A 62,103-nucleotide genomic window follows, 5' to 3' on the forward strand; every position below is an offset into this window, starting at 1 on the left:
TGGAGCTCTGTTATACACTCAGACACATTACTGGGAGTATTATTGCTGTGGAGCTCTGTGATACACTCAGACACATTACTGGGAGTATTATTGCTGTGGAGCTCTGTTATACACTCAGACACATTACTGGGAGTATTATTGCTGTGGAGCTCCGTTATACACTCAGACACATTACTGGGAGTATTATTGCTGTGGAGCTCTGTGATACACTCAGACACATTACCTGGGAGTGTTATTACTGTGGAGCTCTGTTATACACTCAGACACATTACTGGGAGTATTATTACTGTGGGGCTCTGTTATACACTCAGACACATTACTGGGAGTATTATTGCTGTGGAGCTCTGTTATACACTCAGGCACATTACTGGGAGTATTATTGCTGTGGAGCTCTGTGATACACTCAGACACATTACTGGGAGTATTATTGCTGTGGAGCTCTGTGATACACTCAGACACATTACCTGGGAGTATTATTGCCGTGGAGCTGTGTGATACACTCAGAAACATTACCTGGGAGTATTATTGCTGTGGAGCTCTGTTATACACTCAGACACATTACTGGGAGTATTATTGCTGTGGAGCTCTGTTATACACTCAGACACATTACTGGGAGTATTATTGCTGTGGAGCTCTGTTATACACTCAGACACATTACTGGGAGTATAATTGCTGTGGAGCTCCGTTATACACTCAGACACATTACTGGGAGTATTATTGCTGTGGAGCTCTGTGATACACTCAGACACATTACCTGGGAGTGTTATTACTGTGGAGCTCTGTTATACACTCAGACACATTACTGGGAGTATTATTGCTGTGGAGCTCTGTTATACACTCAGGCACATTACTGGGAGTATTATTGCTGTGGAGCTCTGTGATACACTCAGACACATTACTGGGAGTATTATTGCTGTGGAGCTCTGTGATACACTCAGACACATTACCTGGGAGTATTATTGCCGTGGAGCTGTGTGATACACTCAGAAACATTACCTGGGAGTATTATTGCTGTGGAGCTCTGTTTTACACTCAGACACATTACTGGGAGTATTATTGCTGTGGAGCTCTGTGATACACTCAGACACATTACTGGGAGTATTATTGCTGTGGAGCTCTGTGATACACTCAGACACATTACCTGGGAGTGTTATTACTGTGGAGCTCTGTTATACACTCAGACACATTACTGGGAGTATTATTACTGTGGGGCTCTGTTATACACTCAGACACATTACTGGGAGTATTATTGCTGTGGAGCTCTGTTATACACTCAGGCACATTACTGAGAGTATTATTGCTGTGGAGCTCTGTGATACACTCAGACACATTACTGGAGTATTATCGCTGCGGAGCTCTGTTATACACTCAGACACATTACTGGGAGTATTATTGCTGCAGAGCTCTGTTATACACTCAGACACATTACTGGAGTATTATCGCTGCGGAGCTCTGTTATACACTCAGACACATTACTGGGAGTATTATTGCTGTGGTGCTCCGTTATACACACAGACACATTACTGGGAGTATTATAGCTGTGGAGCTCTGTTATACACTCAGATACATTACTGGGAGTATTATTGCTTTGGAGCTCTGTGATACACTCAGACAAATTACTGGGAGTATTATTGCTGTGGAGCTCTGTTATACACTCATACACATTACTGGTAGTATTATAGCTGTGGAGCTCTGTTACACACTCAGACACATTACTGGGAGTATTATTGCTGTGGGGCTCTTTTATACACTCAGACACATTACTGGGAGTATTATTGCTGTGGAGCTCTGTGATACACTCAGATACATTACTGGGAGTATTATTGCTGTGGAGCTCTGTTATACACTCAGACACATTACTGGGAGTATTATTGTTGTGGAGCTCTGTTATACACTCAGACACATTACTGGGAGTATTATTGCTGTGGAGCTCTGTCATACACTCTGACACATTACTGGGAGTATTATTGCTGTGGAGCTCTGTTATACACTCAGACACATTACTGGGAGTATTATTGTTGTGGAGCTCTGTTATACACTCAGACACATTACTGGGAGTATTATTGCTGTGGAGCTCTGTGATACCCTCAGACACATTACTGGGAGTATTATTGCTGTGGAGCTCTGTTATACACTCAGACACATTACTGGGAGTGTTACTGCTGTGGAGCTCTGTTATACACTCAGACACATTACTGGGAGTATTATTGCTGTGGAGCTCTGTGATACACTCAGACACATTACTGGGAGTATTATTGCTGTGGAGCTCTGTTATACACTCAGACACATTACTGGGAGTATTATTGCTGTGGAGCTCTGTGATACACTCAGACACATTACTGGGAGTATTATTGCCGTGGAGCTCTGTGATACACTCAGACACATTATCTGGGAGTGTTATTACTGTGGAGCTCTGTTATACACTCAGACACATTACTGGGAGTATTATTACTGTGGGGCTCTGTTATACACTCAGATACATTACTGGGAGTATTATTGCTGTGGAGCTCTGTTATACACTCAGGCACATTACTGGGAGTATTATTGCTGTGGAGCTCTGTGATACACTCAGACACATTACCTGGGAGTGTTATTACTGTGGAGCTCTGTTATACACTCAGACATATTACTGGGAGTATTATTACTGTGGGGCTCTGTTATACACTCAGACACATTACTGGGAGTGTTACTGCTGTGGAGCTCTGTTATACACTCAGACACATTACTGGGAGTATTATTGCTGTAGAGCTCTGTGATACACTCAGACACATTACTGGGAGTATTATTGCTGTGGAGCTCTGTTATACACTCAGACACATTACTGGGAGTATTATTGCTGTGGAGCTCCGTTATACACTCAGACACATTACTGGGAGTATTATTGCTGTGGAGCTCTGTGATACACTCAGACACATTACCCGGGAGTGTTATTACTGTGGAGCTCTGTTATACACTCAGACACATTACTGGGAGTATTATTACTGTGGGGCTCTGTTATACACTCAGACACATTACTGGGAGTATTATTGCTGTGGAGCTCTGTTATACACTCAGGCACATTACTGGGAGTATTATTGCTGTGGAGCTCTGTGATACACTCAGACACATTACTGGGAGTATTGTTGCTGTGGAGCTCTGTGATACACAGACATTACTGGGAGTATTATTGCTGTGGAGCTCTGTTATACACTCAGACACATTACTGGGAGTATTATTACTGTGGGGCTCTGTTATACACTCAGACACATTACTGGGAGTGTTATTACTGTGGAGCTCTGTTATACACTCAGACACATTAATGGGAGTATTATTACTGTGGGGCTCTGTTATACACTGAGACACATTACGGGGAGTATTATTGCTGTGGAGCTCTGTTATACACTCTGACACATTACTGGGAGTATTATTGCTGTGGAGCTCTGTTATACACTCAGACACATTACTGGGAGTATTATTGCTGTGGAGCTCTGTTATACACTCAGACACATTACTGGGAGTATTATTGCTGTGGGCTCTGTTATACACTCAGACACATTACTGGGAGTATTATTGCTGTGGAGCTCTGTTATACACTCAGACACATTACTGGGAGTATTATTGCTGTGGAGCTCTGTGATACACTCAGACACATTACTGGGAGTATTGTTGCTGTGGAGCTCTGTGATACACAGACATTACTGGGAGTATTATTGCTGTGGAGCTCTGTTATACACTCAGACACATTACTGGGAGTATTATTACTGTGGGGCTCTGTTATACACTCAGACACATTACTGGGAGTGTTATTACTGTGGAGCTCTGTTATACACTCAGACACATTAATGGGAGTATTATTACTGTGGGGCTCTGTTATACACTGAGACACATTACGGGGAGTATTATTGCTGTGGAGCTCTGTTATACACTCTGACACATTACTGGGAGTATTATTGCTGTGGAGCTCTGTTATACACTCAGACACATTACTGGGAGTATTATTGCTGTGGAGCTCTGTTATACACTCAGACACATTACTGGGAGTATTATTGCTGTGGGCTCTGTTATACACTCAGACACATTACTGGGAGTATTATTGCTGTGGAGCTCTGTTATACACTCAGACACATTACTGGGAGTATTATTGCTGTGGAGCTCTGTGATACACTCAGACACATTACTGGGAGTATTATTACTGTGGAGCTCTGTTATACACTCAGACACATTACTGGGAGTATTATTGCTGTGTAGCTCTGTTATACGCTCAGACACATTACTGGGAGTATTATTGCTGTGGAGCTCAGTTATACACTCAAACACATTACTGGGAGTATTATTGCTGTGGAGCTCTGTTATACACTCAGACACATTACTGGGAGTATTATTGCTGTGGAGCTCTGTTATACACTCAGACACATTACTGGGAGTATTATTGCTGTGGGCTCTGTTATACACTCAGACACATTACTGGGAGTATTATTGCTGTGGAGCTCTGTTATACACTCAGACACATTACTGGGAGTATTATTGCTGTGGAGCTCTGTGATACACTCAGACACATTACTGGGAGTATTATTACTGTGGAGCTCTGTTATACACTCAGACACATTACTGGGAGTATTATTGCTGTGTAGCTCTGTTATACGCTCAGACACATTACTGGGAGTATTATTGCTGTGGAGCTCAGTTATACACTCAGACACATTACTGGGAGTATTATTGCTGTGGAGCTCTGTTATACACTCAGACACATTACTGGGAGTATTATTGCTGTGGAGCTCAGTTATACACTCAAACACATTACTGGGAGTATTATTGCTGTGGAGCTCTGTTATACACTCAGACACATTACTGGGAGTATTATTGCTGTGGAGCTCTGTTATACACTCAGACACATTACTGGGAGTATTATTGCTGCGGAGCTCTGTTTTACACTCAGACACATTACTGGGAGGTGTTTATGATGAGAGAAGCTATATGTTGTTCTATATGATTCTCACAGGATTATTTACTAAAGTGAGAATTTAAGGTAAATTTGCAATTTAAGGCCTGAGTAGCCGATATGAATACATAGTATCTCGTTAAAGATTGTTTCAAGCTTGGCTATTTTCACCTTAAATTTGAAAATCGTCTTGAATTCTCAGTTTAAGAATAACCTGGTGATAATATTAAGTTTTAGGGAATCCATTAGTGCTAGCTGGCCCTGCATTTAATCCTGTTCTAGAACCAGTTTCCTGCTGACTGGGCACTGACACAGCAACCACCTCAATGCCCAATTATTCACAGACACAAAGATCTGTTGTATCCTGGACCTATGCAGTGTATCATTACTCGAAGAACTGCTGTATCCTGTATCCCTCTGTCCCCCTGGGATAATTACCTGGCACTGAGTTATTATCCAGAGATCTGCTGTATCCTTCTGTCCTCCTGGGGTAATTACCTGGCACTGAGTTATTATCCAGAGATCTGCTGTATCCTTCTGTCCTCCTGGGGTAATTACCTGGCACTGAGTTATTATCCAGAGATCTGCTGCATCCTGTATCCCTCTGTCCCCCTGGGGTAATTAATTGGCACTGAGTTATTATCCAGAGATCTGCTGTATCCTTCGGTCCTCCTGGGATGATTACCTGGCACTGAGTTATTATCCAGAGATCTGCTGTATCCTGTATACCTCTGTCCCCCTGGGGTAATTAATTGGCACTGAGTTATTATCCAGAGATCTGCTGTATCCTTCTGTCCTCCTGGGGTAATTACCTGGCACTGAGTTATTATCCAGAGATCTGCTGTATTCTTCTGTCCCCCTGGGGTAATTACCTGGCACTGAGTTTTTATCCAGAGATCTGCTGTATCATGTATCCCTCTGTCCCCCTGGGGTAATTACCTGGCACTGAGTTTTTATCCAGAGATCTGCTGTATCCTGTATCCCTCTGTCCCCCTGGGGTAATTACCTTGCACTGAGTTTTTATCCAGAGATCTGCTGTATCCTGTATCCCCCTGTCCCCCTGGGGTAATTAACTGGTACTGAGTTTTTATCCAGAGATCTGCTGTATCCTGTATCCCTCTGTCCCCTGGGGTAATTACTTGGCACTGAGTTATTATCCAGAGATCTGCTGTATCCTGTATCCCTCTGTCCCCCTGGGGTAATTACCTGGCACTGAGTTTTTATCCAGAGATCTGCTGTATCCTGTATCCCTCTGTCCCCTGGGGTAATTACTTGGCACTGAGTTATTATCCAGAGATCTGCTGTATCCCTCTGTCCCCCTGGGGTAATTACCTGGCACTGAGTTATTATCCAGAGATCTGCTGTATCCTTCTGTCCTCCTGGGGTAATTACCTGGCACTGAGTTTTTATCCAGAGATCTGCTGTATCCCGTATCCCTCTGTCCCCCTGGGGTAATTACCTGGCACTGAGTTATTATCCAGAGATCTGCTGTATCCTTCTGTCCCCCTGGAGTAATTACCTGGTACTGTGTTAGTTGAGTTATTATCCAGAGATCTGCTGTATCCCTCTGTCCCCCTGGGGTAATTACCTGACACTGAGTAGTTATCCAGAGATCTGCTGTATCCTTCTGTCCTCCTGGGGTAATTACCTGGCACTGAGTTATTATCCAGATATCTGCTGTCCCCCTGGGGTAATTACCTGGCACCGAGTTATTATCCAGAGATCTGCTGTATCCTGTATCCCTCTGTCCCCCTGGGGTAATTTATTGGCACTGAGTTAGTTGAGTTATTATCCAGATATCTGCTGTATCCTTCTGTCCTCCTGGGGTAATTACCTGGCACTGAGTTTTTATCCAGAGATCTGCTGTATCATTCTGTCCCCCTGGAGTAATTACCTGGTACTGAGTTAGTTGAGTTATTATCCAGAGATCTGCTGTATCCTTCTGTCCTCCTGGGGTAATTAACTGTCACTGAGTTATTATCCAGATATCTGCTGTATCCCTCTGTCCCCTGGGGTAATTACCTGGAACTGAGTTATTATCCAGAGATCTGCTGTATCCTGTATCCCTCTGCCCCCCTGGGATAATTACCTGGCACTGAGTTATTATCCAGAGGTCTGCTGTATCCTGTATCCCTCTGTCCCCCTGGGGTAATTAATTGGCACTAAGTTAGTTGAGTTATTATCCACAGATCTGCTGTATCCCTCTGTCCCCCTGGGGTAATTACCTGGCACTGAGTTAATTGAGTTATTATCCAGAGATCTGCTGTATCCTGTATCCCTCTGTCCCCCTGGGGTAATTACCTGGCACTGAGTTTGTATCCAGAGATCTGCTGTATCCTGTATCCCTCTGTCCCCCTTGGGTAATTACTTGGCACTAAGTTAGTTGAGTTATTATCCAGAGATCTGCTGTATCCTGTATCCCTCTGTTCCCCTGGGGTAATTAATTGGCACTAAGTTAGTTGAGTTATTATCCAGAGATCTGCTGTATCCTGTATCCCTCTGTTCCCCTGGGGTAATTACCTGGCACTTAGTTAATTGAGTTATTATCCAGAGATCTGCTGTATCCTGTATCCCTCTGTTCCCCTGGGGTAATTACCTGGCACTTAGTTATTATCCACAGATCTGCTGTATCCCTCTGTCCCCCTGGGGTAATTACCTGGCACTGAGTTAATTGAGTTATTATCCAGAGATCTGCTGTATCCTGTATCCCTCTGTTCCCCTGGGGTAATTACCTGGCACTTAGTTATTATCCAGAGATCTTCTGTATCCTGTATCCCTCTGTCCCCCTGGGCTAATTACTTGGCACCGAGTTAGTTGAGTTATTATCCAGAGATCTGCTGTATCCTGTATCCCTCTGTCCCCCTGGGGTAATTACCTGGCACTGAGTTATTATCCAGAGATCTGCTGTATCCTTCTGTCCCCCTGGAGTAATTACCTGGTACTGAGTTAGTTGAGTTATTATCCAGAGATCTGCTGTATCCGTCTGTCCCCCTGGGGTAATTACCTGACACTGAGTAGTTATCCAGAGATCTGCTGTATCCTTCTGTCCTCCTGGGGTAATTACCTGGCACTGAGTTATTATCCAGATATCTGCTGTATCCTGTATCCCTCTGTCCCCCTGGGGTAATTACCTGGCACCGAGTTATTATCCAGAGATCTGCTGTATCCTGTATCACTCTGTCCCCCTGGGGTAATTAATTGGCACTAAGTCAGTTGAGTTATTATCCACAGATCTGCTGTATCCTGTATCCCTCTGTCCCCTGGGGTAATTACCTGGAACTGAGTTATTATCCAGAGATCTGCTGTATCCTGTATCCCTCTGTCCCCCTGGGGTAATTACCTGGCACTTAGTTATTATCCAGAGATCTTCTGTATCCTGTATTCCTCTGTCCCCCTGGGGTAATTACCTGGCACTGAGTTATTATCCAGAGATCTGCTGTATCCTTCTGTCCCCTGGGGTAATTACCTGGTACTGAGTTATTATCCAGAGATCTGCTGTATCCCTCTGTCCCTCTGTCCCCCTGGGGTAATTACCTGGCACTGAGTTATTATCCAGAGATCTTCTGTATCCTGTATCCCTCTGTCCCCCTGGGGTAATTACCTGGCACTGAGTTATTATCCAGAGATCTGCTGTATCCTGTATCCCTCTGTCCCCCTGGGGTAATTACCTGGCACTGAGTTATTATCCAGAGATCTTCTGTATCCTGTATCCCTCTGTCCCCCTGGGGTAATTACCTGGCACTGAGTTATTATCCAGAGATCTGCTGTATCCTGTATCCCTCTGTCCCCTGGGGTAATTACCTGGCACTTAGTTATTATCCAGAGATCTTCTGTATCCTGTATCCCTCTGTCCCCCTGGGCTAATTACTTGGCACCGAGTTAGTTGAGTTATTATCCAGAGATCTGCTGTATCCTGTATCCCTCTGTCCCCTGGGGTAATTACCTGGCACTGAGTTATTATCCAGAGATCTGCTGTATCCTGTATCCCTCTGTCCCCCTGGGGTAATTACCTGGCACTGAGTTATTATCCAGAGATCTGCTGTATCCCTCTGTCCCTCTGTCCCCCTGGGGTAATTACCTGGCACTTAGTTATTATCCAGAGATCTTCTGTATCCTGTATCCCTCTGTCCCCCTGGGCTAATTACTTGGCACCGAGTTAGTTGAGTTATTATCCAGAGATCTGCTGTATCCTGTATCCCTCTGTCCCCTGGGGTAATTACCTGGCACTGAGTTATTATCCAGAGATCTGCTGTATCCTGTATCCCTCTGTCCCCCTGGGGTAATTACCTGGCACTGAGTTATTATCCAGAGATCTGCTGTATCCTGTATCCCTGCTGACCTCCTGGGGTAATTACCTGGCACTGAGTTATTATCCAGAGATCTGCTGTATCCTGTATTCCTCTGTCCCCCTGGGGTAATTACCTGGCACTGAGTTAATTGAGTTATTATCCAGAGATCTGCTGTATCCTGTATCCCTGCTGACCTCCTGGGGTAATTACCTGGCACTGAGTTATTATCCAGAGATCTGCTGTATCCCTCTGTCCCTCTGTCCCCCTGGGGTAATTACCTGGCACTGAGTTATTATCCAAAGATCTGCTGTATCCTGTATCCCTGCTGACCTCCTGAAGTATCCCTTGCACTGTGCGATTGCCTATTTATTTTCTGTTTTCTGTATTCCACAGTCCATCTGAGGTGACAGTATCTGCTACATTGTCCCATGGCCCAGTGCTCTGTCAGTATACTGTAGTGAACTGCAGACAACTCTCGCTAATAGTGATATCCTTGGTCCTTTATGAATAAAAAACGGATGATACATTTAGATTACAATTTGCAAATGGAGGTTCCCACTCTGTTCCTCTTACTGTCCTTTGCTGAAATCACTGCAGCTGCCTTCAAAATCTGTGCCTTTAATATAAAAAGTTTTGGAGAAGCAAAAGCCTCAAACAAAAAAGTGATGAGCAGTTTGGTAAAGGTGGGTAACTTCATTTACTGGTGTTTAACAAAATCCCCAGACATGATCTGACCACTCGTTGTGTTTGAAGCAGATCTTGTCACGTTGCGATATATCTGTCATCCAAGAAGTTCGAGACTCTAAAGGAGAAGCCATCCCTGCCCTGGTAAAGGAACTTAACAGGTAAGTACCAAACAAAACATGTGCATAAAAATCCCAACCCTGTTTCACAGTAATAATCTACTATATATCCTCAACCAAAACTATAAATCTCAACCTCTCTATCTAACCATAAACCTAAATCTCAAACCCTAAACCCCTCTCTCTAACCCTAAACCTAAACCCCTCTCTCTAACCCTAAACCTAAACCCCTCTCTTTAACCCTAAACCTAAATTATTTAATCTTCTCTGTCACAAATGTCTGGGTTTAGAATTGATTATATTCCATTAGCATTTAGACAGTCTGTCCATCCCCCATTCTCATTTCTTATCAATTTGGTTTGTATATACTAAGCATTCCTTAGCTTCTGGCAAAGTGGTTCGTTTTACAGAAGGGATAGAAATATTGTGTCTTTTGTTAGCTTGAAGATAATAAAACGGAGTCTGCTCTGTTCAGAATAATTCAGGCAATATACACTTTAATTTCTATCATAGCACAATATGTCTGCCGATATAAATACCCTGACAGTCCTCCAGGACCGTGTGGGAAAGATCTCTCCTCCAGGAGAGCGTATCTTAAAAAAGCTAAGTGATTAGAGCCCAGGGGAGTATACAAAGTATAGCAATCCCCAGTGTGATTATAGCAGTTCCCTACAATAACGAGACAAGGCTACGTATTGAGGGTTAAGCAGATCAGAGAGTTTAATGGGCTAGGCTGGCCTTTTTTGCAACTTTCCCCACAAGATTACCACAAATGTGGACCTTGTGGGGCACCGAAAAATACATTCAACAGCCAATAGTGTACAGTCACAAAGTTAAACACTTCCATTCATTTACAGTAAATTCCTCCCCTCTGCTTGGGAGATAATTTAGTTAATTAACAAAAACAATGCACTTACTCAATTAACTCTAAGCAGAAAAAAAAATTACATTTTTACAAAAAAAAAATTCCTGAACCCGAGCCCCGATCTGGGTGAACAACATATCCAAAAATCACCCAGATCGGTTCAGGGGTTCAGGAATTTCCTGGAAGTCTTATTTTTGCCCCACCGTGCACATGGTCCCATGCCCAAAACAGTTCCATACACCCGACGACAAAACACTGCTGGACAATTTAAGATGGCCGCTGCCACATGTTTGGATCTGTTCCAGTTAAAAGTCCAAGGGGCAGAAACAGCACTTTTAAACATGGGTTATCACAGGGCCCATAGTCCCAGGTGAAAAATATTATTATGTACTTTAAATGTATTTAATGTGTTGATATAAATATTATAAGTTTTATTCGGATTGCTTCAAGAACACTGAAATTGAGAAGCCATACCTTGGCCTATAGAGTATTACAGACTTTCATTGTATAAGGAATGGAGACCACATCTGGTTCACTTTAAGAGTGATGTTGAAGGGCTTGTTTATAGTAACCTTTGACCTAGCCTTGAAAGCCTGAATTCCTTTGAAGACTCACATTTCTACAGGCAATTATTCATTACATCATGTATATAGAAGTTCTTTGTCTTACATAGCTTGCCGCCAAATATAACGTATGACTTTAATCATAGATTTCAAATGATGCTAAGTAACTCCCCTTTTTCTAAGATAGCCACTTATTTTAAAGTAAGGCAATCTTATGTATACTCCCCTCTGTAACTGAATTTTAAACCCATAAAACTGATTGTAGTTTAGAATTCGTGGCCAATACCTTTAACATCAAAAATGGATAACAACTGGAAAATTGCTCTCTGTATTGGACAAAGAATGTTAAAGACATTTGTTATTACCAGATGGATTGTTATGTTTGAATAAACATAAGTTAACTGCAAGATATTTGATTCGATTGTTATGAAAACTGATATGTGACAAACAAAGATTTCACGGAATGCCAATTTCCTACATTTAATGGTGGAGAATGCGGGCACCAACACCAACAACAGCAAACTTTTGAATTAAGCCTGAATTATGACTGCTACAAGCTACAAGAAGATTACAATAAGAAGACAAGAAACTCACTGAAGAAAAGTTGAAATTGTTCCCTGAAGAAAAAAGCTTTAGTACCCGGCTTGAAACAGGAGAAACACAATTGACTGATACAGCAGGATGGCATCCCAAAAATCCTTTATTTAAACATTCAGTTTTACTATGCGAAAATAGAGTTGCGCAGGGGAAATCGTTCGAACGTGGAAATAAAATATGCTCAGTACTGACGGAAGAATAAAACGATAATAATTGAGAGGACAATCTGTATCCTTTTATCCATACTTTATTTATGAAGAAATAAATGTTATGACGAATTGCAGATCGAAGATGGCATTTCGGAGGATTCTCAAGAAATAACTACATATTCCAAAAAGTATTCTTCCATCAGATGATGCGCACACCTGTGGAAATCAAATACTTCAAGGGTATGTGTCTTTAACATGTCTGTAGAAGTTGCTCATATGTATATTGAAACAAATTGTATTAACTGTTTAGTTAATTATGGATTGGCAGCAAAAGACTGCTGTCAAATGTAACAGGATCTGTCTGTAAAAGAGTTAATCCTGAAAACGCTATTGTGTATTGAAATGGTTAGACAGATTAACTGGTAATGAGCAAAGCAATGTGGTTAAAAGGGAAAGAAAAAGTTGCATTACTGGCAAAAGGCTTTCTGGAAACTAAAGATTCTATAAAGGAATGGTGTCAACTTAAAAAGACCAGTAATTGTTATGTTTGTAATACATCGAAACAAAAAAGAAATGTGTTGTTAAAAACAATTGAAAAATATATGTGTTGTTGCAAGGTCTAGTAATTTACCTAGCCTCTAGCTAAACTGTAAATTTCCTTAAAAGTGTTAAAAGAAGGAAATCGCCCCCCATGGCTCTCTTTTGAGAGTGCATTGGATGCAACATTAGTTGAAACAAAAACTCAGACTCTCGGCAGTTGTTGAAAGGTTTAAGTAATGTCAAGGAAATTAAGATTTTAATATAATGAAAGAAATGCTTAAGAATCAGACTGATCTGTTAGACAGAACCCTTAAACAATTTCTTACATGTCCAAGATTAGACTTTGTTACTAATTTTGACAATTTGCAAAAATTGCTAGTCTGGGGAATGTTACAGATATTTTGTGGAAAAATCTGAAAGATTTGGATTAAAGTAGAAGTTGTGTGAAAAGGGCAGAAGAGAAGAAAAGATATAGAAAAATTGGGAAATTGTGCAAGAAAAAGGGTCAGATGGATACTCTCAGATTAGCCAGATTGATTAAAAATGTGTCTAAATATGATGAGCAGAGAGGACCTTTTTACAATATGAGGGTTTTTGAAGGTGAAACGAATAAACAAAAATTTAGTGATGTGGTAGCCACCAGATGTCGTTTGATCTGGCTGCCAGTCTCATTAAGTGAATGGGTTAAAATTAACTCATTGATGTGTTGGAGGATAAGGAATGTGAAAAGCCCAGAGTTTAGTTGCAGGAATTGTTTCCAAATATATTGCTAATGGTTGTACAGTGTGCAACTGGTTTGAATAGTTTAGAATTTTCTATTTTTGATTAATTTAAATGGAAAAAATTATGATATACATGTTTGTGCTAATTTAAGGAATAAGGCATGGGATTTGATTACTGACACAAAACAGTTTACTATGTCTAAAGAGTAACATAGGCAGAGTGTTAGTGAATATGTCTCTAGAATATCAGGGTAACCAAATGAGCTAGATTAAGAGATTTTGCTGCTATGAAAATTATGAAATCCTTGCAATTGTTAAAAAGGAAAAACACAGGAATAACTAAAATGTTGCACAGACACACTTTTGTCTAGGGATACTTCAGCAGGACTGGCCCCTATTAAAAATGTGTCTAGTGAAGAAGGTAGAAGGAGAAATGAGGTTATTAATTGAATATGGTAATTTTAGAGTGAGGTTTAAGGAAAGACCACAAAATTAACAAAATTACCAGGGTACTAAAAACTATTCGGCCACACCCCAAGATAGATATTATAGGGTTTTATTAGAGTAATTCTATGGTATGCTATAATTGCAACCAATAAGGTCATGTTAGGAGATATTGTCCTAAATATGAAGAAAAAACTTACCCAGTGAAAGGGAAAGAAAATTGAATTTCCCAGACCATAAGAATCTACAGAGAGTGGCAGCTGTAAAAACAGAGCATACATCTTCAACCAACCCCCCCTCACATATCAAATTCATGTGAAGAGTGTATACTGATGTTAAATGCCATTGAAATTCAGCAAGTGAAATCTGCCTAAACTCACCAATAAATAGGGATGTGAAACCCCTAGCTATTATCAGATCTATCATGCTGATAACGAAGTGAAGATGGGCGACCATATATTTATGGAAGACTAGAGGGAAAAATAACAGAGTTTTATTAGAAACAGGAGCAGGAATGACTCTAATAAAACACGCTTGCCTTTAAAAATGTAAGTTATTAAATTTGGTTTTATGGCAAGCTTTAGGTGAGAGCAAAACAGGTTGAGTGGTTAAACCTAATAATTTAAGATAGTTTAGTCATGATATAACTGTAAAACAGAGTGAAGTGTCACCTTCTATACAACAAGATGATGAGGTTGTACCATATCTTAAAACTAAATACCCCACAGTGTGCTCTAAGTCTAAACAAGAGTGTGGGATAGTGAATTTGCAAGTTGTAATTGTAGTTCTAGACCCCCTGCAGTTAAACAATATAAGATCCCAAAGAATAAGAAGAAGGTGTGAATCAGGTGATAAAAGCATTGGTATCTCAAGGAGTGTTGAGAGTGGGTAATTCCAAATGTAAGTCACCATTTGGCTAATAATCAAGCCAATGGCACTTATGGTTTAATTGTAGACACGTATGTGGTGAATAAGTAAATCTCATCAGATATCATGGCGCAAATAGATGCTAATGTTAAGTACTTTCTGTATTGGATATAGTCAATGTGTTCTTTTCTATACCATTCAATCCAGATAGCTAGTATTGCTATGCTTTTACCTTTAAAAATCATCAATATCTGTTCCAGGTGTTGCTACAGGGCTTCCACTCCTCGCCAGCTTACTTTCATAAAGCAATGGCTCAAGTATTGGAACCCCTGGGGTATGGGAATAAGATGTTGCAATATGTTAATGATCTGTTAAGTTCAAACAGTAACAAGGGAAGAGCATGAGCAGATACTGTGTGATAATTGTCAAACACTGGCACATAATGGGTTAAAACTGAACACATTCAAAGTGCAGATCTTGAAGGAAAGATTTACTTTCCTAGGAGTTAATATAGATCCAGAATGTAAAACGCCATGTACAGCAAGGGTTAAAGCATTGCAGCAATTGCCAAGGCCAATGACAGTGTATCATCTACAGAAATGTTTAAGCTTGATAAATGTTAGCAGAGAATTTATATATGATATGGCAGGGATAGCAAAACCCTTATGCAATATGCTAAAATATAAAAGATAAGATCATCTGGACAGGGGAATTTGAAAAGAGTTAAATCTGTTAAAAGATGCTCTCACACAAGCGCCTGTGCTAGCTGCTCCCATTGAAACAGTACCATATATTGTTCAATGTTATGCAGGTGTCTCTTCATTAATAGCAGTTTAATGCAAAGGTAGCATGAATCTTTACGAATGCAGGATTTGGACAGATAAATTTACAAACCCCCCAAATATCTAAAACTGTTACAAAATTGTTCTGAGTTAGGAGTATATAGCCAGTTACAAAATAAACGACCCAGGGTAGAAACCAGTAAAAGATATGCTATTCCTGATTTGATGTCAGAAGGAAATGGAAATATAATCCAGATCTCCTTTGAGAAGCAAACAATACAAGGGATTTCTAGTTTGTATGTGGAGGAATGAGATTTTATGTTGATGGATCACATCACACAGGTTATGTCATATATGACGATTAAACAAAAGAATTGCAAAGATAGACTGCCAGGCCATATGTCAGCTCAGAAAGCGGAGTTAGAGTCTGTAAAGAAAGTTCTAGAAATAACAATATATGACCCAGTGAATGTAATCAGTGACAGCAGTTATGTAGTTAAAGCTTTAACACTTCACCTCCCAATATGGAGAAAAGAGGAATGGTAGATTCTCAGGATAAAGCTTTAAAACATGCAGGTATTCTGGCAGAACTGTTTAATTATGAAAAAGAAAAAAAAGGGTTTAACTTGTTGTTGTGAAACAGACTTGTAGATCAGGAATCAAAGGAAACTTTGTTTGAGGAGTTGTAATACTTGGAAAATCTAATGAGTGCAACTGTTAGTAAAAAGACAAATAACAAATACCCTATAAGATCAGATAGAGAATGGAAGGATGTAGCTTTCAGTATAAAAAGAATGGATCTAGATACTGAAACTGGCATGTACAGGGTTAAACACAATGAAACACAAACATTTGTACCTAGTGGCTTATTACAAGAGCTGATTGTATTCAATCATCGTACACAGGGCATTTGGGTACAGGACAACTATTTAAGGTCCTGCAAAATAAATTGTATCATCCTAATTTAAAACAAAAAGTGTATAAATATATTGCAGAAGTGTCTCATATGTGCTCAATTAATCCAAGACCTAAATACAAGAAACCAAAATTGCAGAGAGTTCCTTTGGCAAAAAGCACATGGTACTCTATAAATTAAAATGAATAAAATAAAATAGAAATAAAAATGCTTTAAGATAAGAGTAATTGGTTAACATATTTACCAGGAGTATTAATGTCTATTCCTGCAAATCCAAACTCAAGTGTCACCGCATGAGTTAGTGACATGTCGAACTATGTAATCACTTTCCCTAATAAACCTTTTGTTCCAAGTTACAGCAGAACATGCTGAATAGTTAAAAGTATTACAGGAACATCTATTGTTAGAATTGAAGTTTGCTACTTCAAATGTCGTCCCTTATGGTAAACTATGTGTTAAAGTTGTACAGCGCTACGGCATCTGATGGCGCTATATATGTAAAAATAAATTAAATACATATAAAGAAGTAACACAGGGAAATTATGCAGATATGCTTAAACCAGGTTACAAGGAAATGGTAAATCATTTAAAACACCAGGTCTATGAAAAGCAAGTTGGGAAGGTCCTTATGGTCCTTATGTTAGTCTAAGAATAAAAATTAGGACAAACTGTGTTATAGGTTTAAAAAGCAAACATTGGTACAAAGTGTAATAAATCAATTCTTGTGTCTAGTGATCAATGTAAAAGAAATGTACTAAGGTATAAGAAATTTACTAATGTATAAGACATTTACTAATGTATAAGAATAGTAAACTGCCATCTGTTTTTCATTACAGAACCAATACTGTTTTACATGGACAAAAACCTGTATGATTTTAAATAAAAGGACAAATTGTTTGGACTTTCAAAGGACATTATGGACTTTCAAAGAGACTGTGCTTGTGGATTCGATTGGAGAGGACAATATTTCATGGACTAAATCAAACCGATTGTGTTTTCTGGTTAATGTAAACTGTATACAATTGCACAGCATAATAACTATGATACCGTTATTATTAATGTTAGGTAAAATCAATGCCCAAGGTAAATTAATGAATTAGTGAAAAATGTAAAGGTAATTGTAACAAGAATTTTGTTCTTAGGAGTTCAGAAATGAAAGGGTTAAAATGACTTGCTTCTCCCTCTTGGAGTGTAAAAAGCAATACAGACAACTGGAAATGGCTGTGTTAAAAGGCCTTTCCTTGTAAACTGATACTTAGAGACCAATATCAGAGAACAACATTAAAATCCCATAAGTAATTGGTATAAGTTATTATGATGCAATATTTTAAAATTCATTAAAATAAAGCATCAAAGAGGGGCTTGAAAAATATTATTATGTACTTTAAATGTATTTAATGTGTTGATATAAATATTATAAGTTTTATTCGGATTGCTTCAAGAACACTGAAATTGAGAAGCCATACCTTGGCCTATAGAGTATTACAGACTTTCATTGTATAAGGAATGGAGACCACATCTGGTTCACTTTAAGAGTGATGTTGAAGGGCTTGTTTATAGTAACCTTTGACCTAGCCTTGAAAGCCTGAATTCCTTTGAAGACTCACATTTCTACAGGCAATTATTCATTACATCATGTATATAGAAGTTCTTTGTCTTACATAGCTTGCCGCCAAATATAACGTATGACTTTAATCATAGATTTCAAATGATGCTAAGTAACTCCCCTTTTTCTAAGATAGCCACTTATTTTAAAGTAAGGCAATCTTATGTATACTCCCCTCTGTAACTGAATTTTAAACCCATAAAACTGATTGTAGTTTAGAATTCGTGGCCAATACCTTTAACATCAAAAATGGATAACAACTGGAAAATTGCTCTCTGTATTGGACAAAGAATGTTAAAGACATTTGTTATTACCAGATGGATTGTTATGTTTGAATAAACATAAGTTAACTGCAAGATATTTGATTCGATTGTTATGAAAACTGATATGTGACAAACAAAGATTTCACGGAATGCCAATTTCCTACACCAGGGTAGGGGGCTGGCAAACAGGCCCCTCCAAAAACCAGTGGCGAAGTTGCTTTCGTCACACCCTCTCTCTAACCCTAACCATAAATCTCAACCCCTCCGTCTAACCCTAACCATAAATCTTATCCCCTCTCTCTAACCCTCAACCCCTCTCTAACCCTAAACCTAAATCACACCCCCTCTCTCTAACCCTAAACCTAAATCACACCCCCTCTCTCTAATCCTTAACCTAAATCTCAACCCCTCTCTAACCCTAACCATAAATCTCAACCCCTCTCTCTAACCCTAAACCTAAATCTTAACGCCTCTCTCTGACCCTAAATCTAAATCTAAACCCCTCTCTCTGACCATAGTCTTAAATCTCAACCCCTCTCCTTAACCCTAATCCTAAATCTCAACCCCTCTCTCTAACCCTAAACCCAAGTCTCAACCGCTCTCTCTAGCCCTAAACCTATATCACAGTAATAATCCACTATATATCCTCAACCAAAACTATTAATCTCAACCTCTCTCTCTAACCATAAACCTAAATCTCAAACCCTCTCTCAAACCCTAAACCCCTCTCTCTAACCCTAAACCTAAATCTCAAACCCTAAACCCCTCTCTCTAACCCTAAACCTAAGTCTCAACCCCTCTCTCTAACCCTAATCCTAAATCTCAACCCCTCTCTCAAACCTCTAACCCTAAACCTAAATCTGATCCCTTCTCTCAAACTCTAAACCTAAATCTCAACCCCTCTCTCTAACCCTAATCCTAAATCTCAACCCCTCTCTCTAACTATAAACCTAAATCTTAATTCATCTCTCTAACCCTAACCTTAAATATTAACCCCTCTCTCTAACCCTAAATCTTAAAACTGTTTTATGCCAGATGTTTAATCTCATGGATTTTCTTTAACCCATTCCAGGTATGATAATTCCCATTTGTACATGCACTTGGACAGTAAAAGGCTGGGGAAAAATAGCTACAAGGAGCAGTATGTCTTTATCTATAGGTACAGTACAATCCTTTTTATAATATTAATAAAAACACTGATAAACAGTTATTTCTTGTACAAAAGAAAAGAAATAGCAGTCTCCCAAAATGGTATTTTATACAAATACAATATCATAGTTGATATTAAAGAGACTCTAACAATTTGAATTAGTTGCCATGGCAAACAGACACCAGGCAGCCAATTCGAGACCAGGATCTGGCCATGCGCTCATGTGAGGAGCCCAGTTTGGCACTGTCGCCATGCCAAGGGGACACATCTCCCGGTCTGAGGCATGCTGCGGAGGACAGGAGACTCTGTGTGGGAAAGGGTTTAACTGTGTCAGGGTCTAATTTGCCTTACCCTGGCTCCCACGCTGCCCAACATCAGGGCTGCAGGATACACAGATGGATTATTTTTTTTGCGCTCGGGTTTTTTCTTTTTCGTCGGGTATTTTTTTTTTGCACTCGGGTTTTTTATTTTATTTTAAGTTCGACGGGTATAAAGGATTTTTATTTGGCCTTTTTTGGGGCTGAAAAATGAAGATTTTAGAAAAAAGAAGACGTCGAATGGTAAGTTTAATTTTACTTTACAGGGTAGTAATTTTATTCCCCCCTCACTATTTTTTAGGGTGAGGGGGGTAGGTAGGGGCTTTTTTATTTGGGTGTGGGGGGGGGTGACTAGGGGCTTGGGGACCCCTAGCCACCTTTGATGGAGGGGGGGTTATTTGACTTAGGGCCGGAGGGGTGGGGGCCGGGGAGGGGGAGGACAGTAGGTCCCCCCCTCATTATCTTTATGGCCCCCACCCGCCACCCAGGGGTCGGGCCGGGGGGGGAAGGAGAGTAAGTCCCTCCCCCTCATTATCTTTATGGCCCCCCACCTGCCGCCCAGGGGTGGGGGCCGGAGAGGGGGAGGACAGTAGGTCCCCCCCTCATTATCTTTATGGCCCCTACCCGCCGCCAAGGGGAGGGGGCCGGGGGGGGAGGAGAGTAGGTCCCCCCCCTCATTATCTTTATGGCCCACACCCGCCGCCCAGGGGTGGGGGCCAGGGGGGAGGACAATAGGTCCCCCGCCTCATTATCTTTATGGCCCCCACCCGCCGCTCAAGGGGTGGGGGCCGGGGGGAGGACAATAGGTTTGCCCCCTTATTGTAATTTATGGCCTCCACGCAGGGGTGGAGGCCGGATAGTAGGTTTTTTTTTTACAGTTTACTGTTTAGTAGACATGCCCCTACTCGCGGTATAGCGAGTAGGGGCATTCTGGAGATTTTAATCTCCTTTATGCTATTATGGAGGTCATATTGACCCCCATAGAGTGAGGGGGGACATGGGGGGTTTATGAAGTGGTGGGGAGCAGTGCACCCTGCTGCTTCTATCTTTACATATTACCAGGAGGGAGCTGCGTGCCGTTAGCTCCCTCCTTGTAACAAACTGAACGAACAAACGAACACTGATATTCGGTGTTAGTTTGTTCGTCTGATTTTTCTATTCATTCATTCGTCTGTCTGATGAATGAATGAATAGATGAAATTCCCGTTCGCATGTCCAGGTGTTTCACTGGGCATGTGCGGGAATCTCAGTGCTTTCCAGTGTGGGCAGATGACGTGTCCCACAGGGACTTCACCTACCCACACAAAGATGGCGGCGCCCTGAATATAGATCGGGGCAGAAAATAAAGAATAAAAAATAGGTAATCTGGGGGGGCTTAGAGGCATTTGGGGGTGACTAAGGGGTCAATTGGATGTAGTGGATGCGGGAGGGGTTTTAAAAAAACAAAACAGAATTCGGCATGACAATGCCGCTTTAACATGGGAAATAGACTGACTGTACAGCCCAAATCTATGGAACTGTTTTGGGCATGAAAATGTGCTTTCGGTCGGTCATAAAAGGACTTCCAGCTAACTTTTTAACCCCTGGATGGAATTGGCTGAATGTGCTTGTGGCGGAACCTACCTCGCCACTGGGCATTGGAGGGGCCTGGCTGCCTGCCTCTTACCTGCTGACTATGGCCCCTGGAAAATTGGTACAGTTAAAGATTTATATTTGGGCATATTGTACTGTATATTGCTGCTACTGGCCCTTTTAACAGCATCTATGGACACATTGGGACTTTTGGGACTACTGTCCCTTTAAGACTGTGAAGCATGTTCTAGTGTGCTGCCTGTAATATTATATGTGTATTCATGTGTTAAGTTTAACCTGGGTGATATGTATGCAGCATTCACCTGATTGTTCGGTAGAATCACTCCATTCATTATATTGAGTGAAACTACCGAACAACCAGACCACCCAGGAATAAGTGTGCCTCCAATTACAGTTTGCAACAATGTTGCAAACGGGTAATTGGCAATCAGTGTAATGTATTCTGTGTCCTCTGGGTGGCCGCCATTCGGGAAACAAACACGTGGCGGCGGCCATCTTAAACTACCGAACAGCGGTGTTTTGCCGTCGAGTGTCTGGAACTAAAATCGGACACTTGACTAGGCAAACACCGCTGAGACCTCCATACTTCCAGGAATTCGTATAGAAACTACCGAATGACCCGTCGTTCGGTAGAAAGAACCCCACAAACAAGGGAATTCATTCAAACCCTCTCTAGGCTCTATAACACAGGCAATTCGTCTGTTTTCATTCCCTTGTTTGTGACCGACCGCAGGGCCAAAATGCATGGAACTGTTTTCGGATACTTTACCCATGCGGTCGGTCAAATCTTTGGAAACCCATATCTGCCGAACTGTTCATCCGAATGACTTGAATTTTGGATATGTTTCCCCCCTGAATAAGGGCTATCCAGCGATGCTGGATTTAAAGGTGTACCCCCTGTTTTTGGGGTACATCCAGAACTTGGCTGGAAAAGTGTACCGGATAATTGGGTTTAATGTTATCTGAGGGGAGGGGATGTGTGGGCTGAACCATGTATGTGATTGGTTATTTTATGCCTCCCCCTGGGTGTGGCCTGTAAGTGTACAAGTGTAATAAAAGCCAGGCTGGATGAGCCAGTCCAGAGTTCCTGTTTTACCCTCAAAGTGATGTGTCGTCTCATTATTGGGGGAAGGATTTATTGCATGCTGTTCCAGTTGACTGCTAGGAGTACAAGCCTATTCGTATGGTTCCTATTCAATGGTCTACAGCATTCATATGCTTGGGAGAATTTAAAAGGTTTCTCGGATTCGGTGATTGTGGTGTCTGCCAGAGTGCTTGGAGTCCTCAGGAAGCACTAGGAGCATCCATTAACGGAGGTACCAAGTCGGGGTGCCAGGTGATCCGTTACAGTGCTAATTAAAGTGTGCTGAATAATATGTCATTTTTATGAAGATTGAATGTATATTTTTAAAGCTATAGTACATGTGTAAAAACTGTATGTCTCTGCCTGTGATAATTACATTAACCCATTGTGTAAGGTAATTGTATCACAGGCAGAGGGGAGGATTTTGTGTGGGAGTGTGAGTGTATTGTAGGTATTGATTGGTTGTACTTCAAAACCCTGTGGGCAGTACTATGCGCGTAGAATGGGCATAAAAGCAGAGTGTTTGAATAAAAGTTCAGTTCTACTTCACCCTTAATTTGGAGTGCCGTCTCTTATTGGGGGAATCTGCTACAAGGGATTGCTACCGTGTTTCCCCGAAAATAAGACCTACCCCGAAAATAAGCCCTAACCGAATTTTTGGGGTGGGCTGCAATATAAGCCCTACCCCGAAAATAAGACCTAGGCATTTTACCTTTGCGGCTCGGCGGGACTTCTTTCTTCTATGAGGAGGAGGGGGAGGAGCGTTGCGGGCCGCGGCATTGCGCAGCGTGATGACGACGTGCGCAGCGTGATGACGACGTGCGCAGCGCCGTCATTCTGCCTTCACGGATCTTCAGCGGAGGCACCCAGTGGTCGGACTCTTTGAACGGTGAGTGGATACCGGCATTTTATGTCTGGGTATTAATTAATTAAAGGGGGGGGGTAATTAATTAAAGGAGGGGTGAATTAATTAAAGGGGGGTGAATTAATTAAAGGGAGGGTGAATTAATTAAAGGGAGGGTGAATTAATTAAAGGAGGGGTGAATTAATTAAAGGGGGGTGAATTAATTAAAGGGGGGTGAATTAATTAAAGGGGGGTGGATTAATTAAAGGGGTGGTGGATTAATTAAAGGGGTGGTGGATTAAAGGGGTGGTGGATTAATTAAAGGGGTGGTGGATTAATTAGAGGGGGTGTGTGGATTAATTAGAGGGGGTGTGTGGATTAATTAGAGGGGGTGTGTGGATTAATTAGGGGGGGTGTGGATTAGAGGGGGTGTGGATTAATTAGAGGGGGTGGATTTATTAAAGGGGGGGTGGATTAATTAAAGAGGGGGTGGATTAATTAGAGGGGGTGGATTAATTAGAGGGGGTGTGGATTTATTAGAGGGGGTGGATTTATTAAAGGGGGGTGGATTAATTAAAGAGGGGGGTGGATTAATTAAAGGGGGTGGATTACCGTAATTAGAGGGGGGTGTGGATTAATTAGAGGGGGGTGGATTAATTAGAGGAGGGGGTGTATTAATTAGAGGGGGTGGATTTATTAAAGAGGGGGGGTGGAATAATTAAGGGGGGTGGAATAATTAAGGGGGGGGTGGATTAATTAAAGGGGTGGTGGATTAATTAAAGGGGTGGTGGATTAATTAGAGGGGTGGTGGATTAATTAAAGGGGGGTGGATTAATTAGAGGGGTGGATTAATTAGAGGGGGTGTGGATTAATTAGAGGGGGTGGATTAATTAGAGGAGGGTGTGTGGATTAATTAGAGGGGGGCGTGGATTAATTAGAGGGGGCGTGGATTAAAGAGGGGGTGGATTAATTAAGGGGGGGTGGATTAATTAGAGGGGGTGGATTAATTAGAGGGGGGTGGATTAATTAGAGGGGGTGGATTAATTAGAGGGGGGTGGATTAATTAGAGGGGGTGGATTAATTAGAGGAGGTGGATTAATTAATGAGGGGGTGGATTAATTAGAGGGGGTGGATTAATTAGACAGTACGGTATTTTGATCCCCAGACAAGATGAGTGCAAAGAGAAAGAGCTATTCTGTCGAGTACAAGAAAGGAATCGTGGAGGACTCCCACGGCAAGAATCTGACCACTTTCTGCAAAGAGATGAAGTTAGATCTCCGAATGGTCCGAAAATGGCAAGCAGAGTATAGTAACCTCAGTCAAAAGGTGGACGAGGGAAATGCTAAGAAGCGCAAGTGTGGATCAGGTCGCCAGCCATTATATCTTGAGCTGGAAGATGTCATCTGTGAATGGATTGCTGACAAGAGAGCAAAGGCTTTGGTTGTGCGCAGGGCTGATATTCAAGCATTTGCCCTTGAAATGGCACCACAATTCGACATATCCACAGAAGATTTCAAAGCATCACACCACTGGCTGGATGGCTTCCTTAAGCGATATGAACTGTCTCTAAGAAGATCGACAACACTGTTCAAGCTGGAAGATAATGAAGTTGTTAAACGTGCACTTGCATTCAAGTTCTTCATTGATGGCATAGACTTTTCTAAATACCAACTCTCCAACATAATTGCGATGGATGAAACTGCAGTGTATATGGGCCAAGGATCTCAAACGACAATTGATCAGAGGGGAGCCTCCTCAATCTACGTTCCCTCCACTGGTTATGAAAGTGCACGTGTTACTTGTGATTCGTCTGGATGGAACAAAAGCCACACCTCTAATTATCGCAAAGAGCAAGAAAGATAAGATTGAACGCGTTTCAGGCATTTATGTTCTTGAAACAGAAAAAGCCTGGTGCACACAAGCAGTTATAAGAAAGTGGATCGATTTAATGCTGCCACTTGTTCTGAGAGGTGGCCAAAGAGGTCTGCTAGTCTGGGATTCAGCCAGCACTCACCGCGCAAAAGACATGAAGAACTTCCTTGCTGAGAGAAGAATAGATCAAGTAATGATTCCTGCAGGAATGACTGCTTATCTCCAAACTCTTGATATTGCAATAAACAAACCATTCAAGGACCATTTGCGCACGGAAATCAATGAATACACTGAAAATAGATTGGTCAGAAATCAGCGTGGAAACTTTGTGAAGCCTAAACTGCTAGAGGTCGTGACATGGGTGAAGAATTCCTGGGATAAAATCACTGACAGCTGTGTTGCCAAAGCACTACGAGCAGGCTACATGGACAAGAAGTACTCGTTTAAGGAGAGCTATATTGCTTTACATGAGAGATTAGGCCCAATGGTTCAAAAGGAAATGGAGATGCAAGAAATTCAGGCTGGCAATCAGGGTTTGGAGAGTTATGATGACATTCCAGAAGAAGATGACATGATTGTAATTGAATAAATGTTGTTTATGGTAGGGAGAGCTACTGTACCATATATTGCTGTAAAGGAGAGATTAGGACCAATGGTTCAAAGGAAAATGAAGATGACTGTACCGGTATTTGAAGAAAAGTTGTTTAAATGTTGTTTAAATGTTGTTCAATCCACATACCGGTACCGTAAATAAATAAGCCCTACCCTGAAAATAAGCCCTAGTGTGTTTTTTGTGACTAAAAATAATATAAGACCTGGTCTTATTTTCGGAGAAACACGGTATGCTTGTCATACTCCCTTGCTATATCACTACTAAGCTCTTGTAAGAGCTTGTTCCTGTCTTGCTCTCTGAAGGAGTCTATGGTTATGGTGTCGGCTGGAGTGCTTGGAGCCCTCAGGAAGCGCTAGGAGCATCCTTCAACGGAGGTACCCAGTCAGGGTGCCAGGTGATCCGTTACAAGGAGTAACGTTATTGTGTGACTTGGTTTTGAGGGTTAAGGTTCTAGTACAGCGGGGCAATAAGGAGTAACGTTATTGTGTGGCTTGGTGTTGAGGGTTAAGGTTCTAGTACAGCGGGGCGATGAGGAGTGTAATGGACCGTTTTACTCACCAGAGGTTAAAAACCGTTTAGGCGATATTCCCCTTTCCAGATGCACAGGCAGCAACTGTAAGCACCAATCTCCCGAACTGCAAACTCTACGAATCCTGGAAACAGCCCAATAGGAAAACCATACGAAAGGGTTACATTCCTGGCAGTCAGCATACAATCCAATTCCCCCAATAACGAGACGACACTTCGGTTTGAGGGTTAAGCAGAATCTCACTGTCCTGGCACATACAGTCTCTTTTATTCCCAATCCACAACCACAGTACAGCCCACAGGGTATTACAGAACAACCAATCAATCCGTACAATACACACAGACACTCCCACACAAAATCCTCCCCTCTGCCTGTGCTATGATTACTGAACACAATGGGTAATCTCATTATCACAGGCAGAGGAATACAGTTTTTACACAATATTTATAACTTATAAAATATACATGTCACAAACATAAAACATACATTTTCATAAGCAGCATACTCCAAATACAAACATATGTCAAAACCATCCAAATTGGTCCATTGGTTCAAAAGATAGATCGAAGTCCTTTGTGACCAAATGAAGCATGGCTTTTCTGCCCAAAACCAGTTCCACAGAGTCTTCTATCCTGGAGATAATTGAGAAGTAATCCAATTATCTCCAAGGACAGAGGCAAAACTCCATTAGCCACATGGCAGACAAAGGACAATAAAATACATAAAAATACAATAAAATACACAAGGTTACATTTATTACATAAAATACAGACATTCTACCTATCCCAAGATAGCTTAGATCTGAGCGCACATTATTACCGGATGGCGCTCAGATCACATACATACAGTTCAATCGCCATGGAGCCAAAGTCTTTCATACAGTCTTTCAGTATACGGCTGGGCTCCATGGCATAGCTATCTGGGGTAGCATGGCTTTAACAGTCCGCAGAAAGGCACAAACCAGCCTTTCTGCAGGGAAAAAGAACAGGGGCCATAGTCTAAAGGTAAGAGGCGGGCAAGCAGCCCCCTCCAAGGACACGTGGCGAGGTCGGTTTCACCACAAGTAGTAAGGTTATTGTGTGGCTTGGTGTTGAGGGTTAAGGTTCTAGTACAGCTGGGCAATGAGGAGTAACGTTATTGTGTGACTTGGTGCAGTGGCGGATCCAGGGGGGGCAACGGGGCAATTGCCCCCCCTGAGAAAACAGACGGTCTAGCCCTGCAATGTGCCTGTGGACCGGAGGGGAGATCAGAGATCAGGCACCGTTCTGACAGCCGGCAGGGGGGGAGGGAGGAGAGAGGACCCGGGAGCTCTGCCTGCAGCTCCTCCGGATCCTCATCTCGCGAGCACGGAGCATTGACGCGGTAACCACGGCAACGCTCCAAATCTCGCGAGAGTGAACTCTAGCCCTGGAACTACGGGCTAGAGTTCACTCCTACCACTGGACCACAAAGGAATCCCACTGGGACCACCAGGGATCAAGAAATGTCCCCCCTCCTCCTCAATAAAGGTAAGAAGGGAGGACATCAATATTTATTTTAATTAAATAAAATATATATATATATATTATAATTTAAAAAAGCCCCCCTACCCTTATCACACACACTCTACACACATACACTGCCCCACCATACACACACATTGCCCCCTATACTGCCCCCATACACACACATTGCCCCCTCTACTGCCCCCATACACACACACTGCCCCCCATACACACACATTGCCCCCCATACACACACACTGCCCCCATACACACACATTGCCCCCTATACTGCCCCCATACACACACATTGCCCCCCATAGACACACACTGCCCCCCATACACACATTGCCCCCTATACTGCCCCCATACACACAAACTGCCCCCATACACACACATTGCCCCCCATACACACACACTGCCCCTATACTGCCCCCCATACACACACTGCCCCCAGACTGCCCCCCATACACACACACACACTGCCCCCCATACACATACTGCTCCCCCATACACACATACTGCTCCCCCATACACACACACTCTACACACATACACTACCCCCATACACACACACACACTGCTCCCCAAACACACACACACTGCCCCCAGGGCCGGCGCGTCCATAAGGCGGCACAGGCGGCCGCCTTAGGGCGCACCGGCTCAGGGGGCGCAAGATTTCAGTGACCGGCAGGAGGGAAGCTATCCCTCCTGCCGGCCACCATCTCCGCCCCCTGCGCGGCAGTGCTGCGATCAGGCGCTGCGAGGGAGCTCTAACCTCTCTGCTCTGCTCCCTCGCGCGCTGTCTAGTGATGCCGCGGGAGCCGGAATATGACGTCATCTTCCGGCTCCCGCGGCATCAGCAAACATCGCGCGAGGGAGCAGAGCAGAGAGGTTAGAGCTCCCTCGCAGCGCCTGATCGCAGCACTGCCGCACGCCGCCCAGCAGCCCCACTGGACCCCAGGGAATGATCCACACCAGCTCTCCAGGTAGGGAGGCTGGGTGGATATTATTTATGTATTAAAATAATTTGTGAATGTATGTGATGTGTCTGTGTGTGAGAATGTCTGTCTGTGTGTCTGTGAGTGAGTGTGTGTGTCTGTGTGAGTGTCTGTGTGTATGTGTCTGTGAGTGAGTATGTGTCTCTGTGTGAGTGTGTATGTGTCTGTGTGTCTGTGAGTGTGTATGTGTCTCTGTGTGAGTGTGTGTGTGTGAGTGAGTGTGTGTGAGTGTCTGTGAGTATGTGTCTCTGTGTGAGTGAGTGTGTGCGTGAGTGAGTGAGTGACTGTGTGTCTGTGAGTGACTGTGTGTGAGTGTGTGAGTGAGTGTATGTGTGTCTGTGAGTGACTGTGTGTGAGTGTGTGAGTGAGTGTATGTGTGTCTGTGAGTGACTGTGAGTGTGTGCGTGAGTGAGTGTATGTGTGTCTGTGAGTGACTGTGAGTGTGTGCGTGAGTGAGTGTATGTGTGTCTGTGAGTGTGTGCATGAGTGAGTGTATGTGTGTCTGTGAGTGACTGTGAGTGTGTGCGTGAGTGTATGTGTGTCTGTGAGTGTTACGACACTCACCGCCTGGAGAGTGAAGCCGCCGTTTAGTCGATAATCCCCTTTCTCCAGAAATGCAATTCCAGTATAACCGATCATAAAACTCCCGAACGGAGCATACGAATGCGGTAACTCCCGATCAGCAATCCATCCGAAATCCTTCCACAGCTAGAAATAAACGAAAGCGCTGTCCCAATAGTCAATCCCTCCACAAACGAGACAAAGCTCCGTTTTGAAGGTCAAGCAGAATGTGTTTAATGGGGGCTACCTGCCCAGTATTTATGCAGGTCTCCACCAGGTAGACACTCCCCTAGGGGACCTGGTGGAAGACTGTAAAATATATTAAACAGTAGCCAATCACAGTGGCTATAACACAAGCCCTTCCCATTTTACCCATAATACATCTCTTCCTATCCTGGAGATAATTAGGGAGAAACCTAATTAACTCCGAGGATAGGAACCATCGCCATTTTAAACCCAAACACAAAAAATGCAGTTAAATACATAAAATCAGAAGTACCGAATATATAGTGTTCGTGCAACGTATCCCCAGATAGCCTGGATCTGAGGGCATATTCCTACCGAATAGCGCTCAGGTCCGATGTACACAGTCCAATCGCCATGGAGTCAAAGTCTCTCATAAGTCCTTCGGTATACGAATGACTCCATGGGACGGCTATCTGGGTAAGTTCATACGGATGAAAGAAACTCCCGAACGGAACAGTGTTCGTATGCCTCCAAGGGAATAGAAGGGGAGACGGCCGTCTCCAGCGGTGTTCGGTAGATAAAGAGTCCGTTTTTAGATCCATGGGTTTTGCACCGAACACCGCTGATTCGCCTCGTGTCCAAAATGGCCGCCGCCTCGTGTTCGGCATACGAACGACGACCACCCGTACGAAATGGAATGGAGAGGTGTTTGCGGTTAACCACAACGTTCTAATTTGTGGTCAAGGTGTTAATGAGCCGCACACTCCTCTCCGGGGTGGCCGATGTTCGGTAGTTTCAATCGGTACTTTAGAAAACGTACGAACAACAGCGTACGGACAGGAAATCCACGAATCCAATGAAAACAGACGAACCAGCAATACAGCAATACAGGTCTATGCAGCAGGGTTCGTCACACGGCTCCCCCCTTGTGGAACACTCCGGCAGACCCGGCTTGGCCCTTTAGCGGGTCAACTTGGGGATGACCGGACTAGGAAGTAGCAAGGACGTCGGTTTGCCGTGATAACCCATCTGCATTCCCATTCTGCTTACCGGGTCGGTAGCTGATGGTGAAGTTATATGGTTGTAAGGCTAAACTCCACCGCAGCAGTCTACCATTGTCTCCTGAGACCCGGTTAAGCCAAACAAGGGGATTGTGGTCCGTGATAAGGGAAAATTCCTGTCCATACAAATAGGGACTCAATTTTTTCAATGCCCAGACCAGGGCCAAACATTCTTTCTCCACTGCCGCATAACTCACTTCCCGGGGTAACAGCTTTCGACTGAGATATGCGACAGGGTGTTCTCCTCCATCCTCCCCGACCTGGCTTAGCACAGCCCCCAGTCCATACATGGAAGCATCTGTATGAACGAGAAAACGTTTGTTAGGAAGTGGGGCAGCCAGGACAGGGGCATTCACGAGAGCCTGCTTAAGTGCTTGAAACGCAGCTTCACAAGCTGGAGACCACAGGACCTGCTTAGGGAGGTTCTTCTTAGTCAGGTCTGTCAGGGGTTTAGCTATAGAGCTGTAGTCGGGGACAAAGCGTCTGTAATACCCTGCTGTCCCTAGGAAGGCCAATACCTGGGTCTTAGTGATAGGTGTGGGCCAGTTCGCTACTGCCTCTATCTTGGCCGGCTCTGGTCTCTGGCTCCCACACCCCACCCTGTGACCCAAGTATTGTACCTCAGCCATGCCTAGATGACACTTTTCTGGCTTCAACGTCAGGCCAGCGGCCCGAATTTTATCCAGTACTACCCCTACGTGCACCAGGTGTTCCTCCCAGGACTCACTGTAGATCGCAATATCATCCAGGTATGCACAAGCAAATTCCTGGAAGCCATCAAGGAGCCTGTCCACCATCCGTTGGAAGGTAGCTGGGGCATTCTTCATCCCAAATGGCATATCCTTAAATTGGTATAAGCCAAAGGGGGTGACAAAGGCCGACTTGGGGATAGCGTCTTTGGCCAGGGGAATCTGCCAGTAGCCCTTACACAGGTCTATCGTGGTCAGATAGCGTCCCCTGGCAATACGGTCTAATAATTTGTCTACCCGTGGCTTCGGGTAGGCGTCAGTGGTGGTCCGCTCGTTGAGCCTCCTGTAGTCCACACAGAACCGGGTGGTCCCATCTTTCTTAGGCACCAGGACTACAGGGGAGGCCCAAGGGCTATCGGAGTGCTCGATGACCCCAAGCTGGGTCATCTCCTCTATCTCCTTCTGCATTCCTTCTCGGACTGCTTCAGGGATACGGTAAGGGGGCTGTCTTAAGGGGTTCTGTCCAGGAGTCTCTACCTTATGTACAGCTAGGGTAGTGTAGCCGGGTTCTTGGGAGAACGTCGCCTGCTTCTCCCACAGAAGCTGTTTCGCCTGTTCCTTCTCTGCGGGGCTTAACCTGTCCCCTAGCTGTACGAGATCAGTCAGATCCGTCTGGGCACCTCTTGCTAATAGGTCGGGTAAGGGTAAGCTTTCGGTATCGTCTGCAGCGGGGGCACATACTGCAGCTACATCCTCAGGTCGTTCCTGATACTCCTTTAGCATGTTCACATGAAAGGATCGCTGGATCTATAAGGTATGTAGTATCACACACCTGAGCTAATACTTTATACGGGCCCTGCCAAGATGCTTGCATCTTGTTCGCCTTCACAGGTTTGAGCACTAGTACCTTCTGCCCAACCTGGAATACTCGCTGTCGGGCACCCCGATCGTACCATTCCTTCTGTCTCCCCTGGGCCACCTGGAGGTTCTCTCTTACCATCAGAGACAGTTTCTCCATGCGGTCCCGAAGTTCCAGAACATATGGCACTATGGGGGTCCCTTCCTGCTCTGTCTCCCCCTCCCAGTGGCCTCTAATGAGATCTAGAGGTCCGCGGACCCTTCTCCCATAAAGCAGCTCAAAGGGGGAGAACCCAGTAGATTCCTGGGGCACCTCTCTGTAGGCAAACAACAGATGAGGCAGGAATCGCTCCCAGTCCCGGCAAGTGTCAGAAAAGGTCCTCAGCATCTGTTTGAGGGTGCCATTAAATCGCTCGCAGAGACCGTTAGTCTGTGGATGGTATGGGGAACTAAGTATCGGTTTAATGCTGCATACCCTCCACAGCTGCTGGGTGAGCACAGCGGTAAATTGGGTTCCCTGGTCAGAGAGAATCTCTTGAGGGAACCCGACCCTGGTAAAAATCCTAACCAGGGCATCAGCAACTGTCTCTGCCTCTATATTAGACAGCGCTACTGCCTCTGGATAGCGAGTGGCATAGTCCACCACGGTGAGAATGTATTTCTTACCAGATGGACTAGCCCTGGCCAGTGGACCCACAATATCAACGGCTATGCGGGCAAAGGGCTCCCCAATAATAGGCATCGACATAAGCGGTCCCCCCGCTTCCCTACCCGTTGACAAGTGTCACACGTGCGACAATATATCCGCACAGCCTGGTTAATTCCTGGCCAAAAAAATTCTGCATAATCCTATGGCCTGTGCGGCGGGACCCTAGATGTCCGGCTAGCGGGACATCATGCCCTATCCGCAGAATCTCCCGCCGGTATTTCGCGGGCACTACCAGCTGTTGATTCGGCGGAGGGGCAACACTTTTCTGGGACGGCTTAGGGATCCGATATAACCTGTCCCCCACCCACTCATACCGCTCCCCCTCTGCTCCTTCTTCTCCAGTGTCTGCTCTGCCCCTATACCTCTGGAGAGATGGGTCTGTCTGGGTTTCCCTCCCGAACTCCTCTGGGGAATCCCAACTAGCTAACGTCTGCCCTGGGGTGTCAGTCGGGGAATCGGTTCTTACCTGGGTCTCAGCAGTAGGTGGGCCGGTTCCAGCAGCACGGGTCTGAGCATGGGTAGTCACTGGATTGGCTTCGCCAGGTCCCATAGTAGCATAGGCAGAAATCAGAGGGGCCAAATCATTTCCCAGCAAAACATCGGCAGGCAAGTCCTTCATAACCCCCACATTCACATGTCCAGCTCCCACTCCCCAGTCCAAATGAACCCGGGCAACAGGCAGGCGGAACACGGCGCCTCCTGCCACCCTTACTGCCACAGTATTCCCGGTGTGTTGGTGTTCCGAAACCAGGTTCTTTTGGAGCAAGGTCATAGTAGCTCCGGTGTCTCTTAGACCAGTGACCTCTTTCCCATTCAACTTAACGGTCTGCCTGTGGTGTTGGCGGTTGTCCTGCTGGGCTGCTTGGACTGGGTCTGCTTCGTGAAGGAAACCCCAAAACTCCTCCTGCTCAAGGCAGTGAGCAGACGGCTGAGGTGGCTGCTGGGCTCCGCCGGCTGGGTTTCTCCAGGACGGTGCTTGGTTGGCATGGTTTAAAGGGCATTCTGGTCTTTTATGTCCCATCTGCTTGCATCCATAGCACTGGACCTGGTTGGAGTAACCCCGTTTGTTGAATCGGGCTGACTGCCCCTGGTTGGTTGCTGGCGGCATAGCGGGGGTACGTTGTGCTGGGGGGTGATATAGGTTGGTGGTTGGAGGTGCTGCCGGTTTGTATTCCACTCGGGCAGGGACCTTGGCTGCTGTCTGATCGAGCTTACGGGCATCAGTGTATTCGTCAGCCAGACGAGCAGCTTCATGGAAGGTAGCGGGTTTACGGTCCCTGACCCACTCTCGAACCCCTGCAGGTAACTTGTCAAGGCAGTGTTCTAGCAGGAACACTTGCAGCACCTCTTCCCCAGTTACCGCTCGACACCCTGTCATCCAGTGGGCTGCCGTGCGGTGTACCCGGCATGCCCATTCCACATAGGAATCACCAGCCTGTTTATTATTGTCTCGGAATCGCCTCCGGTACGCCTCAGGGGTAACAGCGTACCGGGTCAAAAGGGCATCTTTTACTGCCCGGTAGCTAGTGAGTTCCTCCTCTGGGATGGCCCGAAAAGCTTCACTGGCCCGGCCGGATAATTTCCCAGAGAGGATAGGAACCCATTCTTCTGCGGGCACCTGGTGTAAAGCACACTGTCGTTCAAAGTCCGCCAGGAACCCGTCTATCTCTCCTTCAGTCTCAATAAAATTTTTAAAAGCAGCAAATGGTACCTTTTTCTTCCCATTGTTATTATGGGGTACCTCTGCTGCTGCAGCTCCGCTTCTCTGGAGCGCCTGTTGTGCTGCCACTGCGGCTTGTACTTGCACCACAATATCCGCTGCAGGGTTGGGGCCAAAGTGTGCCAGCCTTATCTGAACTGCCCGGTTAAACGCTATCTCCTCGGGTGTTAAATCCAGCAGGCCAGGCACATTAGCTATCTCCCTTCCCTGTGCTGTATCCATCTCTACCAATATAGCAATAATCTCTCTTTTCTTGAGATTGCTCGCTGATCGTCCTCTGCGCTCCAAAATGTCTTTAAGGGTAGCCTTAATTCCTCATATTGCATTTCCAATCCGGGGTGTGTAGCTGGCCTTCAGGGCGGTGGGATTCATCCCGTCGCTTGCCACCAATTGTTACGACACTCACCGCCTGGAGAGTGAAGCCGCCGTTTAGTCGATAATCCCCTTTCTCCAGAAATGCAATTCCAGTATAACCGATCATAAAACTCCCGAACGGAGCATACGAATGCGGTAACTCCCGATCAGCAATCCATCCGAAATCCTTCCACAGCTAGAAATAAACGAAAGCGCTGTCCCAATAGTCAATCCCTCCACAAACGAGACAAAGCTCAGTTTTGAAGGTCAAGCAGAATGTGTTTAATGGGGGCTACCTGCCCAGTATTTATGCAGGTCTCCACCAGGTAGACACTCCCCTAGGGGACCTGGTGGAAGACTGTAAAATATATTAAACAGTAGCCAATCACAGTGGCTATAACACAAGCCCTTCCCATTTTACCCATAATACATCTCTTCCTATCCTGGAGATAATTAGGGAGAAACCTAATTAACTCCGAGGATAGGAACCATCGCCATTTTAAACCCAAACACAAAAAATGCAATAAAATACATAAAATCAGAAGTACCGAATATATAGTGTTCGTGCAACGTATCCCCAGATAGCCTGGATCTGAGGGCATATTCCTACCGAATAGCGCTCAGGTCCGATGTACACAGTCCAATCGCCATGGAGTCAAAGTCTCTCATAAGTCCTTCGGTATACGAATGACTCCATGGGACGGCTATCTGGGTAAGTTCATACGGATGAAAGAAACTCCCGAACGGAACAGTGTTCGTATGCCTCCAAGGGAATAGAAGGGGAGACGGCCGCCTCCAGCGGTGTTCGGTAGATAAAGAGTCCGTTTTTAGATCCATGGGTTTTGCACCGAACACCGCTGATTCGCCTCGTGTCCAAAATGGCCGCCGCCTCGTGTTCGGCATACGAACGACGACCACCCGTACGAAATGGAATGGAGAGGTGTTTGCGGTTAACCACAACGTTCTAATTTGTGGTCAAGGTGTTAAAGAGCCGCACACTCCTCTCCTGGGTGGCCGATGTTCGGTAGTTTCAATCGGTACTTTAGAAAACGTACGGACAGGAAATCCACGAATCCAATGAAAACAGACGAACCAGCAATACAGCAATACAGGTCTATGCAGCAGGGTTCGTCACAGTGAGTGACTGTGAGTGTATGTGTGTCTGTGAGTGACTGAGTGTGTGCGTGAGTGTATGTGTGTCTGTGAGTGACTGTGAGTGTGTGCGTGAGTGAGTGTATGTGTGTCTGTGAGTGTGTGCGTGAGTGAGTGTATGTGTGTCTGTGTGTGCGTGAGTGTATGTGTGTCTGTGAGTGACTGAGTGTGTGCGTGAGTGTATGTGTGTCTGTGAGTGACTGAGTGTGTGCGTGAGTGTATGTGTGACTGTGAGTGCGTGCGTGAGTGAGTTTATGTGTGTCTGTGAGTGATTGTATGAGTGTTGCATGTGAGTGTGTCAGTGTATGTGTGTGTCTGTCAGTGTGTGTTTGTGAGTGTCTGTCAAATCAGTGAGAGTATCTTTGTCATTGAGTCTGTGTGTGACTATCAGTGTGTCTCTCAATGAGTGTCAATCAGTGTGTGTGTGTCAGATCAGTGAGTCTCTGTGTTTGTCATTGAGTGTGTGTGACTGTCAGAAGAACACGAAGGGCAGGGAAGGGAGGGGACCAATAATGGACGGGGAGAGGGGCTGGTCAAGAGGCACATAGGTGAAGATGTTATTTTTGAATGGGGGGGGCGGAAAAATACATCTTCACCTATGTACCCAAAAATACTTGCACCGGCCCTGACTGCCCCCATACACTACCGCCCCATACACACACATTGCCCACACTGCAATACTCACACACACACATACTGCAACTGTTACACACACATACTGTCCCACACATACACTGCCGCCCTAACTCACACACTACAACCTCCACACACACACACTGCTCACACACTGTCCCCCTCACACACACACACACACACACACACCTTACACATTGCACCACTCACACACACCACTGCTCCTATACCCTACTACAGCCCCATTTCCCAGCAGACCTCAGGTAAGTTGTCAAACTGTTCTTAAACGGTTTGACTACTTACTCTGGGAGGGGGTCCCGGCCCTATTGACACCATAACCACTACACTGAGCTGTAGTGGTTATTGTGTCTGGATTATTTATTTAAATAATCTACAAGTGCCCCTCCCGAGATCAGGCTCTGGATCCGCCACTGGCTTCTAGTACAGCGGGGCAATGAGGAGTAACGTTATTGTGTGGCTTGGTGTTGAGGGTTAAGTACAGCGGGGCAATGAGGCGTAACGTTATTGTGTGACTTGGTGTTGAGGGTTAAGGTTCTAGTACAGCTGGGCGTTGAGGAGTAACGTTATTGTGTGACTTGGTGTTGAAGGTTAAGGTTCTAGTACAGCTGGGCAATGAGGAGTAATGTTATTGTGTGACTTGGTGTTGAGGGTTAAGGTTCTAGTACAGCTGGGCAATGAGGAGTAACGTTATTCGGTGACTTGGTGTTGAAAGGTAGGTTTCTGCTACAATTTGAATTTTAACAATGGGGTTCTGTCGTGATGTGACATTGAGGGGGTGAGGTTTTGGTACAGCTTGGCAATGATAGGTTGAGTTTTAGTGTGTTTTGGTGTTGAATGGATTTTTAATGTGGCTCACATTGAAGGATGAGCTTATGCAGCCTGGTGTTAAATATGGGCTGTTAAAATACCTTAGAGTTTAAGGGTGGCATGAAAAATGGGCACCTATTCATATACGTTTGCAGTTTAAACCATTTTTGGATCAATATCAAATTGTAAAGCCATAGAAATTGTAGAAGTTAGATAATTGATCCATACCACATTTAAATATGTGATGCAATTGAACATCACAGTGGCATCCATAGCTCTACATCCATAAAATGACACCCTTCGCTTACTCTCAGATGACAAATAGCTCATAGTCATTTCTTCTGTGTGTTTGAGTTAAGAATATAAAGTAGGGGGGCGGGGCCTGACTGCCGACCGGATCAGACGCATGTCGTCTGAGCTCCTGCACCAGAACCGGAACATCGGTGCTAACGGCGATCCGATCACAGCTACAGCCCTAACTTTGGACCCACAGGACTCATCCGATCCAGATTCAAAGTAACCTGATTGAGGTCTGCGGCCTAGGAAGGCTTGAGCTGGGGTGAGACGGCCGCTCTCCCAGTTCTCTGGTCGGCGCTCCGCTGCCCCGTCCCCCCCCCTGGACCGGCGGGGGTCATCCCGGTCCCCATGGCAAACCACTGCTCCGCCTCACCACACTTACCCATCCTGCGGAGAATCGCGGCCTGGACATGGCACCCTAAGATGGCGGCCGACTGACTGCCTCGTGCACTAGGTAGTGAGGATCAGAGGCGACACAGCAGAGCAGGGGAAGATAACACTCACTGGAATAGGCTCCTGACCAGGGCGGACCGCTGACACAGCGGGCACAGAACCTATCTGCAGCCATCCGCCTGCACCCTCAGACCTCAACTACATACTCACCTCCACCGCGACTGAACGCACAGAGACCCCACGCGAGGACCCAGCGCTTTCTTCACCCTCAGGGCGGGAACACAAGGCAAACTACAGACACATCGGCAGCCCGCAACCTATAACGCTTCAAAACGGGAAGCAGAAGAACACTCACCTCTACCTCCGCCGTGGAGGGGATCCCTTATGGCGGTATGCGAGTGGTGGAGATCTCGCGCGGCACCCGGCGTCTGGCAGCGAGCCGGGCACCCTGGCACAGCGACAGCGTGGTGGCTGAAGGGCTACCTTTCACTCACTTCCAGAGGGACATTTTATTCTGCCTCCAGCTCTCTCACCTTCTAGACCCCTGTGCCAATATCGATTCGGGGAGCAGCTCCCTGGTGGACGGTGGTATACCTATCCCTAAGCTGACTTATAAATCGTTCTGTAACCCGGAGCACTAACCTTGTCAGCTTAATTAGCATGTCTTTAGAAATCTATTATTCCCTGCATTCTTAAGCGAGATTGTTTAATGTATAATTACCACTACAAGCGCAGAATACGAATGAGCATACTAGCGTCTGCATACCTTACTACTTTAAAATGCATAGCGTAACTCAGGTATTGCACCTATGTGACATAACATTTAATATAATTTTAAACGTCATTAAACTAGACAACTCATAGAATTGCATAGCTTAGTATGTCTAAATATATCTCTTCAGTATCTAACATGTACCACAAGCATATACCTTTATGTCTAGTTCACTAACGGTGACACACTTTTGCATATACTCTAGACGCGGAAGATAAGCCTGTAACTAAGCTCATTATTATAAAAATGTGTGCAGTAATCATCTATGCCATATGTATGTGAAACTATGTTCTCCACCTTTCTTGTTACTGCTGTTGTGGCATTACGAGAGTATGTACCCATTCAATGCACCACAAAAATAAAGAATTAAAAAAAAAAAAAAAAGAATATAAAGTAAGCATCTAGATGTTCAAGGCGTTTAGTGATTTTATCAATTCTGACTGCCATTCCCGGCAGGGCTGACGTGGTGGAAGTCATTGACAGCTATCAATATGTGGAGGATCATCCAGATCACCCAGAAGTCTTTGCAAGAGAACCGTTTACTGTGCGCTTCCATTCACCAAAGACAGGTAAATGTCAGAATCCCTGTAATATGCTGAGACTATGTAACCACTATATCTGTAACACACATTGAGGCATTAGCTGTTTGCTTTGCATTACTGATCTATCAATCACAGACAGTGAACGTATTGTCCGCTTCATGCGGTATATTCACAGACAGTGAGCGTATTGTCCGCTTCATGCGGTATATTCACAGACAGTGAACGTATTGTCCGCTGCATGCGGTATATTCACAGACAGTGAGCGTATTGTCCGCTGCATGCGGTATATTCACAGACAGAGAACGGATTGTCCGCTTCATGCGGTATATTCACAGACAGTGAACGTATTGTCCGCTTCATGCGGTATATTCACAGACAGAGAGCGGATTGTCCGCTTCATGCGGTATATTAACAGACAGAGAACGGATTGTCCGCTTCATGCGGTATATTAACAGACAGAGAACGGATTGTCCACTTCATGCGTTATATTCACAGACAGTGAACGTATTGTCCGCTTCATGCGGTATATTCACAGACAGTGAGCGTATTGTCCGCTGCATGCGGTATATTCACAGACAGTGAACGTATTGTCCGCTTCATGCGGTATATTCACAGACAGTGAGCGTATTGTCCGCTGCATGCGGTATATTCACAGACAGTGAACGTATTGTCCGCTTCATGCGGTATATTCACAGACAGTGAGCGTATTGTCTGCTGCATGCGGTATATTCACAGACAGTGAACGTATTGTCCGCTGCATGCGGTATATTCACAGACAGTGAACGTATTGTCTGCTGCATGCGGTATATTCACAGACAGTGAACGGATTGTCCGCTGCATGCGGTATATTCACAGGCAGAGAACGTATTGTCCGCTTCATGCGGTATATTAACAGACAGTGAACGGATTGTCTGCTGCATTAGGTATATTCACAGACAGTGAACGTATTGTCCGCTGCATGCGGTATATTCACAGGCAGAGAACGTATTGTCCGCTGCATGCGGTATATTCACAGACAGTGAACGTATTGTCTGCTGCATGCGGTATATTCACAGACAGTGAACGTATTGTCCGCTGCATGCGGTATATTCACAGGCAGAGAACGTATTGTCCGCTTCATGCGGTATATTAACAGACAGTGAACGGATTGTCTGCTGCATGCCGTATATTCACAGACAGTGAACGTATTGTCTGCTGCATGCGGTATATTCGCAGACAGAGAACGTATTGTCCACTTCATGCGGTATATTCACAGACAGTGAACGTATTGTCCGCTGCATGCGGTATATTCACAGACAGAGAACGTATTGTCCGCTGCATGCGGTATATTCACAGACAGTGAACGGATAGTCCGCTTCATGCTGTATATTCACAGACAGTGAACGGATTGTCCGCTTCATGCGGTATATTCACAGTCAGTGAACGGATTGTCCGCTTCATGCGGTATATTCACAGACAGTGAACGGATTGTCCGCTGCATGCGGTATATTCACAGACAGAGAACGTATTGTCCGCTGCATGCGGTATATTCACAGACAGTGAACGGATTGTCCGCTTCATGCGGTATATTCACAGACAGTGAGCGTATTGTCCGCTGCAAACGGTATATTCAGACAGTGAACGGATAGTCCGCTTCATGCGGTATATTCACAGAATAGCACTTTAATAGGCTCCAGCAGACTCAGTGATGGTAACACAGCACCTTCTATTTCTTCTCAAGCAATCAAGGACTTTGTGCTAATATCTCACCACACATGTCCAAGGGACGCAGCCAGGGAGATCAACAAGCTTCTTCTGGTGATGCTGGAAGTGAAGAGTCGCTGGAAGATAGAGGTTGGTACCAGGAAGGACCAGTACCAGTAAAACAATGCAGTGCACAGTTATGGTCAGCAGGTGGTGCTATGTGCTGCATTTATAGCTGTCAGTGGTTTGGTCGGGAAGGGGTGCTGTCCAGTGCAGCAAGCTCTAGAGCAGTGATGGCAAACCTTTTTGAGCCAGAGTGCACAACCCCAATACATGGCAATTTTTTTTCATCAAAGTGCCAACAAAGCATTTAAACCTGAATACTGAGGTTTAAGTTTAGAAAAATTACTCGTACAGTTGTCCGAACTAATTAACATCTTTTGTTTTAAAAGAAGAAAACAACAGAGAGTTCAATGAAACAAATTTTAAATAATGATATAAATACATATAATGAAGCTTATATTGATTAGTATCTCCAACACATGCAATACATACATTACACGCACACAGTGCACTGAATACACACACACACACACAGTGTCCGCTGAATACACACACGCAGACAGTGTCCGCTGAATACACACACGCAGACAAACACACAGACCGCTGAATACACACAGACCGCTGAATACACACACTCATACTGAATTGAGGAGTGCAGTGTATGTGTTTGTGTGTGTGTGTGTGAGGGCTGCTGGGTGCAGAGGGGTGCTGTGTGGGGGAAGAGTGCTGTGTGTGTGGGGGGGTAGGGGTGCGTGTGTGTGTGGGGGGGTAGGGGTGCCGTGTGTGTGTGTAGGGGGTAGGGGTGCCGTGTGTGTGGGGGGGGGGCAGGGGTGCCGTGTGTGTGTGTGTGAAGGGGGTAGGGGTGCCGTGTGTGTGTGTGTAGGTGGTAGGGGTGCCGTGTGTGTGTAGGGGGTAGTGGTGCCATGTGTGTGTGTAGGGGGTAGGGGTGCCGTGTGTGTGTAGGGGGTAGGGGTGCCGTGTGTGTGTAGGGGGTAGGGGTGCCATGTGTGTGTGTGTAGGGGGTAGGGGTGCTGTGTGTGTGTGTAGGGGGGTAGGGGTGCCGTGTGTGTGTGGGGGGGGGGGGTAGGGGTGCCGTGTGTGTGTAGGGGGTAGGGGTGCCGTGTGTGTGTGGGGGGGGGGGGTAGGGGTGCCGTGTGTGTGTGTGTGGGAAGTAGGGGTGCCGTGTGTGTGTGGGGGTAGGGGTGCCGTTTGTGGGGGGGTAGGGTTGCCATTTGTGGGGGGGGGGGTAGGGGTGCCGTTTGTGGGGGGGTGTAGGCCTAGCTGCAGCCCTCCTGTCCTACGCGTGTGGAGCGTTGCCATGGTAATCGCCATCACTGCTCTATAGGGTAGAAGGAACCCAGAATGCAAAGAAACTCAAATCAAGGCAAAATAATAAGTGTATCGATATTTAATGAAGGCAGTTAAATACAATACAAACACACATAACGAAGTATAGCAGAAGGGCCTCTGGAAACAGGACAGGAAGGGCAGGAACACAGGGGAACAGGCAGCTAGCACAGGAACTCAGGATAAAAGGACCAGACCAACAACATTAAAGGGACACTCCAGGCACCCAGACCACTCCTGCCCATTGGAGTGGTCTGGGTGCCAACTCCCATTACCCTTAACCCTGCAAGTTTAATTAATGCAGTTTATTACCTTGCACAGTTAAGTCCCTTCCATGTTCATAGAACATGAAAAGTTTGGGGTTAAGCCTAGTTTTAAAATGACGCTGGACGTCCTCACGCTATGCATGAGGACCTCCAGCGTTGCCTGAATCCCCATAGGAAAGCATTGTATAATGCTTTTTTTCTATCGGGAGGTCTAATGCGCGTGCGCGGCCATTGCCGCGCATGCGGTCTCCCCCGCCGACGGCCGCGCCTGAGGTCTCCCCCTTTAATGAACTGTCAAAAGAAGGAAGGTTGAGGCTCAACTAAATAGGTAGATGTTAATCACAAAGTAAGGCCAGCTGGGAACAGAGAGAGCTCTCACTCTGGGTGCAGCAGCCTGCAATAGCATCACAGACAGGTAGTGGCAGTGTGAGGTACTGCACCATACTGAAAATAAATCAGGGGTCCCCAACTTTTTAAACAGGGGGCCGGGGGCCGGACTATAGTTTGACATTTTTTAAAACAAATTCCTATACATACTGAAACAGACACAGACATATACAGACACACATATACATACCAACATACATACATACAGACAAAGTAAGGACATACATACTGTAGCGGCACCCCGGAGTAGTAGGGGTTTACGCCGCTGAGAAGGTGTTCTTTTCCCCCCAAGACGAAGTCAGCTATAACAAAACACGTTCCAAGAGAATACGAATCCGCATAATAACCATCCCCTCCAAGCACGAGACGAGACTCTGTGTTGAGGGTCAAAAGTAGGAATCATCTTTATTCTGCAGCTCGGGCTTTTATGCCGTACAACAACTCCTCCCCGTATCCGGAGGAGATAATACATTTACAGTTGGAATCCCTCCCACTGTACCGGGCAGAATATTTCACGGTTATTACACGTTTAATAACACACACAATATATAACGAAAATACAATGTGCTACGTGTATTAGGGAACGGAGATCTAGGGGAACCTTATACGTGAAAATCCCCCAGATCGGTTGGGCCATTCGCTAGATACACGTTCGCACCATTTACTCTGGAACCACATAACATAAACGAAAACTCTCTCGTGGATCCGATGTCTCTAGTTCGGTACTCTGGATCTGTCGAACAGCATGGATGTAGGTCACCGACAAGGTGGAGAATCGTCGTGTGCAAAGTTCGGGAGTGTTCGGGCATTAGTTTGTGCGGTCAAAATGGCCGCGACCCATTGTTCTCCCCACGTGGCTGCGTATACCGTACAGATCCAGAGATATCCGAAGCCCACAATAATCCAAGTAAAACAAAAAGGCAATTCTCTGAGAGGGTTCTTGGTTACTCAAAAAGGGGTCTGTCACACATACTGACATAGACAGACAGACACAGCCATACACATACAAAAATACATACAGACATACACAAACACGCACACTGACAGACATACAGATAGACACATACATGCACACATACACAGAGACACAGACAGACACACACAGACATACATACTGACATACATACTGATATACATACAGACAGACACATACTGACATACACACACTGAAATACATACACACAAACACATAGACACGCGGAGGGAGCTGGGAGGAAGTGACGGTCACTTCCTCCCAGCACTACTTTGCGGCTGAACTTTTTAAAGGGGCCCGGTCGCGCTATTGCACTGCCGCAGCGCTGACCGGTCCCCTAAAGATATAGGGCCCATCGGGTGGCCCTGAGTGCTGGGGCTGGGTTCAGGACCCTTGCGGGACGGATGCGGCCCGCGGGCCGTAGTTTGAGGACCCCTGGAATAAATCAAATTGTGACAATAGCTTATTACTGCAAGTCAATATCTTATATTATTTATATAGAGCCAGCAAATTCCGTAGTACTGTTCAATAGGATAGTGGTAGTATCATTCGTTAGCAATATATGTGGGTAGTGTTAGTATCTGGCTATATATTATTGTTAGCTAGTTATATATTGATAATAACATCTTGCTATATACCATTAGTATCTGCTTATATATTGATAGTATTACTAATATAGTAGATTGATAGTATTAGTATATAGTTATATATTGATAGTATTACTATAGATTCATAGTATTGGTATATATAGATATTATTACCTGGCTATATGGAGTTAATATAGCTTGCTAACTTTATTTCAATATAACACAATATGCTCACACTATTTTATTGTATATTAAAGAATGTAATGCTTCTTGGGGACCTGAATGCATCCTGTGGTTACGTAACGGTAGACGAATGGAAGGAGATTCAGAGAAGGAGCGCTAACCGCTTCCACTGGCTTATTGGAGACAAGGATGACACAACAGTCAGCCAGAAAACACACTGCGCCTACGATCGGTAATTTGTGATGGTTTATTTTCATCAAAATGTTAATAATCTTGTGCTTCAATGAATGCCCTGATTCAGAGTTATTATTACATTAAATGAACAGCCAGCACTAGACCTGGCGTTGGTCATGACTCTTTAACCCCTTAAGGACCAAATTTCTGGAATAAAAGGGAATCATGACATGTCACACATGTCATGTGTCCTTAAGGGGTTAAACACAATAATCTGTTATTTAAGTCTAGCCCTGTATGTGCAGGGCCAGAAGGTCCAGTGATAGTCAAATATCAGATACACAGAGGACACAAAGTATTTACATAGTTCTCATTGTAACAAAATCCATTCCCTGGAATATCACATCTCAAAGAAAATAAAAGTGCATCCCCCTGTTATAAAGCTGTATTAACGTATTATGCTATGGGGAGGTCACTAGTTACAAAAAGGGCCAGTTTGTGACATCAAAAGGCAGTACAGTGTGAAATTAGTATATAGTGTGCCCCTCTTTCTCCATTAATGGTAGTTAAACTCCCCACTCTACTATAGTAAACGTTCATACTCCTAAATCAGTACATAGAGAAATAGCTAATAAAATTACATTATATATATTAGTTTTTTTTTTATAATTCTTTATTGAGACAGTTTTCACCTTTTTTTCTTTTTTTTTCCATACATGACAAATACAAAAAACAAGATTCAGATAAATCACATATTATATTCAAATAACATGAGTTCAAAATCTTCATACAAATAAAAGAAAACAAAAAAGCGGGGAAAAAAAAGAAAGAAAGAAAACCCACATCCAATTAAAATAGGACAGTTACCATAAAAAAATATTCATGCAATTGATAATGAAGCTTTAACATTGTAAGACTACATCAAACGTCAAACGCCCAGTTTCTGTGCCTATTATAATGGATAATTTTAAACGTAACTTATCCATATAACTGAGAACATTTTTGCACCAATTGGCATACCACTCATATTTTTTTGAAAGTATTGTGTTATTATTGATAATATCTTTTTCCATGGATAATTGAGAAACAATCTGATTAATAAGAAGGTTTTTCTGAAATGGTTTTGATGATTTCCATTGTCTAGCAATAATGATTGCAGCCGTGAAACAATGAGTTGCTAAACAATTATATTTATGAGACTTAAAAGACCAATTGAGATGCAAAAGGGCTGAGGCCCGATGTTCATTTAATTTCTTAAGTGAAAGAGTATAAAAAATATTAAAGGCCCAAGCCCATAACAGTCTGACTGCGGGGCAAGACCACCAAATATGTATGTAGGAACCCGGGTAAGTGCCGCATCTCCAGCAGACGGGGTCATAAGTATCTTACATTTTGGCCAGTCTTGTCGGAATGTAATACCATCTATGTGCGACTTTGAAGTGACATTCTATCAGATTTAAGCAATGAATGTATTTATTTATATAAATTAAGGGGGAGAACCAATCCTTAGATGAAATCTTCAGATTTAGTTCTTGTTCCCAAATAGTAATTAATTTATGAGGGGCAGCATTCTGATTGTCCATCAACGAGTTTGCAATAGAAATAACCTTTTTAACTGGGCGATTACAGAATATAAATTCTAAATTCTTGGCCAACAGAGAAGAAGTTTGAATAACATTTTTATGAATAACATTTTTGATTCGGAGGTAGGTAAATATTTCTCTTGGCAGAATATGAAAGTTATCAACTAATTGTTGGAAGGGAAGAATATTATCCCCTTGCATAATATCGGAAATTATGAATAAATCAATATTTTCCCAATGTCTCAACGAAAGATCTTCAATAACTAACTCCAGAGTGTTTAATTTACATGACCTTGGAATACATCGAGTAAAACCCAGGTGTAACGGATCTCCGTGTACTCCGACCGAGTACCCTCCGTTGATGGATGCTCCTAGCGCTTCCAGAGGACTCCAAGCACTCCACCAGACACCATAAGCACCGCAGGCTGCAGCTATCTACCTTCAGAACGAAGCAGGAACAAGCTCTTACAAGAGCTCAGTGATTATAGCAAGGGAATATGAAGAGCATTGCAATCCCTTGTAGCAGATTCCCCCAATAAGAGACAGGACTCAAGTTGAGGGTAAAAATAGAACTCTCTGGCTGCTAGCTTGCAGCCCTTTTTATTAGGTGCTCCCATGAAGGGGAGGGACACACACAGTAACGTACATTAACCAATCACACAATAGTTACATCCCACACATAGCCCTCCCCTCTACCTGTAAACTAATTATCTGTACACACAGGAAAATACAATTATCCTAGGTAGGGAAAATACAGTTTTTACACAACATTCATAACTCCCAAAATATACATCACATTCGCATAAAAATACATATACACAATCAATCCATTCGGGGGAACAACATACTCAAAAATCATACGAATTGGACCAGGGGTTCAAAAGTTAGTACAAATGTGCATTTGACCTTCTGGAAGCATGGTTTTTAGAAGCTCAAACTAGTTCCCCAGAATCCTCTATCCTGGAGACAATGGAGAAGCTGATTTAATTATATCCAGGGACAAACACAGCCTCCATTAAGCACATGTTACCAGCAACCACCAAAAGACATAAAAATACATAACTCCTGTTATACTAAACAGAACCCCCACATTCAACCCATCCCCAGATGGCTTGGATCTGAGCGCTCAACATATCCAAACAGCGTTTAGATGCCACAAACACAGTTCAAACGCCATGGGGTTTAAGTTTCGTATGGGCTGATGAGAGGGCCCATAATCCTGGGGCAGCCCAATAACCCACAGTATGCCCAAATACCGTGCATAAAGGGCCAAATCGCCCAGGGACCGTAGTCACAGGGTAAGAGGCGGGCAAGCAGCCCCCTCCAAACCACAGTGGCGAAGTGGCTTTCGCTACACCAGGTTTTTCTTAATTTCTGCCCAAGCCTCTAAAGTTTGAGTCAAAGTAGTTATTATTATTTTATTATTATTATTATTGCCATTTATATAGCGCCAACAGATTCCGTAGCGCTTTACAATATTTTGAGAGGGGGGGATGTAACAATAAATAAGACAATTACAAGAAAACTTACAGGAATAATAGGTTGAAGAGGACCCTGCTCAAATGAGCTTACAGTCTATAGGAGGTGGGGTATTAGAAACATTAGGATAGGAAATATCAAGTAGGAGTGAAGCAGAGCTGGAGGAGAGAGCAAAGCACTATCCCATAGGGACAGGTATGTAAGGGAGAGATTACTCTGGGAGGCCATACGCTTTCCTGAAGAGATGGGATTTAAGGCCCTTCTTAAATGATTGAAGACTAGGGGAGAGTCTGATGGCAGTAGGCAAGTTATTCCATAGGAGAGGAGCCGCCCGTGAGAAGTCCTGCAAGCGTGAGTTGGCCGTACGGGTGCGAGCAGCGGTCAGGAGGTGGTCGCGGGCAGAGCGGAGGGTACAAGGAGGGGCATACCTCTGGATCAGTGAAGAGATATAAGAGGGGCTGGAATTGTTCAGTGCTTTAAATGTATGGGTTAGCACTTTGAATTGACTCCTATAGGATACAGGGAGCCAATGTAAGGACTGGCAGAGGGGCGAGGTGTGAGAGGACCGACTGGATAGGAAAATCAGTCTAGCTGCAGCATTCATTACAGACTGTAGCGGGGCAGTACGGCTTTTGGGGAGACCAATCAGGAGAGGGTTACAGTAATCCATGCGGGAAATTACTAGAGCATGGACAAGCTAGTTAGGCAGTTAGAGAAAAATTCGTTGGTAGTATACCTATTATCGAGCCACATATGATAGTTTAATCTAGAGGTATCAGCTGCCTCAGATTCCATAATAAACCATGGTTCAGACCTCTGCAGTGGGTCTTGTAGAGTGTAAATATGCCTGATGACGTTAGCATAATACAGAGAGGTAATGTTTGGAAAACTAAGGCCACCCTTGGACAATTTTTAAATAGTATTTTCTGAGTGATTCTTGTTTTTTTTATTTTTCCAAATAAATTTAATAAAACTAGATTGGATCATTGCTAACCATGGTTTAGACATTTTAAGTGGGACCATGGCAAATAAATATAGCCACTTAGGTAGAATATAAAAATTTATTATATTGATTTTACCTAACCAAGATGTTTCTAAATTTCTCCACTTTTTAAGATTGTGGTTTATATTTGTGATTAACAACAAAACGTTCCTCTCCATTATACAAGAGACATTAGTTGGGAACCCCTAGTCACTTTATTTGTGGTCCCCACCCACTGCTCATGGGTGGGGACCGGGGGGGGGGGGACATTAGGTCCCCCCATCATTATTAAATTAGGGTTCCCACCCGCCGCTCATGGGTGGGGACCGGGGGGGACATTAGGTCCCCCCCACCATTATTAAATTAGGGTCCCCACCTGACGCTCATGAGTGGGGAACGGGGGGGACATTAGGTCCCCTCCCACCATTATTAAATTAGGGTCCCCACCCGCCGCTCATGGGTGGGGACCGGGGGGGACATTAGGTCCCCTCCCACCATTATTAAATTAGGGTCCCCACCCGACGCTCATGGGTGAGGACCGGGGGGGACATTAGGTCCCCCCCACCATTATTAAATTAGGGTCCCCACCCGCCGCTCATGGGTGGGGACGGGGGGGACATTAGGTCCCCCCCTTATTATTATTATTTTAAGGACCCTATGTCCCCCCCATTTTAACTTGTGTGTTACATGTACTCTCTCTTACCATAGCTCTCACTCACTTCTATGTAAAATACTGATTTAAATGACAGCGAGCAGCTGTTTAGGTGACGTGCCCCTACTGCAGGGGGGGGGATGGTACAGGTAGGGGCAGCAGGATTTTACCTGTGACAGCTCCCCCCCCCACCCCCCCATTTATTGCACTAGTGACTGGGCAGCAATATCTGTCCAGTCACTTGTAATTTTAAATTTGTTTAGGCGATATGCCCCTACTCGTGGCAATGCCGCGAGTAGGGGCAATAGGGAGGATTTAATCTCCCTGTTATCAATATGGGGTCAGCGTGACCCCCATATTGATTTAGAATTAGTGTGTATTGACAGTGAGCAGCCAGTGGCTGCTCGCTGTTTAGTTGACATGCCCCTACATTCAGGAGGATTTAACCTCCCATTTATTTATTAATATGGGGGTCATAGTGACCCCCATGGACTTTAATGCGGGGGGGTAATTTTTTACAAGGAGGGAGCTGGTAGAGATGCCGGTTCCCTCCTTGTTTTTGTTTTTTTGCGCACGCTAATGGAAACAAAAATGGAAACAAAAAGGTAATCATTCGGCATTTCCACTTTACTTTCGTTTCCATTATCGTATGTTGCTATTTCGTTTACGTTTCTGCTGACGAATACGAAAACCACAGGAATTTCGTCCGAAAACGCTTTCGTTCGAAAACAAGTGCACATGTCTAGTAACCCCTCTCAAACAGCACAGTGAGCCCAAGTCCACCAATAGCAGTATGGATGTGGGATAGAAACCAATAACACTACATATCCCAAACCAACCAATAGCAGTATGGACTTGCGATAGTAACCAATTGCACTACATATCCCAAGCCAACCAATACCAGTATGGACTTGGTAGGCATGTGCATGGGGAAAATTTTCGGTTCGGTTCAGCATTCCGAAATTCAGGACTTTTGCAATTCAACACTTCGGAACTTCGGCACTTCGACACTTCAGAACTTCGGCATTTCGGAATTTCGGGACTTTGGGACTTCTCTTGCAGCCGCTTAGTAGATAACTCCCTAAATAAGGGGGGGTGAGTAACCAATCAGAGAGTTATGAGTAAAATTACACAGCATGGGAAAATTCCAAAGAACTTTCCCACGCTGTGTAAAATGACACAGAGCACTCTGATTGGTGGATGTCAAACCAACCAATCAGAGTGCTGTGACAGGTAAATGTAGAGACTTACCTGTCAGTCTCTTCATTTACCTGTCAGAGCACTCTGATTGGATGGTTTAAACCCACCAATCAGAGTGCTCTGAGCCTAATTGAAGGGCAGGGCAAGTCTTTATAAGCCTTCCCCCGCCCTGCAGAGCTCAGTATGTGCGTCGGTTATTATGGTTATTATTTTTTATTTGGCCTTTTTGGGGGCTGAAAAAAGAAGAAAGAAAACATCGAATGGTAAGTTTTTTATTTTTTACAGGTACTTAGTTAAAGGTCCCCCCCTCATTATTTTTAGGGTGAGGGGGTAGGTAGGGGGCTAATTTTTTTTGGGGGGGGTGACTAGGGGTTTGGGGACCCCTAGTCACCTGGGGGGGACATTAGGTCCCCCCCCTTATTTTACTGTAGGGCCCCCATCCACCGCTCAGGGGTGGGGGCAGGGGGGAGGACATTAGGTCTCCCCCTTATTATACTTCAGGGCCCCTACCCACCGCTCAGAGGTGGGGGTCAGGGGGGTGGACATTAGGTCTCCCCCCTTATTATAATTTAGGGCCCCCACCCACCGCTCAGGGGTGGGGGCCAGGGGGAGGACATTAGGTCCCCCCCTTTTTTTACTCTAGGGCCCCCACCCACCGCTCAGGGGTTGGGCCGGGGGGGCAATAGGTCCCCCCTTTAGTTTAAAAGCCCCCACCTGTGCGTCCCAGGTGTGGGCTTGGTAGGGGGCACCTTTTTTTTTTTTTTTTTTTACAGTGAGCAGCCACAGGCTGATTGTTCTAAGTGTTGCAAATGCTTACAGCTGAATCCTGGCTATGTTTGTATACTTTTTATTTAAAATTGTATATAATGTAACAGTCTTCTTTCACTGGGTAAGTATATTAGTACTTAGGCAATACTGTACTTGGGCACTCCGGCACTTCAGCACTTCGGAAATTCTGAACTTCGGAAACCTCGGCAATTCGGACATTCGGACGTAGCCGAATGTCCGAATTGCCCGAAATTCGGCTGAATTCATATTTGGACCGAAACGAATTGCACATGTCTACTGTCCCTCTATCAGTTGTTCTGGAACATGTTTAGGGGGAAAATCAAAATACTTACTGGGAAACCTTTTATTTTTGGTCCTGACCTATTTCTCCTGCAGCTTAATGTCAAGCTTACTTTTGGGAATCATACTCCTTTGGTTACTCATTTATTATTTGCAGTGAAAATTATGATAGCTAGATATTGGAAACTAGATATTACTCCAATTTGGGTCCTGGTCAGAGAACAGCTTAAATTCCAATTAAAAATGGAAAGAGGTATGATTAAGGCTCCAGAGGAGGTACTGTCCTCATGGTTAAGCTTAATAGTCTTGGGCAGACTAGATGGGCCGAATGGTTCTTATCTGCCGTCAAATTCTATGTTTCTATAATAGAGATTTTGTAATAGATGAGTATAGATGGGTAGCGGTAATTATTTTGTCCCCCCTTTGCTTTTTATCGATCTGAACGATAGGTATACTTTTAGAGTTATGTATTATCTCCAGGACTCCCCCTCTGGAGTATGAAATAGGGAAAATAATTTTGGCCATCATGTCTGGTTTTGTCTTGTCGTTGTATGTCGTAATTTAAGTGTTTCTGTATTTTTTAATTTCAGAGCGTATAATTTTAGGAGTGTGGGGTTTATTATCGGTGTGATATATTTCCTGTACGTTATTTCTTGACACCTCTTTTAGAATATGCTCTGAAGGATGTATTAACTATGTATAGTAATGTCAAATTGTGTTATGTGTTTCTTTTTGTTTATATGGAAAACTAATTAAAAAGATAAATATTAAAAAAAATGTTTAACCCTTCCTATTACGTGGCATCTAGTTAACCTTATTTATACATAGAAGGGAATTATTTCCTAAGTGCAGCAGTAGGGAGACATATATCAACTTATTATAGTAAAAAGAACAAAATATTCGCTGCTGTTTTACCATAATGTCAGGAAATGATGCAGGGGTTTTCTAGAACTAAGATTGTTTGTATTCGTTGTGGCCGATATATGAAATGGTTTTACTTTTCTTAGTTGTGATTGTATATAAAACCTAAATTGCTATAAAATGTATTCCTTATCTTACGAAGGATCGTGGTGCATGGAGAAGAATTTTTTAAGGCGATCGTTCCAGCCACTGCAAAACCATATAATTTCAAGAAGAAACTTGGTTTGTCAGAAGAAGAGGTAAGGTTATCTTTAAATACCCTACAATATATCACTATATTCTATATATATATATATATATATATATATATATATATATATATAGAGAGAGAGAGAGAGAGAGAGAGAGAGACAGAATTTCCAAATTTGCTTCAGAAATCTGAATGTACGGTACATTTTGTTCCAAACTCTATGTAAGCTTTGAGACTATTAAAACCTTACCTACCATAACCCTAGGAGAACCCAGCCAGGTAGGAGAACCCAGCCAGGTAGCAGTACACAGCCAAGTAGGAGAACCCAGACAGGTAGCAGTACCCAGCCAAGTAGGAGAACGCAGACAGGTAGCAGTACCCAGCCAGGAAGGAGGACCCAGCCAGGTAGCAGTACCCAGCCAGGAAGGAGGACCCAGCCAGGTAGCAGTACACAGCCAGGTAGGAGAACCCAGCCAGGTAGCAGTACACAGCCAAGTAGGAGAACCCAGACAGGTAGCAGTACCCAACCAAGTAGCAGTACCCAGCCAGGAAGGAGGACCCAGCCAGGTAGAAGTACACAGCCAGGTAGGAGAACCCAGGCAGGTAGCAGTACCCAGCCAATTAGGAGAACCCAGGAAAGTTGGAGAACCCAGACAGGTAAGAGAACCCAGTCAAGTAGCAGTACACAGCCAGGTAAGACAACTCAGCCAGGTAGCAGTACCCAGCCAAGTAGGAGAACCCAGCAAGGTTGGAGAACCCAACCAGGTAAGAGAACCCAGTCAGGTAGCTCAGTAGTCAAATCAAGATACAAACATGTATTCCTGACACTATAGCTCTAAAATTGTTGTTCAGGTGACTGGGCCCACTGCCAGAGGCTTAAAAGGAGAGCTCACTCTCTCTTTTCCAGCACCACAGGATCAGCCAGTCAGATGCTTTGCGCATGCGCAACAAATCCTTATAGAGATGCAATCAATCAATGCATCAATGCATCTCTATGGGGAAAGTTCAGCATCTCCATGCAGAAAGTGCACTTGTGCAGCTCTGACCACGGAAGCACCTCTAGTGGCCATCTGAGTGACTGTTTCTGGAGGTGTTACCAGGCAGTGTTTACATTAAAATGCCTGCAGGAACAAGCAGTAGACACCAGAACAACTAAATTAAGCTGTAGTTTTTCTGGTGACTCTAGGGCCCCTTTAAATATTGCCTTATAGATTTCAGGTGGCTAATAGCCCACTGTGCAGTAATTTTCTGTCTAAAAGGTCGTACATAAATAGCTTGAATGGAGAGTCGATATGTCTTTAGGAAGATAGCACCCCAATGAGTTAATACCGCCCACATCTAGGTTTAAGTGGATTAGAGACAACTCCACCTCTATCTATAACCAGGATAGTTTTACATGATAGCAGTGAGGAGAGATAGCTGTTGGACCACCAAAACAGTAGGTCATGCACATGCACTGGTACAAGACACACAAAGTTACACACAGAGGACACACTCACTGACAGAAACACTTACTGACACACACACACATACACTTACTGAGAGACAAACACATTTACACACAGCAGAAACTGACACGCATACATTTAGACACAGAGGACACTGACACACACAGTTACACACAGAGGAAACTGACATGCATACATACAGAGACAACTCATACACACTCACTGACAGACACACACTGAGACACACACACTGATTTGCACACACTGACAGACACACTTATTGACACACACAAATTCACTGACAGACACACATTGACGGACACACAGACTCACTGATTTAAAAACAAAATGACAGAAACACTGATACACACACACACACTCACTGACAGACACACTGGCTGATTTGACACACATTCACTGACAGACTTACTGATAGACACATAGGCACATTCTCTCACAAATTATAATTTTTTTATTAGTCTACCCAGGCTTTCCTACCTTTGGGAGAGCTGGAATGGATCCTTAGGGTCCAGTGGAGATCCTTTCTCTGGGGTCCAGTGGGAATCCTTTCCCTAGGGTCTAGTGGGGATCCTATCCCTGGGGTACACTATGGATTCTTTCCCTGGGGTCCAGTGGGGATCTTTGTCCTGGGGTCCAGTGGGAATCTTTTTCCTGGGGTCCAGTGAAGATCTTTTTCCTTGGGTCCAGTGAGGATCTTTTTCCTTGGAACCATTTGAAGATCTTTTTCTGAGGTCCAGTGGGGAGCTTTTTCCTGGGGTCAAGTGAAGATCTTTTTCCTGGGGTCCAGTCAGGATCTTTTCCTGAGGTCAAGTGGGGATCCTTTCCCTGGGGTCCATTGGGGATCTTTTTCCTGGGGTCCAGTGAAGATCTTTTTCCTATGAACCATTTGAGGATCTTTTCCTGAGGTCCAGTGGGGATCTTTCCCTGGGGTCCAGTGCGGATCCTTTTTCTGAGGTTCATTGTGGATTCTTCCCCGGGGTCCAGTGGTGATCCTTCCTTTGGGGTCCAGTGGGGATCCTTCCTTTGGGGTCCAGTGGGGATCCTTCCTTTGGGGTCCTGTGGGGATCCTTTTCTGGGGTTCAGTGGGGATCCTTTCCATGGGGTCCAGTGGGGATCTTTTTTCTGAGGTCCATTGTGGATCCTTCCCTGGGGTCCAGTGGGGATCCTTCCTTTAGGGTCCAATGGGGATTCTTTCCATGGGGTCCAGTGGGAATTCTTCCACTGGGGTCCAGTGTGCAGCTGTTCGGTCATCTTCACACTCTTCCTCAGGGTGCGCGAGGGAGCAGTGCTGGAAGAGCACATGGGCTAACATCGACACCTAACATGAGTGTGAACTTGCTTTTCAGCAATCGCTCCTGTTGGCCCACACGTCTTGGTGCCCAGTTCTGCCTCAGCTCCCTGGCGCCTGGGCATGGTGCACCCTTATATTTGATAGTGCAACTCGGGTTAGCCCATTACTAGGTCTCTTATCACACAAACCAAAGATACCCTATTCGGGTAACCTTACTAAATTTACTGCTTGTACGGACATCCTACGTATCTACAGGAGTTGGGTGGCGTAAGAAGACATGCATTTCTTCCCAATGTTACTGTGTCTGGTGCCTGGCTCTCAGTGGTGCAAAACTATGGCCCTATGTGAAATCATGTGATTGTAGCATGTTTTACACATGTGGAAGATTAAAGCAAGGCAATATATGTCTTACCCATGTTTCTTTCTCAGGCATTAGAAGTGAGTGATCATTTTCCTGTTGAAGTTAATCTCCGAACAGACCCCAGAATGGACCGAGAACTCTGAAAATGGATATTATCGCAGTGCTGTCCAACTGTATAATGTGAAAAGAATGTGCCAACAAGCTATTAGGGACTATATTAGGGACTACAAGGGCATCTATTTAATTCCAACAGCCCCTTGTTCCCATAACCGAAATCTGACTGATGTAAAGCAGGGGTTCATACCTTATATTCTGCATTAATTAGATATATTGTGTCTATATTTATAGTGGAACAGCACCTGTCAAAAGCAATAAAGCAAGATCTTTCTATTACAACTCTCAAGTCTAAAGCACTTCTAACCATTGGCCAAGGAAGCCATATTTAAATTATGGAACAAATGACACTTTGCACTGGGACATTGTGGGACTTCTGTTTCACATGAGTGCGTGATTGGACACTATTTTCTGTACGAAATTTAGCGACTATACCGTTAAAGAGAAACTGTCACTTCTATAGAAATTACACTGTTGAATAAAATATTGAAAATCACCTATAGCTTATGTCAACCTTTTTTCAGTTTCCTTTCATATATAGTTACATAGCTGAAAAGAGACTTGCGTCCATCAAGTTCAGCCTTCCTCACATATGTTTTTGCTGTTTATCCAAAAGAAGGCAAAAAACCCAGTCTGAAGCGCTTCCAATTTTGCAACAAACTAGGAAAAAATTCCTTCTTCACCCCAAAATAGCAGACAGATGTCTCCTTGGATCAAGCAGCTATTACCCCACTTATTAGAAATTATATCCATGTATGTTATGTTTTTGCAAGTATCAAATGCCTTGGCAAAATACAAGTAGATCACATCCACTGCAACACCCTGATCTATATTTCTACTTACTTCTTCGTAGAATGTAATTAGGTTAGTTTGACATGACCTATGTTTCATAAAACCATGCTGATTATTGCTAATAACACAGTTCTTCCCAATGAATTCCTGAATATTATCCCTTAATAGCCGTTCAAATAATTTCCCAGTTAAGAAGTTAAGCTCACAGGTCTATAATTTCCAGGCAAGGATTTTGAACCCTTTTTAAGTATAGGAACAACATCTGCCTTCCTCCAATCCTCCGGTACAATACCTGAAACAAAAGAATCTTGAAAAATTAAATACAGATGTTCACTTATTTCCCCACTTAGCTCCTTAAGTACTCGTGGGTGAATATCGTCAGGCCCCGGAGCTTTATTTACATTAATTTTCTTTAATAGCTGTAGCACCTTGTCTCAAGTTATCCAATCACAAGTTATCTGCAAGTTTGTTGCAGCAACCATTTGCTTATCTCTTGCCATAGGATCCTCATTAATATATACTAAAGAAAAATAGTTATTTAAAATGTCTGCCTTTTCCTGGTCTTCATTAACTAACAGACCCATCTCTGTTTTTAGTGTACCTACTACTTTTTTTTTCGAATTGATGTACTTGAAAAAGATTTTGGGGTTGGTTTTGCATTCTTTGGCTATGAATTTCTCATTTTCTAGTATTATTGGCTTCCTTATATCTTATATAGGATGCCTCTGATTTGTCCGATTTAAATGCTTTAAATGCCCCTTTCTTATTTTAAATCTCTTGTTTTACTTCTCTACTAAGCCACATTGGTTGAGCAGATAAGCAGCTGTAAGGGCTTTTTCGTCTTGTCTGTGCTATTGCTTCAAAGTCAGGGCCCATTTTAATGATAAATTTAAACTGCACGTTAAATCATCATTATGCCAGGCCGCCTATAGCACTGCACGTTCAATCATCATTATGCCAGGCCGCCCATAGCACTACACGTTAAATCATCATTATGCCAGGCCGCCCATAGCACTGCACGTTAAATCATCATTATGCCAGGCCGCCCATAGCACTGCACGTTTAATCATCATTATGCCAGGTCGCCCATAGCACTGCACGTTAAATCATCATTATGCCAGGCCGCCCATAGCACTACACGTTAAATCATCATTATGCCAGGCCGCCCATAGCACTGCACGTTAAATCATCATTATGCCAGGTCGCCCATAGCACTGCACGTTAAATCATCATTATGCCAGGCGCACATAGCACTGCACGTTAAATCATCATTATGCCACCCATAGCACTGCACGTTCAATCATCATTATGCCAGGCTGCACATAGCACTGCACGTTAAATCATCATTATGCCAGGCCGCCCATAGCACTGCACGTTAAATCATCATTATGCCAGGCCGCCCATAGCACTGCACGTTAAATCATCATTATGCCAGGCCGCCCATAGCACTGCACGTTAAATGATCATTATGCCAGGTCGCCCATAGCACTGCACGTTAAATCATCATTATGCCAGGCCGCCCATAGCACTACACGTTTAATCATCATTATGCCAGACCGCCCATAGCACTGCACGTTAAATCATCATTATGCCAGGCCGCCCATAGCACTACACGTTTAATCATCATTAGGCCGCCCATAGCACTGCACGTTAAATCATCATTATGCCAGGCCGCCCATAGCACTGCACGTTAAATCATCATTATGCCAGGCCGCCCATAGCACTGCACGTTAAATCATCATTATGCCGCCCATAGCACTGCACGTTAAATCATCATTATTATGCCAGGCCGCCCATAGCACTGCACGTTAAATCATCATTATGCCAGGCCGCCCATAGCACTGCACGTTAAATCATCATTATGCCGCCCATAGCACTACACGTTAAATCATCATTATGCCAGGCCGCCCATAGCACTGCTTGTTAAATCATCATTATGCCGCCCATAGCACTGCACGTTAAATCATCATTATGCCAGGTCGCCCATAGCACTGCACGTTTAATCATCATTATGCCGCCCATAGCACTGCACGTTAAATCATCATTATGCCAGGCCGCCCATAGCACTGCACATTAAATCATCATTATGCCAGGCCGCCCATAGCACTGCACGTTAAATCATCATTATGCCGCCCATAGCACTGCACGTTAAATCATCATTATTATGCCAGGCCGCCCATAGCACTGCACGTTAAATCATCATTATGCCAGGCCGCCCATAGCACTGCACGTTAAATCATCATTATGCCGCCCATAGCACTACACGTTAAATCATCATTATGCCAGGCCGCCCATAGCACTGCTTGTTAAATCATCATTATGCCGCCCATAGCACTGCACGTTAAATCATCATTATGCCAGGTCGCCCATAGCACTGCACGTTTAATCATCATTATGCCGCCCATAGCACTGCACGTTAAATCATCATTATGCCAGGCCGCCCATAGCACTGCACATTAAATCATCATTATGCCAGGCCGCCCATAGCACTGCACGTTAAATCATCATTATGCCGCCCATAGCACTGCACGTTTAATCATCATTATGCCAGGTCGCCCATAGCACTGCACGTTAAATCATCATTATGCCACCCATAGCACTGCACGTTAAATCATCATTATGCCAGACCGCCCATAGCACTGCACGTTAAATCATCATTATGCCAGGCCGCCCATAGCACTGCACATTAAATCATCATTATGCCAGGCCGCCCATAGCACTGCACGTTAAATCATCATTATGCCAGGCCGCCCATAGCACTGCACGTTAAATCATCATTATACCAGGTCGCCCATAGCACTGCACGTTAAATCATCATTATGCCGCCCATAGCACTGCACGTTAAATCATCATTATTATGCCAGGCCGCCCATAGCACTGCACGTTAAATCATCATTATGCCAGGCCGCCCATAGCACTGCACGTTAAATCATCATTATGCCGCCCATAGCACTACACGTTAAATCATCATTATGCCAGGCCGCCCATAGCACTGCTTGTTAAATCATCATTATGCCGCCCATAGCACTGCACGTTAAATCATCATTATGCCAGGTCGCCCATAGCACTGCACGTTAAATCATCATTATGCCGCCCATAGCACTGCATGTTAAATCATCATTATGCCAGGCCGCCCATAGCACTGCACATTAAATCATCATTATGCCAGGCCGCCCATAGCACTGCACGTTAAATCATCATAATGCCAGGCCGCCCATAGCATTGTACGTTAAATCATCATAATGCCAGGCCGCCCATAGCATTGTACGTTAAATCATCATTATGCCAGGCCGCCCATAGCACTGCACGTTAAATCATCATTATGCCGCCCATAGCACTGCACGTTAAATCATCATTATGCCAGGCCGCCCATAGCACTGCACGTTAAATCATCATTATGCTAGGACGCCCATAGCACTGCACGTTAAATCATCATTATGCCGCCCATAGCACTGCACGTTAAATCATCATTATGCCAGACCGCCCATAGCACTGCACGTTAAATCATCATTATGCCAGGCCGCCCATAGCACTGCACGTTAAATCATCATTATGCCAGGTCGCCCATAGCACTGCACGTTAAATCATCATTATGCCAGGCCGCCCATAGCACTGCACGTTAAATCATCATTATGCCAGGCCTCCCATAGCACTGCACGTTAAATCATCATTATGCCAGGCCGCCCATAGCACTGCACGTTAAATCATCATTATGCCGCCCATAGCACTGCATGTTAAATCATCATTATGCCAGGCCGCCCATAGCACTGCACATTAAATCATCATTATGCCAGGCCGCCCATAGCACTGCACGTTAAATCATCATAATGCCAGGCCGCCCATAGCATTGTACGTTAAATCATCATAATGCCAGGCCGCCCATAGCATTGTACGTTAAATCATCATTATGCCAGGCCGCCCATAGCACTGCACGTTAAATCATCATTATGCCAGGCCGCCCATAGCACTGCACGTTAAATCATCATTATACCAGGCCGCCCATAGCACTGCACGTTAAATCATCATTATGCCGCCCATAGCACTGCACGTTAAATCATCATTATGCCAGGCCGCCCATAGCACTGCACATTAAATCATCATTATGCCAGGCCGCCCATAGCACTGCACGTTAAATCATCATAATGCCAGGCCGCCCATAGCATTGTACGTTAAATCATCATTATGCCAGGCCGCCCATAGCACTGCACGTTAAATCATCATTATGCCAGGCCGCCCATAGCACTGCACGTTAAATCATCATTATACCAGGCCGCCCATAGCACTGCACGTTAAATCATCATTATACATAGGCGTGCGCACGGGGTGTGCCGGGTGTGCCTGGGCACACCCTAATCCCCGTGGCACGCCTATGTATTGAGTCCTGCAGGAACAGCGTTCCTGCACTTTTATTTGAGCAGGAACGCTGTTCCTGCAGGCACTCAGCTCCCCCTTCCTCACCCTATGTTCCCCCTGTCATTGGGGTCGGTCAAGCGCCGGTCTCCACTCAGCCGCGGTGAGAGAGCTATGTGCTCTCTGCTTCCTCTCGCCGCGCGCTGTTTGCTGATGCTGGGAGCCGGAATATGACGTCATATTCCGGCTCCCAGCTACAACAGACAGCCCGCGCGGCGAGAGGAAACAGAGAGCACATAGCTCTCTCACCGCGGCTGAGTGGAGACCGGCGCTTGACCGACCCACTGGACCCCAGGGACAAGTCCACGCCAGCACTCCAGGTAGGGAGGCTGGGTGGACTTTTTTAATAAAAAAATAATAATTTG

The 62,103-nt window shown here is 44.4% G+C and overlaps 1 protein-coding gene across 2 annotated transcripts; it reads left to right on the forward strand.

Moving 5' to 3' along the window:
* Nucleotides 1-9,465: 9,465 nt before the first annotated feature.
* On the forward strand, nt 9,466-56,943 carry LOC134572725 (deoxyribonuclease gamma-like). 2 transcript variants are annotated; one of them, XM_063431844.1, is made up of 8 exons: nt 9,466-9,890; nt 9,964-10,052; nt 19,397-19,483; nt 39,478-39,590; nt 41,284-41,396; nt 45,127-45,284; nt 53,254-53,350; nt 56,491-56,943. In XM_063431844.1, the coding sequence occupies exons 1-8, from the start codon at nt 9,711-9,713 to the stop codon at nt 56,563-56,565; spliced, it is 912 nt and encodes a 303-aa protein (XP_063287914.1). In that variant the 5' UTR covers nt 9,466-9,710; the 3' UTR covers nt 56,566-56,943. The 2 variants fall into 2 exon arrangements, with proteins under 2 accessions (XP_063287914.1, XP_063287915.1); XM_063431845.1 differs by lacking the exon at nt 19,397-19,483.
* Nucleotides 56,944-62,103: the final 5,160 nt, after the last annotated feature.

This window comes from Pelobates fuscus, chromosome 9 (assembly GCF_036172605.1).
Source record: "Pelobates fuscus isolate aPelFus1 chromosome 9, aPelFus1.pri, whole genome shotgun sequence".
Lineage (NCBI taxonomy): Eukaryota > Metazoa > Chordata > Amphibia > Anura > Pelobatidae > Pelobates > Pelobates fuscus.

Excerpts from the sequence above, each read along its gene's own strand:
- LOC134572725 (XM_063431844.1), top strand. The coding sequence starts at position 9,711 with ATGAATAAAAAACGGATGATACATTTAGATTACAATTTGCAAATGGAG. Across the intron at positions 9,891-9,963 it reads TGATGAGCAGTTTGGTAAAG|ATCTTGTCACGTTGCGATAT; the intron begins GTGGGTAACTTC and ends TGTTTGAAGCAG. Across the intron at positions 39,591-41,283 it reads CTTCCATTCACCAAAGACAG|CAATCAAGGACTTTGTGCTA; the intron begins GTAAATGTCAGA and ends TTTCTTCTCAAG.